The sequence below is a fragment of the Oryx dammah genome, unplaced genomic scaffold (assembly GCF_014754425.2).
Source record: "Oryx dammah isolate SB20612 unplaced genomic scaffold, SCBI_Odam_1.1 HiC_scaffold_21, whole genome shotgun sequence".
In the NCBI taxonomy this organism is placed as follows: domain Eukaryota; kingdom Metazoa; phylum Chordata; class Mammalia; order Artiodactyla; family Bovidae; genus Oryx; species Oryx dammah.
Window position 1 is genome coordinate 38914358 of NW_024070205.1, and position 71092 is coordinate 38985449.

The 71092-nt window shown below is 48.5% G+C and overlaps 1 protein-coding gene across 1 annotated transcript; it reads left to right on the plus strand.

The window, feature by feature from the left end:
• The first annotated feature begins 14884 nt into the window (after window positions 1-14884).
• TNFRSF8 (TNF receptor superfamily member 8) lies at window positions 14885-53246 on the plus strand. Its single transcript, XM_040262836.1, has 12 exons — window positions 14885-15034; window positions 18100-18193; window positions 18548-18705; window positions 20452-20568; window positions 24329-24481; window positions 33448-33541; window positions 33823-33968; window positions 35801-35902; window positions 36033-36086; window positions 43340-43365; window positions 47697-47880; window positions 51930-53246. The coding sequence occupies exons 1-12, from the start codon at window positions 14947-14949 to the stop codon at window positions 52172-52174; spliced, it is 1461 nt and encodes a 486-aa protein (XP_040118770.1). The 5' UTR covers window positions 14885-14946; the 3' UTR covers window positions 52175-53246.
• Window positions 53247-71092: the final 17846 nt, after the last annotated feature.

The following is a 71092-nucleotide window of genomic DNA, read 5'->3' on the forward strand; positions in this document are numbered from 1 at the left end:
TAGAACTCTATTGGACTCTTGCCTTTATTTTATGGTTCAGTGTTGTTTGGGAACATACATAACAAGTGGGGCCCCTTGCTTTTTAGTACTTGGGACTTTACCCACATAGCCACATATGAGGGGCCACATATGGCCCGTCAGCCACACAGCCACCCACCCATGTACATGCTGTCCTTTCACCCACTCACTAACCCGTCCACCCTTTCCTCTTCTTGTCTCCTTCCTCTTCTTGTCTCCTTCCTCCTACCCTCCCCCTTCCTATTTTTGCTGCCACCTATCCTACATACATCTACCCATCTGTCTCAGTCTGCTCAGGCTGCCGTAACAAAATACTTCAGACTGAGGGACTTAACAACAGACTTATTTTCTCATAGTTCTAGAGGTTCTTAAGTCCAAGATCAAGGTTCCAGCGGGGTTTGGTTTTGCTTCTGGTGAGAAATCTCTTCTTGGCTTGCAGACAGATACTATCTCATGGCAGAGAGGGAGGGAGGGAGATCTCTTCCCCTTCTTACAAGGCCACCAATCCTATCTGATCAGGGCCTCACCCTGTTGACCTCATTTAACCTTCATTACCTCCTAAAAACCCGATCTCTAAATATTGGGTTGGCCAAAAAGTTCATTTGGGTTTTTCCATAACATCATCAGAAAAACCCAAATGACCTTTTTGGCCAACCCACTACATTGGGGGGTTAGAGAGTCAAGATATGGATTGGGGGAGTACATAGTTCAGTCCATGGCACTGGACCCCTCCCCATCCATCCCTGATCTATCTCCCCACCTTCTCCCATCCCCCTTTCATCCACTCTTCCACCTACATCCACCCAACAGTTGTTTATTGTTCGTTCTTACACTGATGTCACTTATCACCTTTCCAGCTTTTTCTTTCCCTGTAGAAAGACAGCAACTCCTCTGCTTGGTGTCCTCTGAACCTACCGTATGCTTTCAAGTTCTGGGCCATTGTACATGCCTGATGCACCCAGGACGCCCTCCCCCACCACCTCTAATCTGCCCTCCTGGCACCCTTCCCTCCACAAAGCCTTCCCCACCAGCCCAGGTTTATGTGGCTGGTTGTATACCACATCTCCCCAGGGGGGCAGGGGTCAACGTTCCTGGCCCACAGGGCTCTGATTTTCCATAAGACCCACAATCCCAGCTGCAGGGAGAAAGACAGACACTTCCTTTCCATGCCTTCCAGCCCCTTTGGCACCAGCCTGGCCGGGCTTTGATGGGGAGTGAGTGGGAAGAGCGGGTGATATCCAGTCCCTGGCTCCCTCTACTTAGATGTCGTGGAGGGAAGAAGGGTGCTCCCTCTCCCCCCATATCCCCACTCTGAGGCCCAGTGACTGGGGTGACTGAGCACCTGATACTGTTGTGGTGGGCGGGGCATTTTGCTGGAGTTTTATTGACCTTGTGCTTCCGGGCATGCAAGAGAGGAAAAATGAAAAACCCACAAAAACCCCTTCCTCTGTCTCTCGGGGAAATTTTTGACATTTTGCCCGCCGTCTGCAGTCCGCACTCAGCTGTGTATGGGGGCAGCTTGGTGGAGGAAGGAAACAGGGAGACCTTTGAGACTGAGAAACGATGTCGTCAGGTCCCTCCTCCCACCCAGGCCTGTTATGCCCTTTTTAGCATCCTCGACAGTTGATCCCCAGCCCTCTGCTTACACACTCCCCAGTGGCAGGGAGGTCATTCACTTGATTCATAACAACAGCCACAGTTATCACTGGTGAAGCATGTTCTGTGCTGGTGCTGAGCCCTGTAACCATCTGGGCTCACTGAGCCCCAATAGGAAACCCAAAGAGGAAACTTGCCCATGGTGGGGGAGGCGGGGTTCAGGGATCTGCCCATGGTCACATGCTGGCAAGTGGCTCAGGCGGGGTCATATAGCTGTCTAACTGGAACCCTGAGCTCTTCCCTCCTATTCGGCACTGACCCTGAGGCATTCACTACGGGGAGGAGGCAGCACAGGAGTTGGCCAGGGCCAAGGTGGGGAGAGGGTGTGCTCTGGTTAGAGGACAGAGAATATGCCAAGTCCTGCAGTGAGCAAGGATGGGCATTCAGGAACTGGGAGGGGGGCTTCCCTGGTGGCTCAGTTGTAAAGAATCCACCTGCCAGTGCAGGAGACACGGGTTCCATCCCTGATCCAGGAAGATCCCACAGGCCATGGAGCAACTAAACCCGTGCACCACAAATACTGAGCTTGTGCTCTAGAGCCCGGGAGCTGCAACGGCTGAAGCCAGAATGCTCTAAAGCCCATGCTCCACAACAAGAGAAGCCACTGCGATGAGAGGCCCATGCACCGCAACTCGAGCACAGTTCCCGCTTGCTGCAACTAGAGAAAAGCCTGAGCAGCAACAAGAACCAACCCAGCACAAAAATAAATAAATAAAATTATTAAAAAAAATAACTTGGAGGGGCTGAAAAACTGAAGAGCCCACGTGGGGGCTACCCCCTTCCTATTCTGCATCTTGCTTTTGTGCCCAGGCTAACCTCCTCATAGGAGGCCTCTCCCCAGGCATGGGGGAGCAGGGACGACGTGAAGCCAGGCCTGGTGTTAGGCAGAGAGCAAGGTCTGTTTGGGCAGGGTGGGTGAAGCCCATCTTGTCCTGAGGGAGCTGAGGGTTTCTTCAAGGAGGAGGCAGCCTGCCCTCCCTGCTCTGACTGAGCTTGGCTGGCCCTCAGTCCCCTCCCCATCTGGGCTTCTCCTTCAGGGCAATGGGGGGACGCCCGACAAACATCTTCCAGCTCCAGTTCCAAAGCACAAGAAGAAAGCATCTGATGGCTCAGATAAGGCCAGAGTCCACCTCTGCTCTGGTTCCCCAATGACAGAACTGCCTTGGACCACTGCTAGCAGGGCAGAGAGAGGGGGAATGGGGGCAGTTCTCCAAGAAACGCAATCTGTGGGCTGAAAAGTCCATCCGAAATGTGTCTCTGCTGCACCAGGCAGTTAGCATCTGGGAGCCCTGAGAACACATTCCAGGGGACCTGACTTGGTTGGAACATGCAGGGGGGACTTCCTGGAGGAGGAGTCCTGAGGATGAGCAGGAGTCAACCAAGGTGGGGAGTGGGTATGCTCTGATTAAAGGACAGAGAATATGCCACGGCCTGGAGTGGGCAAGGATGGGCATTCAAGAACTGGAAGGGGCTCCATTTAGCTTGTCGAGGGTGTAGTAGCTCAGCGGTAAAGAATCCACCTGCAATGTGGGAGACGTGCGTTCGATCCCTGGGTTGAGAAGATTACCCTGGAGTAGGAAATGGCACCCCACTCCAGTATTCTTGCCTGGAAAATCCTATGGACAGAGGAGCCTGGTGGGCTACAGTCCATGGGGTCACAGAGCCTGACATGACTTAGTGACTAAACAACAACAACAAGGGTGTGGAGGGGGTTGGGGGAGGGGAGGGCGGAGGGACTGGCAGCCCAGGCTCAGCGAAAAGCAGTTCTCTGTGTGGGAGTTTCTGGGGCCAAAGCAGCTGCGGCCGGGGTTGCCTGACGCTGAGCCAGAAGTGAGAGGCGGTGACGGGAAAGGGAGGACAAACGCTGAGAACATCTGGAGTCAGAAAGGCGCTGTTCAGAGACTGCGAGCATCAGCACAGAGGGCACTTGGGAACCAGTTCTAAGGGCCAGAACAACGCCAGGCACTTTCCTAACCATTCAGTTTCCTTTTTTCAACTTATTTTTTAGTCGGAGGAAAATTGCTTTGCAATGCTATGTTGAGCGCCTGCATGCTAAGTCGCTTCGGTCATGCCTGACTCTTTGCGACCCCATTGAAAACCAAATGGTTGAGAAGGCAGCACTGGCATACACTCACCGTGCGTGTGCCTGCTCAGTCGCTCAGTCGTGTCCGACTGTTTGCAACCTCCTGTACTGTAGCCGGCCAGGCTCCTCTGTCCATGGGGTTCTCCAGGTGAGAATACTGGAGTGGGTTGGCATGCCCTCCTCCGGGGCCTCTTCCTGACCCAGGGATCAAACCCACGTCTCTTACTTGTCTCCTGCATCAGCAGGCGGGTTCTTTACCACTAGCACGACCTTGGAAGCCTTGTGTTGGTTTCTGCCATACAGCAGTGTAAGTCACCCATAAGCATATACATATGTCCTCTGCCTCTTGAACCTCCCTCCTTCCCACCCCGAATCCCACCCCTCTAGATCATCAGAGCACAGGTTGATCTTCCTGTTATACCGCAGCTTCCCACTAGCTATTTTACACATGGTAGCTTCCCTGGTGGCTCAGTGGTAAAAAATGCACCTCCCAGTGCAGGAGACGCAAGAGACACAGGTTCGATCCCTGAGTCAGGAAGATCCCCTCGAGTAGTAGTAAATGGCAAACTGCTCCAGTATTCGTGTCTGGTAAATTCCATGGACAGAGGAGCCTGGCGGGCTACAGTGCAGAAGGTCGCAAAGAATCGGACACGGCTGAGCCGCTGAGTGTGCACACACATGCAGGGTATGTGTCTCAGTGCTGCTTTCTTAACCATTGGATTTTGTATTCTAAAAGTGGTGCTCAGGGGAGAAGATCTAAGTGGAGTATGGGAAAAGAAGAAACAAAGTGAATAAACACACATCATTCTGCTGCCTGAGCTCCAGAAGCTCCAGCCTCATTTCTTCAGCCCCCGTGGCCTTTCTGATCTCTGTAGGGCCGCGTCTGTTCCTCCCATAGGGCCTCTGCGCTGGCGGCTCCCTCTGCCTGGAATGCTGCGCACTGCCCCCACCCCACCCCCGCCTCCTTCAGTCCTTTGAGACTCAGCGGGGGCCCCCCTCCTGCTGTCTCACGCTATCACTCCTTCCCCACTGCCTTCCTCTCTTGGAGCTCCTGTTCTATGTTCTTCCAAGCCTGTCTCCACATTGGAAACCCACTTTCTTTCATTAAAAAAAGAATTTATCATTTTTTGGTTGCCCTTGGTCTTCGTTGCTGCACTCGGCCTTTCTCTAGTTGCAGGGAGGAAGGGCTACTCTCTGGTTGTGGTGCGGGGGCTTCTCACTGCGGCGGCTTCTCTTGTTGTGATGCAAGGGCTCTAGGTGCTTGGGCTTCAGCAGCTGTGGCACACGGCCTCAGTTGCCCCATGGCATGTGGGATCTTCCCAGACCAGGGATCAAACCCATATCCCCTGGCAGATTCTTAGCCACTGGACCACTAGGGAAGTCCCTAGTCTAGATTGTTTTGGTTGTAACAAACAGCAGCCTAACTCACTTAAGCCCAAACAAGAGAAAAGAGAAATAATTGAATCAATAAAAGAGGGGTCTGTGGTGCCATAATTCAGGTCTGAATGATGACCTCAGGAGTCCTTTTCTCTCTGTCGATGTCACCTCCTACTCACCTCCTTCTGAGGCAGGCCCTGCCCGTACTCCAGCAGCAACAACCGTCCAAGGTGACCTGACCAGGGGCATCTCTGCTTCTCTTCCCCAGGGTATTCCCCGAAGCAGCTGTGCCCAGAGGGGTTCCACCACTGCGAGAGGCAGTGTCTGCATGATTATTACTTGGACAGCAATGACCGCTGCACGGCTTGTGTGAGCTGTTCTGGAGGTAAGGGCTGCGTCTCTCCTCCCTGGCTCCTTCCAGGGAGGATGGGGGACCTTGGGGGTGGGAGGGAGGCAGGGGAGGCAGAGGACCTGGAAGGTGGGAGGTGGCAAAAAACAAGGTTTGGTGCTTGTCCCCTGAATCAGCCCCCTGGTGCTTCAGTTTACCTCTCTGCATGTATGAATTGATATCAGCTGTGATATTTTGCATCCATACTTTTTTTTAAAATTGGAGGATAATTGCTTTACAGTGTTGTGTTGGTTTCTGCCGTTGCTGTTTTTCAGTTGTTGACCCCGTGGACTGCAGCATGCCAGGCAGATCTGGCCTTCACCATCTCCTGGAGTTTGCTCAAACTCATGTCCATCGAGTCAGTGATGCCATCCCACCATCTCATCCTCTGTCGTCCCCTTCTCCTCCTGCCTTCAATCTTCCCAAGCATCAGGGTCTTTTCCAATGAGTCAGTTCTTTGCATGAGTGGCCAAAGTACTGGCGCTTAAGCTTCAGCATTGGTCCTTCCAATGGATGTTCAGGGTTGATTTCCTTTAGGATTGACTGGTTTGATCTCTTTGCAGTCCAAGGGACTCTCAAGAGTTCTCTAGGGCCACAATTCAAAAGCATCAATTATTCAGTGTTCTTTATGTCTTCTTTATGTCTAACTCTCACACCCATACATGACTACTGGAAAGATCATATCTTTGACTCTATAGACCTTTGTTGGCAAAGTGATCTCTTTGCTTTTTAATACGCCGTCTAGGTTTATCATAGCTTTCCTTCCAAGGAGCAAAGGTCTTTGAATTTCATGGCCACAGTCACCATCTATAATGAATTTGGAGCATAAGAAGGGAAAATCTTCACTGCTTCCACTTTTTCCCCTTCTATTTGCCATGAAGTGATGGGACCGGATGCCGTGATCTTAGTTTTTTGAATGTTGAGTTTCAAGCCAGCTTTTTTACTCCCTCATCAAGAGGCTCTTTAGCTCCTCTTCATTTTCTGCCATTAGGGTGGTTTCTGCCAGACAGCAGTGCAAATCAGCCATAAGTCTTCTATACGTATCCCCTCCCTCCTGCCCTCCTGAATCCATGCTTTTTAGAGACTTAATTATCAATACCATGTTTCCTCAATGGAAGGATGTACACTTACGTATTGTGTTGACTCTGCTAAACCCCAGGGGAAGATTCTTTTCTTATCTCAGCTTTACAGTGAGGAAACCGAAGTTTAGGGAGGTTAAGGGCCTTTCTGAAATTACAATGCTCTGGTTAATGGGAGTGCTAGAGTTTCAGCTACTGGGTTGACACCAAGGGCTGTGTTCTTTCCCAAGACCACAGTGCTTCCAGGAGAACATTTTCAATAAGTGCTTCTATTGTTAATTTCTTATCAAGGGTAGCGAGTGTGGTTTGTGTGCTATCTCATATTTGTTTGTTGGGTTTTTTCTGGGGGGAAGGATGGGGGAATTTGTTGAGATTTCTTCTGGCCTAATACATTTTCGTGGGCTTCCCTGGTGGCTCAGCAGTAAGGAATCCATCTGCCAATGCAAGAGATGCGGGTTCAGTCTCTGCGTCAGAAAGATCCCCTGGAGAAGGAAATGGCAACCCATTCCAGTATTCTTGCCTGGGAAATTCCATGGACAGAGGAGCCTGGTGGGCTACAGTCCAGGGGGTTGTAAAGAGTAGGACATGACTTAGCAACTAAACAACAACAAATGAGTTTTCATACTGTTTAGTATGCTTAGTGTGTTTGGGGAGAAATGCATGTTCTGTTTGTTGTATACAGAATTCCATGTGTACCCGCCTGATCAAGCTTGTTAATACTTATGTTCTTTTCATAACATTCATCCTTATTAATTTTGTCACTTTCACAAAGGTTGGTTTCTGAGACAGATGTGTTAAAATCTGTCTCCCAAAATACTTGTTTTTCATCAGATTTTCATAGTGTTCTATCTATTGTTGCTTTATAAGTGTCAAAGCTATGTTATTAGGTACAGTGTTCATGAGTATCATATTATCCTCATGGGTTGGACCTTTTATAACATGAAATACACCTCTCTGTTTCTTATAATGTGTTTGCCTTAATTTTTGTTTGATATTAAGATTGCCATTCTTCTTTATGTTAGCATTTCTCTGATATAGCTTTACAATTTTTAAAATTATTGACCTCATTTTATCAAACGACAGTTATATGCATCCATCATAAAAATTCAAGCAGGAACTTCCCTGGCAGTCCAGTGGTTATGACTGCACTTCCAGTACAAGGGTCATGGTTTCCATCCTTGGTTAGGAAACTAATATCCTACATGCCATGGGTGTGGCCAAAAAACAAACAAAAACTTCCCCCAGAACAGCAACAACATAAAAATTCAAGCGGCACACAGCGTAAGGAAGAAAGCCAGTCAGCGGGTGACTGACACCTCTCTCCCTCTCTGTAGAGAGAATGGGTTGGTTCACAGCCAGACAAATTATACACACACACAGAGAAGGAATCTTCAGGAGGATGAGATCTTATTGCTTATGGCCTGAGAATGATTATCTTTAACTTTATTCAAATATTTCAGAGGAGGAAGGAAAGTGAAGAAACTAGACTATCACAACCCTCTGAAATTAACGGAAGAGGTTATGAAAATCAATAAGGGGTTAGGAATCATTGAAGGAATGACTGTCTCTTGCGGTAAAGTCATATTCTACTTGTTTCAATTTGGGGGTAGCAGAGAGTTGCTTGACTCCCTGTAGTGAGAATGAATGACTTGTTGGCCTCCGCATCCTCTTCCTGACTTTTAGAGCTTCCAGTATTTTTGCTCTGCATAGTCTATGATGCTGACCTTCTTTTCTGTAGCCCTAAGCCCATGCTAGCTTTACTTTGTTATTGAAATTTGTCCATTGTGCATTGTGAGTCCATTTATCACAGCTTCTCATTCCTGAATTTTTCATTTTGATTTATCACTTGATTGGTTAGGTATCACTACCATGTGGACTTTTCAGGGATTCTTTCCCACCTTCCTTGACTTCTTTCATGTTTGAAAATATCTGTCTCTAAACTGGAATGACTACTTGGACAGGTATAATATTAGCCTGGGATATATTTTCTCTAGAACTCGGTAGGATAGGTGTACTGTCTTCTTGGGGTAAATAGTGCTGTGGAGGCATTGCCCTTGAAAATATGTGAGCTATTTTCAATTATCTTTTGATATTGATTTCTGATATAATTCCATAGTGATAAGAGAACAGACTGTATGACTTCAACACCTTTAGACCATGAAATTTTTGCACCTTGTTTTATGTCTCTGGATATATTTCGGTGCCTCCTAGTTTATAGTCTATGCGAGCTCGAATAGAATTTGTATCCTACTGTTGTGTGAAAATCGTATAAATCTTAATTATGTTAAAGTGGTTCATGGTGCTTTTCAGGTCTGCTATATCCTTCTACTTCTCTGTATAGTCATTCTATTAATTTTTGAGAGTTTGATATTGAAACTCCATCAAAAAAATCTTAATTTATCTACTTAAAAGTATTTGTAATATATCGTGGAACTATATAAAAGATAAAGATGCTTTGAGACACAATGTAAAAAAAATATTCCTGTGGAAGATTCTGCAGTCAGCTTTTTCCTCCCACCTTTGTAGGTGACTCCGAGAATCATTCTTTCTCTATTCTTAAGAATCAAAAACTTAGCCATAATATGCCATGATATTAATTGTTTGCAAGCAATTCTTCCTGGTATCTGGTATGTCTTTTCTATCTGCAGATTTAGTTCTTCATTTCAGGGGAATTTACATGGATTTTTTTTTATTTCTGCTCAACAGATACATCTCAGTGTTAACTTGATGGATGCCAGTTGTTCTTATGTTTGATTGTCTTGCTTTTCCTCCTTGTCCATCATCTTCATTCATTGCATTAATATCTGCCTTTTTACCTTGCATTCACTGGTGTTTTTTCAATCTTTTCTCTATGCCATTAACTCAATTTTCCATCTAATCTTTTTTATTTCTTGCTGCCCAGGTATCATAGGGCCCCCAGGATACTGGTAGTTCACTTACTGAATTTCTAATGATGGTGCTGTGCACCTCAGTTTATTTTCTTTCGCTCTGCAGTCTTCCTTCTTATCTCATCCTTTAAAAAAATCATCTTTTTTTTAAAAAAAAAACCTCTTCCTCTCTTGAATTTATATTCTTATTGTGTGTTAGTTGCTCAGTCGTGTCCTACTGTTTGCGACCCCAAGGACTATAGCCTACCAGGCTCCTCTGTCCGTGGAATTTGCCAGAAAAGAATACTGGGGTGGATTGCCATTTCCTTCTTCAGGGGATCTTCCTGACCCAGGGGTCAAACCCGGGTCTCCTGCATTGCAGGAAGATTCTTTTCTGTCTGAGCCACCAGAGAAGCTATATTGAGTTCCTTTATAGTGTGAAGCACGCCTAGGATTGCTTATTTGTTGTAGACTGGGTTCTTTGTCCTTGCAAACTATATTCCTATCTTTTTTAGAGCTTTCTCTCTTTCTTGTCTTCTTTCTTCCCTCCCTTCTGTCGTCTTTCCTGCTATAGCACACTCACATAGTTGCCATGCTATATTTTTCCTTCTTGCTCCTGCTTAGCCATGGCAGCCACTCTGTCCCTGACACAGTGTGAGGGATTTCTCCTTCACACCTGCCCCACCGCACTGGGCTCGAGTGTCTTCCCAGCTCAGAGCTTCACCCGAGCCAGAGCTTCAACTGAGCTGTGTGTGCTTAGTTGCTCAGTCTTCTCCGACTCTTTACGACCCCATGAACTGTAGTTCGCCAGGCTCCTCTGTCCATGGAGTTTTCTAGGCAAGAATACTGAATACTGGAGTAGGTTACCATTTCCTTCTCCAGGGGATCTTCCTGACCCTGGGATCGAACCTGCGTCTCCTGCATCACAGGTGGATTCTTTACCCTCTGAGCTATCGGGGAAGACTGGGAGTTGATTCTGTTTTTTTTTTTGGCTGTACTCTGTGACTTGCAGAATCATAGCTCCCCAGCCAGGGACTGAACCTAGGCCATTGCAGTGAAAACACTGAGTCCTTACCACTGACCACCAGGGAATTCCTGAGGGTTACCTAAAAATAATCATGGTAAAATATACATAAAACTTCTTAGTTTAACTATTTAAAAGTATACTGTTGAACACCGCTGTATTTAAAATGGATAACTAGCAAGGACCTATTGTATAGCACATGGAACTCTGCTCAATGTTATATGGCAGTCTGGATGGGAGGGGCGTTTCAGGGAGAATGGATACATGTATATGTATGACTAAATCCCTTCGCTGTTCACCTGAAGCTATCATAACATTGTTAATTGGCTATACCCCAATACAGAAGAAAAAGTTCAAAAGGAAAAAAAAGGGTACTCTTCGGCAGCATGAAGTACATTCATATTTTTGGGTGACCATCATCATCACCTAGCTCCAGAATTTTTTCATCTTCTGCAACTGAAACTCTGTCCCCATTAAATACTAGCTCCACATCACCCCCCAACCACAAGCCTTTGGCAACTACTATTCTACTCCCTGTCTCTATGAATTTGACTACTCTAGGATGCTCATAGATGTGGACTCATACAATATTTATCCTTTGTGACTTATTTCACTTAGCATAATGTCTTCAAGGTGCATCCATGTTATGACATGTCAGAATTTCCTTCCTTCCTAAGGCTGAGTGATATTCCATTGGACATATCTACCACATTTTGTTTAACTGTTGATGTCCATGGACATTTGAGCTGTTTCTGCCTTTTAGCTATTGTGAATATTGTTGCTATGAACATATTTGTACAAATATCTGTTCAAGTCCCTGCTCTCAGTTCTTTGGGGTCTATATTCAGTAGTGGAATTGCTGGATCATGTGGGAATTGTAAGTTTAATTTCTTGAGGAATCTTGACTGTTACTTTTGAAACTCATTTTAGGAGCTCCAAGGACCTTGGTGAGGGGTCAGAGAGCAGCCAGAGATAGGTATTGTTTGCTAGACAGGCAGGGCGTCTGCCTTCCCTTCTGTTAGAGTCTTTATCAGGCTCCTGCTGCATAGAAAGGGGTGTATCCACTCCTAGGGTTTCTGCTCATTCCTCCCACTTGGCCTGGCTTCCTGGAATTGGCAAGTCCAGGCAGTCTTTTCCGCCTCTGCCCAGGCCAGTGACATTAACGGGCAGGCAGCTACTCAAAGAGTTTTGTTTCTTCTTTAGTTTTCCATGGATGTCTACTCACTGCCTTTAGTTGCTGCTCCAGATGTTTGAAAATTGTCAGGATTTTATTCTCTCCTCAGTAAAGCTTCTGGGGTTCAAGTGAGAATTAGGGGCTGCACCAGCATCATTGCAACAAGGAAGAGAGAGGAAAGTGTCCTGAAATGGTTTTAAGGGCCAGATGTAGGGGAGGGGATTTTTGTCATTGTTGCCCACATCCCATTGGCCAGAATGAAGTCACATGACTGCCCATCAAGCCTCAAAGGAGGCTGGGAAATGTAGTCTTTCTCCAAGCCCATTTGAAACAGAAATTGGGAACACAGTCATTGTGCCCTAGAGGATTCTTTGTCATAGCTATAGTCTCCTTTTGTCTCTCAGAGGATATTAAGTGTATCTATTCCAAAGATGTGTTCTGTTATCTCTTTTATCTGTTTTCTTTTTTTTTTCCTTTGAAGAAAACTTTTACTTAAGTAATTCACATTCATTGTAGAAAGACATTACAAAATACATAAAACGCAAAAGGAAAAATCATTCTCACTCATAATTTTACCCCTCAGATAAATGTTTTGGTCTGTAGATTCCAAAATTAATAGTGTATATACTATATTGTGGACTTCCCTGGTGGCTCAGACGGTAAAGTGTCTGTCTACAATGCAGGTAGGGATTTTTCCTACTTAGACTGTCATATTTTCTGTGAAAGTGAAGTCTGCTCAGTCGTGTCCGACTCTTCACGACCCCATAGACTGTAGCCTACCAGGCTCCTCTGTCCATGGGATTTTCCAGGCAAGAGTACTGGAGTGGGTTGCCATTTCCTTCTCCATATCTGTTTTCTTGAGTGTTAGTTCTGTTTGAGTTTGGGGCTCTTTTTTCTTGGTGCTGGTTTTCTTTGATTTTCGGTGACTTCAAGGTCTGCGCCTGTTATCTGATGACCTGGATAGGGGTGGGAGGTGGGGAAGGTGGGGTGGTGATGGAGGGTGAAACCTGCCTCCAGAGGCAGTGAAGGTGAGCGAGTTGCTGGGCAGGGTCTGCCAGAGGCTGCTCCTCTGGGTCTGCAGGGTCCCTTCCTCCCTGCAGGGCTGATCCGCTCACTTCACCTGAGTCTCCTTGGGGAGATGCCTGGCTTCTTAGCTCTGTGGCATGAATGAATGAGGAGTGTGGGGTGAGGGACCTAGCTGGGTAATGCTGTTGCATTGCTTGTAGATTCCCTCCCCATCGCCCTGGCCATGCACCCACTTGGAGACAAGCACCAGAGCCTCTTCCAGCATAATCCTCTTGGGTATATTTTGGGCTGTGGTCTCCTTTTTCCATCCAACCCCATCTGCCTTCCTTGTTCCAGGAAGTCCTCATCATTTCTGGTTGACCGGGGATGCCCCTTCTTGTTTTCTCAGGGATATTTGCATTTAATATTATTTTTACCAGTGATTTTTTTTAAAGGTAAAACTCATCATTTAAAGTGTACAGTGCTGTGGTTTTATATGTGCAGCCACTACCACTATCTATTTCCAGAACATTCCCTCCCCCCAGAGAATTCCTTTGTGATAACCATAAATGGATTATATCTTTTCAAAATTGTGCATCTGGCAGGCTACAGTCCATGGACTCGCAGAGTCGGATGTAACTAGGCATGCATCCCTGAAACATACACTATTGTACATCGGCTTTATTTCAATAAAAAAAAAGAAATCCCTTGGCTCCTAATTCTCCCCTCCTCCCATTTCCTGGCAATTACTAATCAACTTTCTGTCTTGATGGATTTGCATACTCTAGACATTCCATGTAACTGGAATCATGCAGTTCGTGGCTTTTAGTGTCTAGCTTCTTTCACTTTATGTAGTGTTTTCAAGGTTTATCCATTTGTAGTGTGTATCAGTACGTCATTCCTTTTTTATGACTGAATAATATTTTATTATATGTAGTGTTTTCAAGGTTTATCCATTTGTAGTGTGTATCAGAATGTCATTCCTTTTATATGACTGAATAATATTATATGGCTATAGCACATTTTGTTTATCTGTGTATCAGTTGATGAATATCGGGTTGTTTCTACTTCTTGGCTAGTATGAATAATGTTAGTATGAACATTCACAGACAAGTTTTTGTATGGACATATGTGTTCAGTTGTCTTTGATATGTATCTAGGAGTAGAATTGCTGGATCCTATGGTAAATCTATATTTAACTTTTTGAGGAATTGCCAGACTCCTTTCCACAGCTCTGTCTTAATTTATATTCCCACTAGCATTCTAAAAGGATTCCAATTTCTCCATATCCTTACCCACTATTGTCACTGACATTTATATTCTGTCGTCCTAGTGGATACAGTGTGGTCTGTCATTGTGGTTTTGTTTTGATGACTAATGGATGGATCTGATGACTCGTGACGTTGAGCATCTTCTCATGTGCTTTCTGGCCACTTGGGTATCTTCTAGGGGAAGGGTATTCTCCATTCCTTTGCCCATTGAAAACAATTTAATAGACTTTTTTTTTTTTTTTTAGTTTATAGAAAAACTGAACAGGAAGTACCGAGATTTCCCACGACTCCCCAGTGTTATTAGCACCTTGCGTTAGTGTGGGGCATTGTCGCAACTGATGCACCAGTGTAGGTGCGTTATTAACTGAAGTTCATAGTTTACATTAAGGTTCACTCTTTGCATTGTAGATAAACTTATAATGTCATCTATCCATGGTTGCGGTAGCATACAGAATAGCTTCACTGCCCTAAAAATCCTTGGGGCTCTGCCCATTCATCTTCCCCTCCCCCACCCCTACCAAACACTGGCAACCACTGATCTTTTTACTGTCTCTCTAGTTTCGTCTTTTCCCAAATGTCATGTAGTTAGAATCACAGTAGGTAGCCTTTCCAACTGGCTGCTTTCACTTCGAAATATGCAAGTAATATCCCGCCGTCTTTTTTGCCCATTTTAATATTGGGATATTCATTTATTTTTAATATCATTTTTGTGATCTCCAGGGATGTGGGCTAGGAGGTGGAGGCTACCTCATGGACCCCGTCTGCCTTCTTGCCCTCATCTCAGGAACAGTCTGGAAGGAAGAGCAGGGCATGCCAGCTGCCCTGCCCAGCGGAAGACCACCGCAGTGTCTTCCCTCATGTGCTGGACTGTCCATGGGGGCTTTCTGGGTCCCTTCCCTCACCCTCTTTGAGTCCCCAGTGACCTTTCTCTGTGTCCCTCAGACCTCGTGGAGAAGAAGCCATGCTCAAGAAACTCCTCCCGCGTCTGTGAGTGCCGGGCCGGCATGTTCTGTGGCACGTCAGTCGTCAACTCCTGTGCCCGCTGCATCCCCCACTCTGTCTGCCCGGCAGGAATGGCTGTCAAGTTGCAGGGTGAGTATCCCCACCGCCCAGGACCACGATCTGTGCTGATGCCACCCCACCCTCACCTCGACCTCCCACCTCCTCCTTCCTGCTGGACAGATGACATCTCCTATCATGATGATGCCGAGGATGCGCCCAGAGGCCCCTGCGGTCCCTTCCCTGCACCTCAGGTCCCAGGTTCAGAAAGAGTTCCAGGCACTGCCCTGGCTGGAGGAGGTCTTGGGTTGGCTTGAGGCTCGGGGCAGAAGTTCCCTGATGCTTGATAAGCAAGAAAGAAACCTGAAGTTTCTGTCCTGGCGTTTCCCAGAAGATCAGAGCTGGTTTCCCTGTTTTGGTCCATGGATGTGCCATGCTTTCTCTACCAGGTCTTTGCACATGCTGTTCCCTGTTTCTGGAACACCCTTCCTTCCCTGTTCACCCAGTGAACTCAACTCTGCCTTCAGCTGTCCGTCCAGACATCACCTCCTGACCTCTCACAGATCACGTCTCCTTCCCAACACGGATGCGAACACTGGTCTCTGTCTCAGTGTGGTCAGTGCTTGTCTCCGTCTCTCCCCATAGCTTCATGAGGGCCAGGACCATGCCCAGCACATTCACAGACATCTCCCCGCGAAGCGCGGTATCTGCTCCTCAGAGATGTCTGTCGACTGATGTGACCGGGAGATCAGAGCTGGGGGCGGGTGGAGTTCAAATCTGGTTGGATTCGCCCTGCTCATGCAGAACCTTCAGTAGACGGATCCTCAGAAGCCTGCCAGCTGCAGGCAGGTGAGGTGCATGTATGCATACTAAATCACTTCAGGCCTGTCCGACTCTTGTGTGGCCCTATGGACCGTAGCCTCCCAGGCTCCTCTGTCCATGGGATTTCCATGGGATTCTTCAGGCAAGAATACTGGAGTGGGGAGCTGTTCCCTTCTCCAGGGGATCTTCCCAGCCCGGGGATCGAACCTGCATCTCCTGTGTCTTCTGCAATGACAACTAGTGCCACCTGGGAAAGGGTTCTGAACTGGGCATCAGATGCCTGGGATTTTGTACAGCTTTGCATCTGTGGGGTGTGTTCCCAGCCCTTTCTGGGCCTCGGTATCACCTTCTGTAAATGAGGAAGTGTAACTGGAAGGCCTTACATGGGGGCTTTTCTTGCTTAGAAGCTCTTCTGTAAGAAAAGCTGCTGTGAGTTCTGTTGCTGCTACCTGTGGACCAGCTCGGGCTCTCTCGACGGCATTCCTGCATCTGCCACACGGTGGCGCCAGAGGCCTCTCTTTCCTGGCCCCCAGACCGCTGCCTAAAGCTGTACCACTGGCCATCTGTGGTCACTGAGCACTTAAAATGTGGCCAGTCACTTGAGATGGGCTGTCAGTATAGAGTATGCGCTGGATTTCAAATACTTAGTACACAGAAAGTGTACATTTTGTTATTTCTTATGTTGAATTTGTTGTTCCGTCTTTCAGTCATGTCGGACTCTTTGCGACCCCATATTCTGCAGCATGCCAGGCCTCCCTGTCCTTCACTATCTCCTGGAGTCTGCTCAGACACATGTCCATTGTGTCGATGGTGCCATCCAACCATATCATCTGCCCTCTTCTCCTGCCCTCAGTCTTTCCCAGCATCAAGGTCTTTTCCAATGAGTCAGCTCTTCGCATCAGGTGGCCAAAGTATTGGAGCTTCAGCTTCAGCATCAGTCCTTCCAATGAATATTCAGGGTTGATTTCCTTTAGGATGGACTGGTTTATGTTGATTATCTACTGACATAATTTGTGTCCTCTGTCTGTGGGATTTTTCAAGCAAGAATACTGGCACAGGTTCCCATTTCCTCCTCCGAGGGGTCTTCCTGAGCCAGGGATCAAACCCGCACCTCCTGCATTGGCAGGCAGATGTTTTATCTGCCGAGCCATTGGGAAAGTTCATACTTTAGGTATATTGGGTTAAATGTATTGCTTAATTTCACTTGTTTGTTCTTTACTATCCAAAATGTGGCTACCGGAAAATTGAAAATGGTGACTTGTGATCCACATATTTTATTGGATAGCACTGCTTGTAAAGCACTCCATCCTTTGGCTGCCAAACCCTGGCTCGATTCCTCTGTGAGAGTTCCCGCCGAGCAAGTCTCAGGGCCTCAGTCTCTCCAGCTATAGAATGGAAAGTAATTTCTGCCTCAGGTAGAGCTTATAGCTAAGTCTTACCCTAAGACCTTGCACCGACTTTCTCCTCTGAAATTTTCCAGACTCCATAAGGCTGTATTAGCCCCATTTTACAAGTGAGGAAATTGAGGTTCAGAGATGGCAGGTAATTGCTTAAGATCACAGAGCAGGGAATATCTAATCCAGTGCTTGAACCTTATGCTCAAGTCTTGTCACCCCACCACAGTGCAGGTAGATGAGATGAGTCAGCCTCGCTCATAGCCACTTCCACCAAAAGGTTCAAACTCGGGTCCACTTGATTGAAAGCACTATGTTTCCTTCTCCGCTTTGCTTCCACCCAGTATTCTTCAGAACTCTGCGGTTTGCAGGTCACAAATTATTTGGTTCATGTAATTGAAAGTTTTCTTTGTGGAACTTCAGGTATGGCTGGATCCAGGAGCTCTGTCTTTTCTCCGTCTCTCATCTCTACCCCACTGTGTGTTGTTTTTCCTGTAAAATATCTACCAGCAGCTCCAGACTTGCTTCCTACTCAACTCCAGTGGAAAATCTGTTTCTCCTTCCTATATTCTCAACAACAAAAACAAAACCTTGAAGTTGCTTCTCATAGACGTGGCTTGGGTCATGTGCCCACCCCTGAGCCAGCCCATCATGGCCACAGGAATGGGATGGATTGATTGGTGCAGCCCGTCCCATGGCTATTCCTGGAAGTGGGAGTGGGGTGGTCAGTCTGTCCCAGCTCCTTACCACAGACACTGAATGTGGAAGGTGTAATTCTCCCGGGAAAACTGGGCTACTTTACCCCAAAGGTGAATGGATGCTGGGCAGGCACAAAGATCAGATGGCCGCTGTGTTCCCCTGGGTTGTGGTGGTAAGAGGTCTGCTCCTGGAGTCTCTGGCTCCTCAGCACCAAAGCTGAAGGCATCGCTGTCCTCCCCGCAGGCACAGCACAGAGGGACACCATCTGTGAGCCAGCTTCCCCAAGGGCCAGCTCCAACTGCAGCGCCAGCCCGCAGGACTGCAAGGGCCCCACCAGGTGACTCTCAGCCCCACACTATCCAGCTGACCCTGTGAGGGGCTGTCCCACCTGATAGGAGACCCAGGGCACTGTGGGCTGGGGATGTGGATGGGGGTCAGTCCAGGGTGTCAGGGCTCCAGGGGGGCTCTCTGCTGAGCAGAAAGGTCATTGAGGCCCTACTGTGTGCCCAGCCTTCCCTGAGCACACAGGAGACCCAGAAGGACAAGAAAACGCAGCTCTTGCTCCCAGGATCTGACAGAGGGCCTGCCAGAGGCTGTGGGCCCCTTCTCTATAGAAACGACTACCCCTGAGCACAGATTCCCCCTGCACCATCAGAAGAATTGCCAGTCCCATCTCTGGCTTCCTTCCCAGTGGCGCCATCCCCCAGGCCAAGCCCACCCTGACCTCCCCAGCAAGCCCTGGTGCCAGGACCATGCTTCTTGGAGGGGACATCCCCCTCACCCCAGAAGATGCTTCTAAAATGACTCCCAACTCCAGCTCCTTCATGGTGAAGCTCAATCCAGATCCAGGTAAGCTCTCTAGAGGAGCCAGGGGCAGTCTCCAGGACAGTGGTGTCCAGTGGGTGGGGTACTGTGTGTGGGGTGGCCAGGGCAAACAAACAGTCACTGAACCAGTATGGGGAGAAGAGGCTCTCAAGGCCTTCTGGAACTGAGACCTTGGAGGGCTAGAGTAGAGAATGGAAGGACTCACTTGTTTCCTGGTTTGGGTACCAGACACTGAGGCATGCTGGGGCAGCGGAGCAGGCCCATCTCTGCAGGTATCAATATGATGCCCGCCTCTAGTTCCCATGGCAACAGATTAGGGTCCCCATTTACTCCTGTTTATTACCTGATAGTCTTCCATTGTACATGAATGTATAAGAATATTACACTTTGTTTAACAAACAGTTTTTGGATATTTGGGTTGTTTCTCCTTTTGGCTGTAGTGAATAATGAAAAACAAGTCTTTGATGAATATGTTTTCATTTCTCTTTGTTTTTTTGAATTGATCTCTAGGACTTCTTATAATTCTGAGTTTGAGCCCTTTGTCTTATAGTTGTGTTTAAAACATCGTCTCCCACCCTGTGGCTTGCCTTCTCATCCTCTTTATGGTGTCTTTTGATGAAGAGGTGTTTTTAATTTCAGTGTAGTCAAATTGACCCATCTTTTCCTACATGACTAGTGCTTCTCATGTTCTGCTCTGCAAGGCTTTTCCTCCACTGAGGTCTCAACAACATCCTACATTTATTTCCTAAGGTCATTACTGTTTTGCCTTTGTTTAAAGTGTCCCTATGAATATACAGTTGAATCCACACCATTTATCAAATAAATTGTCCTCTCCTCACTGTTTTACATGCCATCTTTGTTGTAAATCAAGGGTCCATATTTGTATGGGTAGGATTATCTGTTTTATATATAGTCATGTGTGTATGTTAATCCCAACAGCCTAATTTATCCCTCTCCCCATTTGGGCTTTCTTTAAATTCTCCCAATAATGTTTTATTATGATCTGTGTAGAGATATTTACATCTTTTTGTTAGATTTCTATGTCCTTGGTATTTCTGTTGATAATATAAATGATATCTTTTTCAATACTTCATGTGCTAACTTTTTTATTGTTAGGACTAGTTTGAACTGCATGACATGCCAATATTTGATTATTTCTGTCCTATCTAAACAGCAATTTCATGTGGTTCAGTGCAAATATATAGACATTCAATTGATTTTGATATAGTGACATTATATCCAACTATCTTGCTAAAATCACTTATTCCTTCTAGTAATGTTTCTACAAACTCTTCGGATGGTCTGTGCAGTCTGTGGTATCATCTGTCCATAAGTGCTTGATGTCTTACTTTCTAACCTTGCTCCTTTTGTTTCTTTTTCTTGCCTTATTGCATTGCCTATGATCTATGGGACCAAACTGAATAGAAGTTGTGATGGTAGGCATCCTTGTATCCTTGTTGAACTCAAAGAGAGAGTGGCTACCAAAGTTTTGAGCTGGGCAGTGACAGAGCAATGAGACTGGGGAGAGGACTCTGGCAAAGGGAGGGACCAGAAGCAGGAGGGCCATTTTGGAGGCAGTTAGCTCTCTTTACCTGTGTGACGTTAGACACATCCCTTCCCTCTCTGAGCCTGAGGCCTCCCCCTGAAGGACTACTTGACACGTGCAGAGTTTGGGAGCTGGGGGGCTTCAGTGATGAGGGGTGGGATAGGGTGAGCGTGAGGCCTCTGCCCACGAGACCTGGCCTGGAGCTTCTTTGCTTCTTTTCCCAGGGCTGACCCTGCAGCCCCCGTGCCCTCGGGGGTCTGCTGACTGCAGGAAGCAGTGTAACCACGACTACTACCTGGACAGGGACGGTCGCTGCAAGGCCTGTGTGACATGTTCAGGAGGTAAGGGCCATGCCTCTCCTCCTGGGGCCTCTTCCAGAGAGCAGGGATGGTCTTGGAAGGAGAGGCCAAGAATCTGGGGGTGGGAGTCCTGAGTTGAGTCCTGGATGCTCACTCCTTGGGAGCCTGGTTCACCTCACTGGTATTTTTTGAGCAATCGGCTTCTAGTGACTCCCACTGACGATTGTGGGCTTTGATAGCCATGACTCCCTTTCAGAGAGTTTCCATGCACTCACTCTGTCTTGCAAGGAAGCATTTGTTAATCAGCTACCCGTTTCAAGCTTGTCTCATTATTTTTTGTACCTATCCCATGATGCCTGGATTGAGATTGCCCCCATTTTACAGAAGAGGAAACTGAGGCTTGGGGAAGTCAGGGGATTTCCAGGGCCACAGGCCTCACAAATGGCAGGGCCAGGATTTGAACCTGGCATCTGCTACCAGGTTCTGGGCTCATCACTCACTCCACTGCCTCTTAGAGCACCACTGTACAAGCACTTAGAGGCTGACTGCTGGTGTTCTCCCTGCGGCCAGCTGCCTGCCGCACCACCAGCCGCCCTGTGAAGTCCATGCAGCCACCCAGGTCCCAGACTGCTATGGCTGTAGCCCCAGCCCAAGACAGCCTGCACCACCAGGGGGAGGTGTGATTCTGTCTCTGCAGCAACATGGACTGGAGTCAGGGGAGGCCACGTGGGGGAAAGGACATTCTGTTTGTGGTCACTGGAGGTCACTGTTCTGGTTACTAAGGCCACAGAGAAAATTTTCTCAAATCTGAGTGGCAAAAAGCAAACCATTCATTGTAGTCGTGGAGTCTGTGGGTCAGAATTCAGATGTGACGCCACAGGGCCAGCTGGTGTCTGCTCCATGAGGTCTGAGGTTTCAGTTGGAAAACCTGAAGCTTGAGAGCTGGAATCATATGCACCTTCTTCATTCATGGGTCTGGGTTTGATGCCCTCAGATCCTTTTCATGTTGGCTGCTATTTGGGCTTCCTTTGGGTGCTGGTGCTTTTGATGCTTTTGAACTGTGGTGTTGGAGAAGACTCTTGCGAGTCCCTTGGACTGCAAGGAGATCCAGCCAGTCCATTCTGAAGGAGATCAGCCCTGGGATTTCTTTGGAAGGAATGATGCTAAAGCTGAAACTCCAATACTTTGGCCACATCATGCGAAGAGTTGACTCATTGGAAAAAACTCTGATGCTGGGAAGGATTGGGGGCAGGAGAAGGGGATGACAGAGGATGAAATGGCTGGATGGCATCACTGACTCGATGAACGTGAGTCTGAGTGAACTCCAGGAGATGGTGATGGGCAGGGAGGCCTGGCATGCTGCAATTCATGGGGTCGCAAAGAGTCGGACACGACTGAGTGACTGAACTGAACCGAACTGAACTTGGGTGCTGAACCCAAAGATGAGTTGGTAGTAGAATAGAAACCATACTCATTTTTATGACCCAGCTTCAAAAGCTACTCAGAAGGTAGAGAATCTGCCTGCAATGCAGGAGACCTGGGTTCGATCTCTGGGTCGGGAAGATCCCCCAGAGAAGGAATGGCAACCCACTCCAGTATTCTTGCCTGGAGTATCCCATGGACAAAGAAGCCTGGCGAGCTAGAGTCCATGGGGTTGCAAAGAGTCAGACACAACTGAGCAACTAACACACTTTCAGAAATTACATAGCGTAACTTCCACTGCATTCTGCCTCTGAAGGCAGGGGGACAGGTTCCCCCTGGAGTCATGGAAGGGGAAAAAAGTCAAGTTTTTGGATGAGTAAGTGGCCAAGCTCTGGAAGAGCAGACAGACCGAAAGCTATTGCTGTGGCCATTACTAGAAAAAAATATAATCTATCACAGCTGCTGTGTCAAATGAGGAAATAAAGAGATGACTCTGGGCCCCAGAATTCCTTCAAGTTGCGTAAATGAAGCCCTTAGAGGCTGTGGAGTAGAGCCCAAGTGCCTGGGGTCAAATCTTGGCTCTACTGCTTGAGAGCTTATAAACTCAAGCAAGTTTCTTAACCTGTCTGGGCCTGTTTCCTCATCAGTAAAATGGACATTATAAGAGACCTCTTTCAGAGAGGTGTTCTGAGAGTTAAATAGGTTAAACTGAGTTAATCTGGATACAGTGCTAGAAACACTGCTTCAAACAGGCTTGGTTATGTTAATACAATATTATAATTAATAGTGTAGTCCTTTGTCTTTATCATGCAGGGCTTCTAAGCCTCTAAGTATCCCACCAATGTCTTTATTTAACAAATTGCATTTATCTAATCCACTGATACAGTAATTCTGTTTTCACCCATTAATAAAGCATGCAGAATATCCCTCAGTTCAGTTCAGTTCAGTTGCTCAGTCGTGTCCGACTCTTTGCGACCCCATGAATCACAGCACGCCAGGCCTCCCTGTCCATCACCATCTCCCAGAGTTCACTCAGACTCACGTTCATTGAGTCAGTGATGCCATCCAGCCATCTCATCCTCTGTCATCCCCTTCTCCTCCTGCCCCCAATCCCTCCCAGCATCAGAGTCTTTTCCAATGAGTCGACTCTTTGCATGAGGTGGCCAAATTACTGGAGTTTCAGCTTTAGCATCATTCCTTCCAAAGAAATCCCAGGGTTGATCTCCTTCAGAATGGACTGGCTGGATCTCCTTGCAGTCCGAGGGACTCTCAAGAGTGTTCTCTAACACCACAGTTCAAAAGCATCAATTCTTCGGCGCTCAGCCTTCTTCACAATCCAACTCTCACATCCATACATGACCACAGGAAAAACCATAGCCTTGACTAGACGGACCTTAGTCGGCAAAGTAATATCTCTGCTTTTGAATATGCTATCTAGGTTGGTCATAATATCCCTAAAGATGTATAAATGCATTGTCACACTTTGTATTTTATAAAACCACTAACAATTTCTATTTATTTTGGAGAAAACCCCACTTTTCATCATTAGAATTTTCAAACATCCTCAGAAGTAGAGAGAATCAGAAGTGGTTATGAACTATCACCCAATTTTAAAAAATTATCAAGTCATGGCCAGTCTTGGTTCATCTTTACCCATGCTCACTCACCCCTAATCGTTGAATTATTTTCTTAAAAAAATTTTTTTGGGGGGGGGATTTTTCTTTTAATAGCTTTACTATTACAGATAGTAATAGTAAATTACTAGATACAGATACATACAATAAATACAGTTGACATACTAGATACAGATAGATACAGTTGATATACAATAAAAGTTACATGTTTAAAGTGTGCAGTTTGATAAATTTTGAGACGTGTGTGGCTGTGAAACCATCACCACAATCAAGATAATGAACTGTCTGTCCACCTCCCAAAAGGTTCCTCAAGCTCCTTACCATCCCTCCCACCATTCCCTGCCCCTACTTCCATTCTCAGGCGTTTGGTATGCTGTCACTATGAAAGAGTTTGCATTTTCTGGCTTTTCCTATAAATAGAATTATAGAACATAGACTCTTTTTTTTTTGGCTGTGCTGAACGGCATGCAGGATCTTAGATCCCTGAGCAGGGATCGAACCTGTGCCCCCTGCAGTGGAAGCACGGAGTCCTAACCATTGGACTGCCAGGGAAATCCCTATATACACCTTTTTTTAGCCAACTTCTTTCATTAGGCATAGTTACTTTCTGCACCAAAAGATCTGCTCAACAGAATAATCAAATAAGCACGTGTTCCTGGGCAAATCTGTCTCTGCCCTCCGGGGGTTCTCTGGATTCCTGCCCTCTTCATTCCAGTCCTTCCTCGGGACCCTTCTCTGTCCCCCAGATGGCCTCGTGGAGAAGACGCCTTGCACATGGAACTCTTCCCGAGTCTGTGAGTGTCAACCTGGCATGTTCTGTGCCACGCCAGTCACCCATTCCTGTGCCCGCTGCGTCACCCGCCCCAACTGCCCACCAGGGATGGTCACCAAGCTCCAGGGTAAGCAGTTCACACCCCCCAACCAAGGGGCTGAGCTCTGTGTCCCTACAGCTGTGCCTCTCCCCTCCTCCAACAAACAAATGACCTTCATTCCTAGCTATTAACTAGGTCAGATCTGGGCTATGGTTTCTCTTTGAATAGTTAGATCCAGGAAATGGTAAAAAAAAAAATCCAAACTTGGCATTTAGGCAAGAGTTTCTAATGATTGTTTTAAATTATTTAAAAATTTTGTTATTCTTCTCCTTGAAATTATTGGGCTGGTAAAATCTTGACTTGCTTGCAAGGTTGTTTTATTGACTCAAGATAGATCAATATTAAGCTTATGAGGAAGCTTCCAATTCAAATGGTGGACATTCGCCAGAGTGAAAAAAACTATAAACCCTCGACAGCAGACAAAATAACAAACAAAAAAGAGTCCATCAGCAGATGAGAGAGTTCAACAATTTTTTAGAAGATGGAAAACAGATGACAGGGTGGCAACAAATGAAACCTAAGGAGAGGAAAACCCACCCCAGAATTCACTCCAGAATAGTGAGGGTAACCTGCTCATGAGACCCCCAGGGAGGCTCTGGGCTCAGACCAGGTAAGTAAAATGAAGGATGGGGATGGAGCAAAGAATTAGAAAGTGCAGTAAGCTGCAACTTCATCTCCAACATAAAAATTAAAAATGTGTAACAATCTGCCTGCAATGCAGGAGACCCAGCTATGATTCTTGGGTCGGGAAGATCCCCTGGAGAAGAAAATGGCAACCAACTCCAGTGTTCTTGCCTGGAGAATTCCATGGACAGAGGACCCTGGCAGGCTACAGTCCATGGGGTCACAAGAGTTGGATACGACTAGAAAGTAAACTACCAACAATGCAAAACCAACCAACCAAGGTGAAGGTGAAGTCGCTCAGTCGTGTCCAACTCTTTTCGACCCCATGGACTGTAACCTACTAGGCTTCTCCGTCCATGGGATTCTCCAGGCAAGAATACTGGAGTGGATTGCCATTTCCTTCTCCAGGGGATCTTCCCGACCCAGGGATCGAAGCTGGGTCTCCCGCATTGGAAGCAGACGCTTTAACCTCTGAGCCATTCCCCTGGCTTAGTGCAATCTAAAAAATACATGAACATAACAACAACGACAAAATGTGCAGCAATGATATACCATGGGCTCTGACCAGTCTGAGAGATGGTGCCTGAGTTTTTATATCCTGCTGAAAATGATCAAATTTTTGTCTAACGACACTCACTGAAGGACTATCTAGGGATAACTAGGTATTGGCCACTCTGGTGCAAAGCCCTCTTTGCTTGTGTCTTTGGAAGTACACCCTGTCAGTAGGCTATTCCTGCCCAGTCACCCTGAGTGAAAGCCTTCCAGCTCACACTCCCCACCCACGATCCCAGAGTTCCCAGGCAGACCTCCTGCCGAGAGAGGAGACCCGTGGTGAAAAGGACACACTAAAAGCACAGTAAAAGAAACCCCACCTGCTGCTGGAATATTCAGCACTATTCTTTTTAAATAAATATGAATGAGAAGTATAGATCTTCAGACTTATAAGGAAAAATAGCAGTATGAAGGAAAATAACAAGATACACAAACAGAAAATAATTAGTGTTCACAGAAAAATTCGAGAAGTTACAACCACAGAGTGACAACAGAAGGCAACGAAGAAGGAACAGTAAGAAAGTAGAAGACAAGAAATGACTTTTAGAAAGTGTGGTTGTTACCAATCTGTTGCCTCTCAGGCCCCAATTCAACTATGAACCCTTGCTGTGCAATAAGAGATTAGCCTCTTCAAGCATTCCTCTCTTTATGCATGTGATTCTAGTATATGACATTAGAGGGCGCAAGAGGACCACTGCAGAAGAAAGGAGGTGTTTCTTGACTGCCTTTGCTTTTTCTTGTACTTGCTGGAGAGTCTGTTTCCAGGGCCTATGGATGGGGGACATGTGGTGGTGCCCTGACCCGGTCATCCCTCCAGAGTAGGCAGTCTCTTGGCAACCTCACAATGAGACTTAGATTGAAATGACCTACCAAGAGCAAAGCAGGATGAATGAAGAGTACCCACGTCTAGACATAATGGATCACGTCAAGACATAATGGATGTGCACACGTGCATGCCTAGTTACATCCGACTCTGCGAGTCCATGGGCTGTAACCTGCCAGACTCCTTTATCCCTGAGATTTTATAGGCAAGAATACTGGAGTGGGTTGTCATTGCCTTTTCCGGAGGATCTTCCCAACTCAGAGATTAAAACCTGCGTCTCTTGTGTCTTCCTGCATTGGCAGGCAGACGCTTTACCACTAGCGCCACCTGGGAAGCCTGGCATAACAGATGTACCACCATTTATTTATCCACCCACCAGTTGATGGACATTTGGCTTGTTTCCAGTTTAGGGCTATCATGAATAAAGCAGCTACAAATGTTCATGTATGGGTTTTTGTGTGGACATGCATTTTCATTTCATGGGTAAATACTTAGGAGAGGGATGCCTGGGCATTGTGCTGGCCTACACAGAATGTCTTTGCGGGTCAGATCAAAGCTGGCCACCTGTGATCTGACCCAGCCACCTCTTTTTACGGGTGGAGGGAACCATGCGTAGAGCCAGAGGTAGAGCTGGGACACAGAGATCCTGAGTCACCCCAAGCACTCTCCACTGGACCACACCAGCTCCTTCCTAGTTGACCGGAGAATTTTTTTTTTAGCTTAAATGCAATTATGTTTGAAAGCAGATTGAAAATATTTTCAGGGAATTCCCTGGTGGTTCAGTGGTTTGGACTCAGAGCTTTCCCTGAAGGAGCCCAAGTTCAATCCCTGGTCAGGGAATTAAGATTCTGCAAGTCACACAACATGGCAAAAACAAGAGAGGCATTTTCAGACATAAAAGGGCAGTCTGCTTCCCCACATCCCCATTTATCCTTTCTTAGAAAGTTACTTCAAGATGTAATCCAGTTAAATGAGGGGCAAAAAAGAAAAGCCTTGAAATCTAGAAAACAGTGGCTCCATCCCAGGAGAGCAAAGAAGGGGAGTCCCAGAATGACACCGGTGCTAAAGAAATGAGAACATCTGGTTGAGCCTCATCAGAGCAGGAAAGTGAGGGGTGCCAGGGAATTGTCTACAGGAAAAGAAGTTAGAATGGCGGTCAATTTCATCAGTAGTAGAGGTGAACAACTTGAGAATATGGTGAAGGCACATTATTCTTTCATCAACAGAAAAGAAAAAAGGCAATTGAAAACTCTAGGGAAAATAAAAGGCTGACAAAAAATGTACAGCTCAAGTATGAAGATGAAAATTTCATCTAATTTTAAGCAGTTTCTGGGTGTATGGGAAAAGATTCCTTTTGACCTTGATGCTAAGACCGTTCTCCTTTAACTGGCCCAAGGATCAGGTGTTTGGATTTACAGAGAAGTATTTAAGTCTGATTCACCTTCACCTTCAAACAATATATATATATTTTTAAGTTTCTAAATGGGTCTAAGGGCAGGCAGGTTCCTTCCTGCTCCCTCTCCTTCCCCCCGGCCCCACTTTCCAGTGAGCCTTTTCCAGAGAACACAGGCAGATTAAGTAGGGACTAAATGATGTCTTCTGTTGACCTTCAGATCCACAGGAGGAAAAAAGGGGAGAATCAGTAACTCATGGAGGAAGGAGGAAGATTATGGAGAGGTTATGGTAAATACATACAGAGAAGGGATGAGAGGCACCCAGGAGTACTGGGCCCAATTTCTCTGCTTAGAGGAAGGACAGCATTTTTATTGCTGGATTCTGTCGCAGGTTGCCTTTAGGGAAGTCAGAGGGTGCTAACGGGGTGGTGGTGTTCAGTCAATCACTCAGTCGTGTCCAAATCTTTCAACCCCATGGACTGCAGCACACCAGGCTTTCCATCACCATCTCCCAGAGTTTACTCAAACTCATGTCCTTTGAGTTGGTGATGCCATCCAACCATCTCATCCTCTGTCTCCCTTCTCCTCCTGCCCCCAATCCCTCCCAGCATCAGGGTCTTTTCCAATGAGTCAACTCTTCGTATCAGGTGGCCAGAGTATTGGAGCTTCAGCTTTAGCATCAGTCCTTCCAACGAATATTCAGGATTGATTTCCTTAAGGATTGACTGGTTGGATCTCCTTGCAGTCCAAGGGACTCTCAAGAGTCTTCTCCAACACCACAGTTTGAAAGCATCAATTCTTCAGCACTCAGCCTTCTTTATGGTCCAACTCTCCCATCCATACATGACTACTACTGGAGAAACCATAGCTTTGACTAGATGGAGCTTTGTTGGCAAAGTGATGTCTCTGCTTTTTAATATGCTGTCTAGGTTTGTCATAGCTTTTCTTCCAAGTAGCAAGCGTCTTTCAATTTTATGGCTGCAGTCGCCAGCTGCAGTGATTTTTAAACCCAAGAAAATAAAGTCTGTCACTGTTTCCATTGTTTCCTGGGTGTAGCTACAGTTAGTGTTCTTGAGCAAAAGAGCTCCCCCAGTCCTCTCCAAGTCAACTCTGACTGAATCCCCAGGACATCTCAAACACAAGTAGAAATTATCATAACAATTGCATTATCTTCCTTGTAGCCCAAGGTCTCCAGGCTTCAACTAATTCAGGTAATGGTCTGGTGACCACATGGAAAGACACAGCGTCTTTTCTTTTTAATGTTTTTTAATTTACTTTTTAAAAAAGAAATAATTCTGTTTATTTAGTTTTGGCTGTGCTGGGTCTTTGTTGCTGCAGGGCTTTTGCTCTAGTTGCGGGGAGTGGGGGCTGCTCTCTGGTTGCGGGAGTGGGGGCTGCTCTCTGGTTGCGGGAGTGGGGGCTGCTCTCTAGTTGCCATATGTGGGGGCTGCTCTCTGGTTGCGGGGAGTGGGGGCTGCTCTCTGGGTGCCGTCTGTGGGGGCTGCTCTCTGGTTGCGGGGAGTGGGGGCTGTTCTCTGGTTGCGGGAGTGGGGGCTGCTCTCTGGGTGCCGTCTGTGGGGCTGTTCTCTGGTTGCGGGAGTGGCGGCTGCTCCCTGGTTGCGGGAGTGGGGGCTGCTCCCTGGTTGCGGGAGTGGCGGCTGCTCCCTGGTTGCGGGGAGTGGGGGCTGCTCTCTGGGTGCGGGAGTGGGGGCTGCTCCCTGGTTGCGGGAGTGGCGGCTGCTCTCTGGTTGCGGGAGTGGGGGCTGCTCTCTGGTTGCGGGAGTGGGGGCTGCTCCCTGGTTGCGGGGAGTGGGGGCTGCTCCCTGGTTGCGGGAGTGGGGGCTGCTCTCTGGTTGCGGGAGTGGGGGCTGCTCCCTGGTTGCGGGGAGTGGGGGCTGCTCCCTGGTTGCGGGAGTGGGGGCTGCTCCCTGGGTGCCGTCTGTGGACACACTGCAGTGGCTCCTCTGGTTGCAGAGCGCGGGCTCTAGGGCCCGTAGGTTTCAGTAGTTGTGACTCGTGGGCTGTATAGGCTCAGTAGTTATGGTGCATGGGCTTATTTGCTTCGCGGCATGTGGGATCCTCCCAGGTCCAACCCATGTCTCCGCACTGGCAGGCAGATTCTTTACCACTGAGCTACTAGGGAAGTCCTAATTTGCTGATTTTTAATTGCTCTACAGTATTGTTTTGGTTTCTGCTGTGTGTGTGTGTGTGTGTGTGTGTGTGTGAGAGAGAGAGAGAGAGAGAGAGAGAGTCACTCAGTCGTGTCCGACTCTTTGCAACCCCACAGACTATAGCCCGCCAGGCTCCTCTGTCCATGGGATTTTCCAGGCAAGGATACTGGAGTGGGTTGCCATTTCTTTCTCCAGTGGATCTTCCTGACCCAGGGATCAAACCTGGGTCTCCTACATTGCAGGCGAATGCTTTACTGTCTGAGCTCCCAGGGAAGTTTCTGCCATGTATCAACATGAATTGGTCATATAGGTATGCCCCCTCCCTCTTGAACCTCCCTGCCACCTCCTACTGTCTATGTGAAAACCTCCGAAAAGCAGAGGGTTCCTCAGTTCAGTTCAGTCACTCAGTTATGTCCGATTCTTTGCGACCCCATGAATCGCAGCACGCCAGGCCTCCCTGTCCATCACCAACTCCCGGGGTTTACCCAAACTCATGTCTATCGAATCGGTGATGCCATCCAGCCATCTCATCCTCTGTCGTCCCTTTCTCCTCCTGCCCCCAAACCCTCCCAGCATCAGAGTCTTTTCCAATGAGTCAGCTCTTCACATGAGGTGGCCAAAGTACTGGAGTTTCAGCTTCTGCATCAGTCCTTCCAATGAACACCCAGGACTGATCTCCTTCAGAATGGACTGGTTGGATCTCCTTGCAGTCCAAGGGACTCTCAAGAGTCTTATCCAACACCACAGTTCAAAAGCATCAATTCTTCGGTGCTCAGCTTTCTTCACAGTCCAACTCTCACATCCATACCTAACCACTGGAAAAACCATAGCCTTGACTAGACGGGTCTGTTGGCAAAGTAATGTCTCTGCTTTTGAATATGCTATCTAGGTTGGTCATAACTTTCCTTCCAAGGAGTAAGCATCTTTTAATTTAATGGCTGCAGTCATCATCTGCAGTGATTTTGGAGCCCCCCCAAAACAAAGTCTGACCCTGTTTCCACTGTTTCCCCATCTATTTCCCATGAAGTGATGGGACCAGATGCCATGATCTTAGTTTTCTGAATGTTGAGCTTCAAGCCAACTTTTTCACTCTCCTCTTTCACTTTCATCAAGAGGCTCTTTAGTTCTTTACTTTCTGCCATAAGGGTGGTGTCATCTGCATATCTGAGGCTATTGATATTTCTCCCGGCAATCTTTATTCCAGCTTGTGCTTCATCTACCCCAGTGTTTCTCATGATGTACTCTGCATAGAAGTTAAATAAGCAGGGTGACGATATACAGCCTTGATGTACTCCTTTTCCTATTTGGAACCAGTCTGTTGTTCCATGTCCAGTTCTAACTGTTACTTCCTGACCTGCATATAGGTTTCTCAAGAGGCAGGTCCTCAGGACTCTACTAATCCAAGAAGAAAATTAATCCTGGCCTTACTTTCTCTTCAAAATGTTAATATCAGGAAAAATCTGAGAGGCATAATGAGAGCTTTTTATAAGAGAAGCATGGGCAGGTGGGGGGTTTGCTTTGTATCACTTAAGGGAAGGGGTGCCCCCCGACCAGGAACATGGGATCGGAGAGAGCTAGTAGCCAGGCTGGACCTACTTCAAATGTGGGCCATTTCCTTCTGCCCTAGTAAAACAGTTAATCATAAACTTGTAAGAAAATGCTCAGTCCCCAGTAGGAGGCAGTGCGGTCCCATGAAAAGTGCTCCAGGCTGGGACTCTGGAGCCCTGATTTCTGGTTCGAGCTCTGGCTCTGTGGTTCTCTCCGTCTGTGAGAAGGGGTGGCTGGGTCAGATCAGAAGTGACTGTGCTTGAACTGGTCCTCAAAGGCATTCTGTCAGCACAGTGACACAGCCTTCTCCTTCCTAGGTACTCAAGTGAAGTGAAATTATGTTTTTGCAAAGGCTTGTACACAAATACTCATAGCTACCCAGGTGGTGCTGGTGGTAAAAAACCCGCCTGCCGATGCAGGAAGCTTGAGAGATGTGGGTTCGATCTCTGGGTCAGGAAGATCCCCTGTAGAAGGGAATGGCAACCCACTCCAGTATTCTGGTCTGGAAATTACTTTCTGTTACTCTAGATTAACTTTTCAGGGATATTTCCATAAGATGTATTCTTCTGTGTCTGGCTTCTTTCACTGAGCTTTTGAAGTTCATCCATGCTGTAGCTGTTTTAATACGCTTAGTCACTCCGTGGTGTCCGACTCTTTGCCACCCCATGGACTGTAGCTTGCCAGACTCCTCTGTCCATGGGATTCTCTAGGGAAGAATACTGGAGTGGGTAGTCACTCTCTTCTCCAGTGGATCTTCCCGACCTAGAGATCGAACTTGGCTCTCCTGCACTGCAGGCAGATTCTTCACCGTCTGAGCTACCAGGGAAGCTCCCAGCTGCGTTAGTACTTGATTTCTTTTATTGCCATACAGTATTCCAGCATTCAGAGATACTACATTTTACCATCAGATGGGCACTGGGCTCATCTCTGCTTCTTTGATGACTCCATCTCCTCCCTCCCATCTCCGGGGTTTCCCCACCTTTTGTTTCCTCTGCTTAGAAACTCCTGCTCCCACTCACATGCTAACACCTCCCTCCTCAGGGAAGCCTCCCTAGTGAGATGAGATCGAGCCTGCCATTACAGGGACCCCATCTGCCTTCATGTGACACCGAGTCTATGAACCCCACCAGCCGGTTGGCCCCCAGGGGTGCAAATCTTTTCTGTTTTGCTCACAGCTCTGTCCCAATTCCCAGCACGCAGCAGGTGCTCAGTAAAGAGTTGTTGCTTGGAGGGAAGGGAGCAGAGAGGGAGGAAGCAAGGAGACAGCCAGGACACAGACGGGTCTGCCCGGCTGCTGTGTCCTTCCGGCCCCATGGTGCTGCCTCCCCGGAAGTCACCGGTCCTGATGCGTCAGGCTCTTTGGCACTGATTTTTTTTTTTAATTTAATTTAAAAATTTGAAGCACGGTTGATTTACAAGATATTGAATATAGCTCCTTGCTATACAGTAGGTCCCTGTTATTTATCTCTTTTATATATGATAGTATGTATATCTGTTAATCCCATTTCCCAGTTTATCCCTCCCTCCCTGCTTTTCCCTTTGGTAACCATCCTTGCCACTGTTTCTTTTCTTTTTTTAAATTTATTTATAAATTGAAGGATACTTGTTTTACATAATTTTGTTGATTCTGTCAAGCCTCAACATGAATCAGCCATAGGCATACATATGTCCCCTCCCTCTTTTTTTTTTAATTTTATTTTTTCACTTTACAATACTGTATTGGTTTTGCCATACATTGACATGAATCCACCACAGGTGTACATGAGTTCCCAACCCTGAACCCCTCTCCCACCACCCTCCCCATATCCTCTCTCTGGGTCATCCCAGGGCACCAGCCCCAAGCATCCTGTCTTGCCACTGTTTCTAACCCACTCCCTGCAGGTGTGGCTGAGACAGGCACCACCTATGAGCCACCTGGACCGCGGAGCCCTCCTGACTGCAACACCAGCCCAGAGGACCGTGGAGCGCCTACCAGGTGACTCCTTGAGCCTCTCTCTCCACCGGCCCTGCCTGGGGGTGGGGGCAGCCAGCTAGGGATGGCAGTGGAGCATGGGCTGGATCTCTAGGCCAAGCCCGCAGGTCATTTTGGAGAATGTGAGTCTATGTCTATGCTGGCACCGTGGAAGGCCAGAAGGCCTAGAAACCCAGGCCCTGCCCTCGAAGTGCCTGGCGGAGACTGTTGGCAGAGGAGCTGGGGTCTCAGACCTCTGTTTCCATCTCAGTCGTCCATCTTACCTCTGGCCTCTCTCTCTGCAGCCCCACCCACTCCTTGGTCTCCCTGGCTGACTCCCTGACCGGTAAGGAGCATGGACCGGGTATCACCCATGCCTGGGAGGACACCCCGGTCTCAACCAGCGCTCCCATCTCCTTCTCCTCCACGGGAAAGCCGGCTCTGGTTTCAGGTAATGGTCACCCCCATGAAGCAGGGCCTTCCTCCCTGGGACCACAAGGAGGGAGGCTTCTCACTGGGCAACAGCATCACTTGGTGGGGGAAAGAGTGGGGCTTGGGAAGTCCTGGGAACAAAGTTGACTCCAGGTCGTCGGCTTCTTGATCTGGAGCTGTGGCTCTGTCACTTGCTAGAGATTATTCTTTGATTCTTCTGAGCAGGGATTTTATTCTCAGCTTCTTCTCCATGGCCCATAATTGCTACTCACGAAATATTTGGCGACTAATCTCATGACCTTGACTGGGCTTCCCTGGTGGCTCAGTGGTAAAGAATCCGCCTGCAGCGCAGGAGACGCGGGTTCAATCCTTGGGTCAGGAAGATGCCCTGGAAAAGGAAATGGCAACCCACTCCAGTATTCTTGCCTGGAAAATTCCATGGACAGAAGAACCTGGCGGGCTACATACAGTCCATGGGGTCACAAGAGTCGGACACGACTGTGACTAAACCACCACTACCTCATGATCTTAACTAGTTTCTTACTTCCTTTGGGCTTCAGCTCTCTCACCTTTTAATGTTGTAACAGCGTATACCGCAAAGGGCAGTAAGCAAAGAGTGATATACCCGGGCATTACCGGCTCCCGGCGTGCGATTTTAAGGATTTGCAGTTCTAGTGCTGGACACTAGGCGGCGGTAGTGCTCAGCCAGCCCTCTGCGAGGTCCTGGATTTGGCAGTTTAACAACTTGTTGGAAAAGCAAATTACCAGCCTCCCCCAGCCAACTGAATCAGACTCTGCGTTTTAACATGGTCCCCAGGAGATTCATAGGCACAGGAATGTCTGAGAAGCACTTATCTGGTACGTGTTGTTATTGTTCGTTTGCTAAGTCATTCTTAGCAGGCAAGAATCCTGGAGTGGGTAGCCATTTCCTTCTCCAGAGGATCTTCCCCGACCCAGGGACAGAATCAGTGTCTCCCGCATTGGCAGGTCGATTCTTTACCACTGAGCCACCAGGGAAGCTATTGGGTACATGCACCTAACATGGATTTTAAAACATAATAACTATGTGTTGATTTTCATAAGTGACAAAGGGGCAAAAAAAAAAAAAAAAAAAAGAGGCAAGTTAAGTACTAAGAGATAATGAAATATATCCAGATAATGGTTTACAGCGTGGGCTCTGGAGTCGTGCTGACCTGGCCTGAGCTATGATTCCTACCCACTGGGTGACCTTGGGCCTGTTAATCTTTGCAAACACCAGCTTCCCTCCATTGTAAAATGGAGATGGTCATGGTGCCCATGGCATAGGGCTGTTGACTCCTCATTCAAGGAGCACTTGCTGAGTGTGCTTATGTGCGGAATAGATGTTGTGCCTGCCCTCGAGGGGTTTCCAGTCTAGAGGAGGGGCCGGGAGTTGTGCCAGACTCCTAACTTCACCCTCTTGATTGCTCTGTCTGCCAGCCGCCCGGGACTGGGCATCACACTTGCCTTCCTCCCCAGCCCCCGATCGCATCCTATTGGACCTCAGTTCCCTCTTCATTCTGCCTCCTTGCCCTCTCCGTTTCTCCCCCTTTAGCAATGGTTTGTGCATCCTTCAACTTTTTAGCTCCCCATGGGCTTCCCAGAGCCAGGCGAGAAAGGACAGGTGGGTGAGGGCTGGACCAGATAGCTATAGATAGGATCTGGGTTTCTCTTCTGGCTTGGGAAAGGACCGGGTCCTGTCAGCAACAGTGGAGTCTGTGTCCAGAAGGAGGAAGCAGTCTGGGGTGAGGGCTGTGCTGTGTGGTTGCCATAGGGCCCCTGGCTCCCTGCCAGGATGTCAGGGTGAGAAGGCAGGGCACCACTGTGTTCCAGGACCTGTGCTCTTCTGGGTGATTCTGATACTGGTGGTGGTCGTCAGCTTCAGCTCCTTTGTCCTATGCCACCGGAGGGCCTGCAGGAAGTGGATTGGACAGAGTAAGTGCATGTATCCTTGGGGCCCTGGGAGGGCAGGGTGCCCTGTGGCCCGGCCTGGGTCCTTTTCCCGTCCTGCCTGCTGAGACTCTTTGAGGCTGGCACCCCAGTCCTCCTGCTGCTGTCATTTCAGAGCTGCATCTGTGCTACCCAGTTCAGACCTTCCGGCCCACGCTGGAGCCTGTGGGTGAGTGTCCAGGGGTCCAAAAAGGCTGTGCGCGGGTACACCGCAGCTCTGCACGGTGGGCCAGAACTCCCTTGGGGCTCCCTCTGTGTGGGGGGGTTCCCACAAGCTGCTCCTCCTTTCTGTGCAACCTCGTATGTGATGGGAATATAATGTGGGTGGAAACTGTGACATGTTCCCTTCTGCGTCGGATGCGGTCTGGGCCCGAAGCTTCCATTCACCTTGTCCTTAATTCTCTCCTCGGCCGTGCCCTCAGGAGAGGCCTCCCCTTCCTCTCCTCTCTGTCCCTCCTTCCCAGTCTCCTTGTCATTTCCCCTGCCCCTTCCCTCCTGCTGGTGCCCAGGGTGTAGGGGTTGGGGTGGGGGGAGCAGGCTAACAGGGCTAGAGTCCTGATTCTGCACTATGAGCTACATGACTTTGGGTGAATCACTTAATTCCTTTGTGTCTCAGTTTCCTCATCTGTACCAAGTCACTTAGTCGTGTCCGACTCTTTGTGATCCTATGGACTGCCAGGCTCCCTGTCCATAGGATTCTCCAGGAAAGAATGCTGGAGTGGGTTGCCATACCCTCCCTCCAGGAGATCTTCCTGACCCAGGGATCGAACCCATGTCTCTTCTGTCTCCTGCATTGGCAGCTGGGTTCTTTAGCACTAGCGCTGCCTTGGAGATGGGGTCTAATTCAGAGAGTGGGTGTGTGGGTCTGTTGTGTTGGGGCCTGTTAAGCGCTGTGTGCAGAGCCTGCACGCAGTCAGCATTCGCAGATCGTGGCTGCTGTTTGCTGACAGCTCCCCTGTGTCTGGGGCCTTTTTTCTCACCAGGAGTCCAGGCCTTCCTGAGTTCTCAGTTGATCTGAACTCTTCTCTCTGATCCCTGGCCAGCCTCCAGACCACCTCTTCCAGGCAGCCTTCCATGCCCCACCCATCCAGGCAGCAGACTCAGCTCTCACCTGGCAGGGGGCAGGAGGGGGGACCCCAGCCATCGTGTGCCAAGTATTTCTTCTCCCCTGGACAATATCTTTCAAGGCAGGACAAGGTCCTCCTCAAAGTGCCACAAGCATTGATTGAGCACCTACTGTGTATGGGCCCTGACCACAGGGGAAGGAGCAAACACAAATGGTTTGAGCTTCCTTTCTGGTTTCAAGGCAGGGTCCTATGATGGTCTCACAGACCCAGAAGCTCCATGGGAAATGGGTGATGCTCTTCATTTCATAATGAAGAGACAAGACCCAGGGCCACGCTGTCTGTAGTTGCCATGGCCAGACTCAGGAACTGGTCCTGGAGCCGGCAGGTCTCATTGGCAGAGGTCTCAGTCCTTTACCCTCTTCCTCACCCTCCCACCCCCACATGGGTTGTCCACCACCGAGTGCCCAGCCTGACACCCAGCGGTCAGCTCAGACCTCCTCGCCCCCCCACCACGTCCCCAGGCCCCACGGAAAGCTTTGCCCTAGCCTGGCTCCTGGCTTGGGCCCCCGAACACAGCGTGTGAGGCGTGTTTTGGGTTTGATGAGTTTCACAAGCAGGTGCTTGTGTTCTCTTCGCAAGGGGGCTTTTTGTGTTTTGACAGTTTCAAGCCTTTTTCCATGAGCTGTCAGGCTCAATGTCTCATTGAAACCCGCGTTTGCTTTCTTGACATTTTTCTAGTATTAGAATTTCCATTGCTGTCAGTTTATTTTTTTCTTCAAACCTCCATGATAGCAGTTTTGTCACACACATACGAAAAAAAAAGAGAGAGAGAGAGAGAAGACAAAAAGCACCTTCTCTTAAAAAGTCAGACCTACCAGGAACTGAGCCTGGGGCTCAGTGGTGTCCACCTTGTTTGGTGCCATTTCTGGCACGCTGGCTTCCGGTGGGTCCTTGGGGGTCTGGTTCCCAGGGAAGGAGTTGACATAGGGTGCAAGATGTGGGTGGACTGAGCAGGGTGGGTGCAGTGGGAGCTGGAGGGGTGCAGGAGTCTTTATGCACTTGTCCGCCCCTTTGTGTATCCGCTGTGCACTTCTTAGTGGCCCTGTGCGGGCTCCGGCAAGTGCCCTCCCAAGCTTTCTCACCAGCTCAAGCAGAGTGGGAATAATCTGGCCTCAGTCCTCCTGGTCTCAGAACTCCAGGGCTCAGGGAGCCCCAGGTGTGGTTAGCAGTGATCTGGACAGGTGCCTATTTGATGCTCACCCCCATCCCTGAATGGGGATGAGCATCTCCATAAGTACACATGTGTTCTCATCTTATTCCTCCCAGAGGTCTGTTATACCCATTTCTCAGATGAGAAAGCTGAGGCATGGGAAGATGAAGAAGCTTGTCTAAGGCCACTTGGTTAATGAGCAGTACGACCGACCAGGATTTTGTTGGTGGTGCTGGCTAGATTTTTGCATAAAGGGTACCCTGGCACTGTTGACACCTGCCCAGGACCTTTCTTTGCTGTGGGGATTGTCTTGTGTGTTACAGGATGCCAGGCAGTCCTGGTCTGTAGATCCACCAGATACTAGCAGCACCTCCCATCTGTGACAGCCAGCAATGTCTCCAGGTACTGCCACCTGTGCCCTGGAGGGGAAACGTCTCTCCTGGTTGAAAAACACTCGCTGAAAGTCTTTTAACCCTTCATTTAAAAAGACACTGTCATCATTACTTTATCTGTTTCTTCAGGCAGTTTTAAGTTGGAAACATTGCTTTGTTTGTTTTGAAACAACTTCAAACATACAGAAAAGTACGGTGAACGTATTTTTCCTGAACTATTTGAGAGTAAGTTACTGACTTCATGCTTTTTCACCCCTGAATACCTGAGTGTGTATTTCACACAACCGCAGTGAAATCATCAACATCAGAGAGTTCGCTTTGCTGTATCACCACCAGCTAGGTCTCAGACCCCAGTTGAGTTTCTTCGTGCATTGATAACAATGCCTTGAATGCAGTCCAGCCTCTCCTGTTGCATTTGGCCACTGTGTCTTTGTCCCCTCTAGTCTGAGTTTCTCCTCCTGGTCATGACCTTGCCATCTTGGAAGACTCCACCAGTGATTCTGTGGCTGCCCCTCACCCCAGGTTTGCCTGACTCTGGAGTGAGGTATCCACCCCATCCCCACCCCCCGCCAGCTTTCCCTTTGTCCCTTCCCCGGCATGTTCACCCCAAGCCCTGGATGAGTGTGGTGTCTACCAGCCTTCTCCACCATGCAGTCCTCTTTCCTCTGTGGTCATCGCTAAGGTGAGGGGAGGTACTTTGAGGCTCTGTGAATAACCGGTGCATCATCAGCCTTTCCTCCGTTTCTGTATGTTTGTCTGTCTGGGTGTGTGATTCCTTTCTTACTCTACTGTCGTCGTTACTTAATTTGATGTGCAAATTGTCCCGGGTGAGGCCAGTGAGGGCCCCTTCAAGCTGGCTCCTGTGTGATTTTGGTTCCATCTTTCTGTGTTTGGGGCTCATCTCTTTTTTATATGTCTTTTTTTTTTTTAATTGAAGGAAAAAAATTTTTTTTCCTTTTTTTTTGGCTGGGCTGTGCGGTCTGTGGGATCCTTAGTTCTCTGACCAAGGATCAAACCCCAGCCTTTGGCAGTCAGAGTGCTGAGTCCCAACCACTGGACCGCCAGGGGGTTCCCTGGAGCACTCCATTACCAAGTTCCCAGCTTAGCTTGTAATAATTCCCTGCCCCTTCCTGGACTGGAATCTAAGGCTGCCTGTTGCCAAACTTCTTCCTTGGGTCTGTTCCACTTCCCACAGCAGCCAGAACCCCAGGCCAGAGAAGGGATGGAACTGACAGCAGACAGCAACAGGGGTGGAAAGGATGGATAACTTGGGTGTCAGAACCCACGTGCTTGGCTTGAGCAGCCCTCAGAGCCACTCTGGGAAGCCAAGCACTTCTCTATGGGGACGGAGGGGGCCGCCAATGCCCAGTTTGTCCCTGGATTTGTGTCCTGGGATGCTGGACACATTTGTGAGAAGATTGCGATTATTCCAAAAAAGCAAGGTTACCAATGAATGAAGACGGAACTGAAGCAAAATTTTTGAGGGAAAAAGCCCTTATGAAATCTGACCTCTGCAGTTGGCACCGTTCATTCTAGGTCTTTATTAAGGAACACAGGCAGGCTGTAACACGGCTGTAGGCCGAGGTTGATGCCATCTGGATTCTGCCTTTTCACCTTGACATTATTTTATGCTGGTTTCTGAGAGACGGTATTGAAAGCTGATTTTCTTTTCGGTGTGATGGAGTGTCAAGCCATGGGAGTATCCTGGGGCCCCCTTGGTGCTAGATAGCATTCTAGCCATCTTTCTTTTTGTTTTTCTCCTTCCCTTTTTAATGTTTCAATTAAAAAAATCTAAACAGACTTCATTAAAGAAAAGTTTTAGACTTACAGAAAATTTGAGAAGTTAGTGGAAATATAGCCCACACCCAATTTCCTCTATTATAAACATCTTATTCTACTGCAGTACGCTTGTCACAATAAAAGCAATACCGACTCACTACTATTATGTGAAGCCTGTACTCTGTTCAGGTCTACTTGGCTTTGCCTAGCATGCTTCTGCTCCAGGACCCCATCCAGGACACCACTTTGCATTTGTGCCTTAGGCTCCCCTGGCCTCTGAGAGTTTCTGGCCTTCCTAGCTTTTGATGACCATGGCAGTTTTGAGGAGTGCTTGTCAGTTAAGTTATAGGATGATCCTCTGTTGGAATTGGCTTAGTGTTTTTGTCCTGATTAGATTGAAGTCATGGGTTTGGAGGAGGAAGACCATATGAGTTCAGTGTCATTTTCATCCCAACCTATCAAGAGTATGTGCTCTCAAATTAAAACTTGAAAACAATTATTTTTTTGTTTAGTAGACAGGATAGAACTCCAGTGTCCCTAGCCACAAGGGACTAGTTCCACTGAGAAGTAAACAATGGGGACTCAATTTTGAAGACATTTGGGGAAAGGGAAAATTGGCTTTCTGTTAACTGGCAAAACGTTCCAGTGGGACTCTGTTTATGTTGAAACGTGTTATGTTTTATATGTACACATATATGGACCAGGGGGCTAAGATGGTAAAGAACCTGCCTGCAATGCGGGACACCTGGGTTCCACCCCTGGGTCGGGAAGATCCCCTGGAAAAGGGAATGTCTACCCACTCCATATTCTTGCCTGCAGAGTTCCATGGACAGAGGAGCCTGGTGGACTGGGCTGTATAGTCCGTGTGGTCACAAAGAGTCGGACATGCCTGAGCACCTGATATTTTCACACTTTCATATATGGACCAGAGTCTCTGCTGAGTTTATAAATTAAGAAACGATAGTTGATGGAATCTTGATTTTTGTTAACTTATCCCAATAAAGCCTACAGAAACTCAAAAACATATGAAAGAGAGAATATGCTCTCAATATGATTGATTCCTGGGCACCTTCTCTTCTGAGATCTCATTTAATCTTCATAAAAACCCTCTGAAGGGGCATGATCGTGCCCCTTTTCCAAAGGAGAGAACTAAGACCGGGAGAGGTGACGGTCTGTGCTGGGGCTGCATGGCTAAGCAGGCCTCCGACGCAGGACTGCTAAGCTGCTTCCTTGTTCGGCATCTGGCTCGTTTTCAGATTTTTGCTTATCATAGGCTCCACTGCTGTGCACAGCCTGGTTACTTTCCTTCGAGTTATTTCCTGAGGGTGTGTCCCCAAAGAGGGATTACTAAGTCAAAGTGTGTGAAGTTTTCACTGCCAGATGGTTCTTGAGAAAGAGGGAACCAGTTCACAGGCATGAGCAGCTGTGTTCCTGTTTACCCACATCCTCTCCAGGACTGTGTTTTATCATTTTTGTTTATTCTGTCTTGTTACTTTATCACATACTTTCTCCCCTCAATGACTCGCTGCCAAATGACAGTTGGCTGTTTGCAGAACTCAAAAATCACTCTCACAGGATGAAGATTCGGCTTCTCTGACTTCACTTAAAAGAATGTGCCTCAGGCCGGACAACATTTCTCAAAATGCTGGCTGGGACACTAGACAGTGGCTACCTCTTGGGAGAGAGCCACAAGCCTCCTGAGGTGACTGCTCTGCTGGGAATAGCAGTTCCCAGATTTGTTAACTCAGTCCTCAAGCATTGTGCCATTTTACACAAGTGTTTCTTTTGACCATGATTCTGATCCATTTCCCCTTTAGACACTTTATCTGCGGATGGTCATTTAAAATGGACATGGAAGATTGTCCCCCAAAGTGACCTGGTGTCTACACAGCAGGTTCAAATTGCCCATCGTGTCGTTTTATCATGGCTGGTTGGCCCCCAGCGTGCATTTCCGCTAGGATCTGAGGAGGCTGGTTCCCCAGAGCAGCTGAGGTCAGACAGAGTTCCCGAGGTGACTCAGCCGGCTGGCCTCTTCATATGCGAGTTCTCTGGTCAGCTGTCCACACCTAAAGGCAACAAAAGCTAAGACCCAGTAGGTGGTCCCCTTGGGAATATAAGAGGCCGTGCGCTCTCAGAGAACTCAGTGGCTGGGAGCCGACTCACCCTGGTGTAGACATGTCTCTGGGTACCATCTCTAGCTTTTCCAGTTGGCCATCTGATTGTGGTTAAGGGTCAACATATATTTGGCTGTGGCCTGATGCCCTGTTTAAATCGAGAGAAAAGTTGGAGAGGAAGGTGGAGTTTAGGGTGAGAAGTTGAAGGTTGTCCCCTGAGGATCACTGTGGCCTGAGCCCACCAGGTGTGTCCCGAGCCCACACTATCGGAAGTGTGATGACAGGTGAGACTGGTCACGTGGGCTGTTTCGGGCACACGTGATAGAAGGCTGAATTCATGCTGGCCGGAGCCTAAAGGGCTCTGCGGCCATCTGGCTTTAGGCATGCCTGACTCGGGGGCTCAGAAAGGATCCTCAGGACCCACCACCCTCTCTCTATCACCATGAGGTCCTCCTGTGTGGTTGAGTTTCACATGTTGCTCCGGGGGGCTCTGGCCTCTTCTGCCCCTGGCGGCCACCAGGCGATGGCAGCAGCTTCTGACCCTGCCAGAGCCTCTTCGGCTGGTCCTGAACCACTTCTGTTCATGTGTGGGAGTGGGTGGGAGGGGAGGGGTCTGGTGTGCTGAGGGGCTTGGTGGCTGGGAGAGAGATGACTGCCCTGTTCTCTGGCTGCCCCTGGGAAGTGAGACCCTGTGCCCCGGGCCTGAAACCCATCCACTGTTCTCCAGAGTGAGGTCTGAGGAAGGACCAACTTCCACCCTGGGGGCAGTGGAGGGGGCACTTGCCTGCAGTGGGGTGGGGCAGGGCCAGGCAGCTGCCAGGTGCCCCTTGGTGAAGTGACTGCTCTTTTTCTCCTTGCAGATTCCAAGCCGGGGAGGAACCCGATAGTAAGTAGCCTCCTCCTTGCCCCCACCCCAGCTTTGTGCCCATATGTGTGGTTCCTGCTCCATCAGAGCTGCTGGTTCTGACAGTGACTGGGTGGGTCCCCCACGGCCCCGGTGCAGACTCCCCTGCAAGTTCAGGCTGGGTCTGCCCCACGCAGGGAGCTCTGAGCGCGGTGGGGCCTCAGCCAGGCCCTGGCGGGGATGCGCAGCTCCACCCCCACGGCAGCCTCGGCTCCTGGCTCATCCCGCCGGGGACTTCCAGAAGGGCCTGCCAGACGGCAGGTCTGGTTTTGACCATTTGGGTGCCAGGTGTGGTCTGAGGGAAGCTTAGGTTCATTTTCCCCTTTGTCCTTCAATCCTCCGTGAGTCGCATCCTCAAAGCTGGGATGTCAAGTCAGTAGCACAGACTTTTGCAGCTTTAGCTAGTGTGTATGGAGCACTTGGTGCTCCCAGGTGGCGGAGGGGTAAAGAACCTGCCTGCAATGCAGGAGATGCAGGCTTGATCCCTGGGTCGGGAAGATCCCCTGGAGGAGGAAATGGCAACCCACTCTAGTACTCGTGCCTGGAGAATCCCATGGACAGAGGGGCCTGGCAGGCTACACTTTATGGGGTCGTAAAAGAGTCAGACGTGACTGAGCACATGTGCGTGCATGGAGCACTTCCCGTGAGCTAGGCATCTGGCTTCCCCCAAGTTGTTCCGGTTTGTCCTGGCAACACACTGCTGAAAAGGAGAGGAAACAGAGGCCCAGACAGGAAAGGTGATTCCACAGTTGGAAAATAGATCAGCTGGGATTTGAGGGCTGGTGTGTGTGACTCCAAAGCCGGTGCTCTGAGCTGTTACCCTGAGCTGCCTCCTAGCAAGGCCATCTCCACCCGCCTTTTATGAAGCTCTCGCTGTGCCAGGCGCTGGGCCAGGGGCTTTGCACATGTTACCACCGAGCCTGCAGGCATCCTGCATGGGCCGTGCGCACCAGGTCCTTCGCCAGGCCCTGCTCTGTGCTGGCCTCTCAGGGGCAGCGCAGGGACCAGTGAGGGGGTGTGGGGAGAGGAGCGGCCCTGCTTTCCACAGCTGAGAGGGGGCAGGACGAAATATACCATATGACCAGGTCTCAGGTATGGATGGTTTGCCCACTTCCCACCCCCACTTATCAGCTCTTCCATTTGTTTCTTTTTTTTTTAATAGTATTTTTAAAGTTTTATTTATTTATTTGGCTGCGCTGGGTCTTTCTCGCTATGTACGGGCTTTCTCAAGTTGCAGTGAGCAAGGGCTGCTCTCTACTTGTGGTGCATGGGCTTCTCACTGCAGTGGCTTCTCTTGTTTCTGAGCACAGGCTCTAGAGCACACAGGCTGGAGTAGCTGTGGTGCCTGGACTTAGTTGCTCTGTGGCATGTGGAATCTTCCCAGACCAGGGATTGAATCTGTGTCCCCCACGTTTGCAGGTGGATTCTTTACCATGGAGTCACCAGGGAAGCCTCCATTCTCTATTTTTAAACATAATAGATGGAACCACAATATAGGTTCAGTTTCAAATCATGGGAGATCACATTCAAACATGCTTGGGTCAGATGAGTTGCTGTTATGATATCAAGAAGTTTCACGAAAAAGGTATTTAATGATTTGTAAGATATGAACAAAGCTAGTGGAGGTGATGGGATTCCAGTTGAGCTATTTCAAATCCTAAAAGATGAGGCTGTTAAAGTGCTCCACTTAATATGCCAGCAAATTTGGAAAACTCAGCAGTGGCCACAGGATTGGAAAAGGTCAATTTTCATTCCAATCCCAAAGAAAGGCAATGCCAAAGAATGTTCAAACTACCGCACAATTGCACTCATCTCACATGGTAATAAAGCAATGCTCAAAATTCTCCAAGCTAGATTTCAACAGTACACGAACCAAGAACTTCCAGATGTTCAAGCTGGATTTAGAAAAGACAGAGAAACCAGAGATCAAATTCTGGTTTCTATGATCCAATCATAGAAAAAGCAAGATTCCCGAAAACCATCTACTTCTGCTTTATTGACTATGCCAAAGCCTTTGACTGTGAGGATCACAACAAACTGGAAAATTCTTAAAGATGGGAATACCAGACCACCTTACTTGTGTTTTGAGAAAACTTATGCAGGTCAAGAAGCAACTGTTAGAGCTGGACATGTAACAACGGACTGGTTCCAAATTGGTAAAAGAGTACATCAAGGCTGTATATTGTCACCTGCTTATTTAACTTCTATGCAGAGTACATCATGAGAAACGCTGGGCTGGAAGAAGCATAAGCTGGAATCAAGATTGCTGGGAGAAATATCAATAACCCCAGATATGCAGATGACATCACCTTAATGACAGAAAGTGAAGAGGAACCGAAGAGCCTCTTGATGAAGTTGAAAGAGGAGAATGAAAAAGCTGGCTTAAAACTCAACATTCAGAAAACTAAGATCATGGCATTTGGTCCCATCACTTTATGGCAAATAGATGGAGAAACAATGGAAACAGTGACAGACTTTATTTTCTTAGGCTCCAGAATCACTGTAGATGGTGACTGCAGCCATGAAATTAAAAGATGCTTGCTTCTTGGAAGAAAGGCTATGACAAACCTAGATAGCATATTAAAAAGCAGAGATGTTACTTTGCTGACAAAGGTCCTTCTACTCAAAGCTATGGTTTTTCCAGTAGTCATGTATGAATGGGAGAGTTGGACCATAAAGAAGGCTAATCACCAAAGAATTGATGCTTTTGAGCTGTGGTGTTGGAGAAGACTCTTGAGAGTCCCTTGGACTGCAAGGAGATCAAACCAGTCCATCCTAAAGAAAATCAATCTTGAATATTCATTGGAAGGACTGATGCTGAAGCTCCAATACTTTGGCCACCTGATGCAAAGAGCCGACTCATTAGAAAAGATCCTGATGCTGGGGAAGATTGAAGGCAGGAGGAGGACAAAGAGGGTGAGATGGTTGGATGACATTACTGACTCAATGGACACGAGTTTGAGCAAGCTCCGGGAGATGATGAAGGATAGGAAAGCCTGGTGTGCTGCAGTCCATGGGGTCACAAAGAGTCATATACAACTGAGCAACTGAACAACAACAACAACAACAGCAAAGATAATCAAATACATTTTGGCCACACGGATCAGTGCATAAATAGTAACTTCTTTAAGACTACCATCTTTTAGACTTCAAATTATTTTTAAAAGAATATGAAGGATTATGTCACTATATTTTCAGAATTATTCAAACTCATTCCCTTTCGAAGCTTGAAGGTAAATGGTATTTATGTTAGAACATTTCATGAGACCACTTCTCCTTGGCATTTATGGAAAGGTCAAAACCTAAACCAACGTTTTCCTGAAACATATCTGTTATTTAGTACATTAGGATGATCATAAAAGATGGCTGTCCCAGGAGCAGGGGAGTTGGGGTGGGCCTAGAACTGACGCTTGTAGACTGAGCAAACTTGTATGGATTCCAAAGGGAGACACTGGGGCTCCAGCATTGGCCGGACTCTTACTAACTAACCCTGAGCAGGTTACGTGACGTGCTCAGTTTCCTGATCTGTAAAATGGGGAGATATTAACCACCTTGTAGACTTGTTGGGCTTCCCAGGGGGCACTAGTGGTAAAGAAAGAAAAGAAAGTGAAAGTGAAGTAGCTCAGTCGTGTCCAACTCTTTGCGACCCCATGGACTGTAGCCTACCAGGCTCCTCCGTCCATGGGATTTTCCAGGCAAGAGTACTGGAGTGGGGTGCCATTTCCTTCTCCAGAGGATCTTCCTGACCCAAGGATCGAACCTGGGTCTCCCGCATTGTAGGCAGACGCTTTACCGTCTGAGCTACCAGGGAAATCCATAGTGGTAAAGAACCACCTGTCAATGCAGGAGACATAAGAGACTCGGGTTCCATCCCTAGATCAGGAAGATCCCCTGGAGGAGGGCTTGGCAACTCATTCCAGTATTCTTGCCTGGAGAATCCTTTGGATAGAAGAGCCTGGCGGGCTACAGTCCTTAGGGTCACAGAGTCAGACATGACTGAAGCGACTTAGCATGCATTCACGCAGAGTGGTTGTTAAAGATTAGCACGTGTTGAGGGCCACACATGGTAAGCATTGTATGCGATGCTCCACTATCCTTATTTAGTGCCAGTTAAAAATGACGTGCCTTCACAGGGTCCCATATGTAGGAACGTCAGGTCATCCATGCTGAGAAGCCCAGAGTGAGCACATGGTGGCTTTAAAACAGAGACGGAGACTTGCTGGGGTCTATGGAGATGAAATGTGTTCCCCAGTGCACAGACTGGGGCAGGTTGGGGTATTCTGCCTCAGCACCATTTCCTCTGCCCACTGCAGCTGACCAAGAGTGTATCAGTGGCAGACCCAGGCAATGAGGAGCAGGGCTTACTGAGCCGCCCGGCCGTGGAGACCTGCCTGGAGAGCCTGCGGCTGCTGGAGGCCAACCCAGTCAGCAGCCCCCCGTCCCCCACAGACCTACCTGAGCCCCGAGGGACCATGGAGCATACCAACAACAGGATTGGTGAGTCAGCCTGTTTGGGGGATCCTGGAGTTTTCAGGGGGCAGTGGGAGATGGACCCTGAGCCCTTAACAAGGGACCAGAGACCCTGGGGATGGAAAGCTCAGCAAGGAAGAGGCAGGGGCTCCCCCACCAGCTTTTATAAGTAGGAGATGCTTTTCATGAAGGAGTTAAACCATTCTCAGGGATATCTACCTGGAGAATCCCAGGGACGGGGGAGCCTGGTGGGCTGCCGTCTATGGGGTCGCACAGAGTCGGACACGACTGAAATGACTTAGCAGCAGCAGCAGCTGGGGTATCTACAGCTTGCTCCGCCTCTTCATCCCAATTTAAATTTCTGTAAACTAGAGGAGCCTGGCAGGCTACAGCCCATGGGGTTGCAAGATTCAGGTGTGAATTAGCGACTAAACCACCACCACCAAACTAAGAGTAGTCAATAGTTCTGACTTCCCAGGGTCATTGTGAGAATTTGTGAAACGATGCTCGCAAAGTTGGCCTGGTCGGTGCGGGGCTCCCTCTGCCTGGTGCCTGCTCTTATTAGAGGGGAAGTAAGCACCATCCAGCTCCCAACACAGGGCCCCTAAGACGGGTGGAGGGAGATGTCAGGAGAGACATCAGCCAAGAGCTGCCTCTTGGCTGATGCGTTCACATTTGGGCACTGCACGCTGGTCACCTCTCCTTCTGATGATCGAGTCAGTCCCTCCATTTTACAATTGGAGAAACATCAGTTCAGGAGGAAGAAGTAATTTCCCCTGGTGCCCCGAACTGCAGCCTCCTTCCAGACAAGGCGAACCTTCCACTCTCAAGTCTCCTTCCTCCTCCTCCCCTCATCCTGGTACATCAAGAGCGCTTCGACCAAAATGGATACTTGCCCATATTATACCCCTGCTTGAAGCCTTCCAGGGAGTCCCTGCTCCCTGCAGTGTGAATTCCAGGCTGCTGCTTCTCCTCCCCACCAGGCTCGCCTGCCTCCCAACCCCGCAGGTCTGCTCCCCCTTCTCAGAGGCAGTTTTCTAATTTTTGGAGCCCTCTCTCACATCTGAGCTTCTCCATGGGAGCTTCTTCCTCACCTGAAATAGTCAACTCTACCTCCTTGAATCTAGTCAAGTCTTTTCTTTTTTGGCTGCACCACTTAGCCTGTGGGATCTTAGTTCCCCAATCAGGGATCGAACCCATGCCCTTTGCAGGGTAAGTGAGGAGTCTTAATTGCTGGACCACCAGGGGAAGTCTTGAATAAATTCCTGATGTCCCAGGACCTAGCGTATTTGTCTCCTCCTCCAGGAAGCCTTCCCCACCCTCTCCACTCTCCTGTCTAGGAGACACCCTCTGGGTACCCCCAGAACCCAGGCCTCTCCACCTTGTGTTCTCATCTCCCAGCAGTGTGACTGTGTTTGCAGCTTCCTCCCCACCCCACCTGGCTTTAAGCTCCCCAAGAGGCAGGGTCTTAATGGGCTCCATCTCTGTCTTCTCTGGAGGGTTAACCATCACTGAGATCATTCCGAAGAGGCATTTGTGATCATCCTACATATTTCTGTAGCAGGGGTTGGTGGAGGGAACTCTTGAGGGCAGAACCATTAGGGCCAAACTGAAACTTTTGGAATTGCAGCTTTCAGCAAGTTTTATTCGGAGAAGGCGATGGCACCCCACTCCAGTACTCTTGCCTGGAAAATCCCATGGGTGGAGGAGCCTGGAAGGCTGCAGTCCATGGGGTCGCTGAGGGTCGGACACGACTGAGCGACTTCACTTTCACTTTTCACTTTCATGCATTGGAGAAGGAAATGGCAACCCACTCCAGTGTTCTTGCCTGGAGAATTCCAGGGACGGGGGAGCCTGGTGGGCTGCCGTCTATGGGGTCGCACAGAGTTGGACACGACTGAAGCGACTTAGCAGCAGCAGCAAGTTTTATTGGAAAAGGATGTACTTTGGGAAATACTGCTGAAGACATTCTCCTGCAAATTTCCTAAAAAGTCCTAGTTTGAATGTTTGAGTCTTTGCTGAGCACAGTGCCTGGAACCACAGGGCTGGGGCTCTGGGAGTGTTTGGCAGGGGTGGGTAAAGGGAGGTCCCAGGCTCCCAGCAGGGCTGGGGCATGGGCAGCGTGGTCTATAAGCCTGGTCTGTAAGCTTGGAGGAGGTCTTCCTGGAACATTCAAGAGATGGTGAGCCCTCTGTTCTGACATCTCCCTAGAGGAGTACCCCCTGGTCTAGTTCCCAAGGGGAGCACACTCTGGTTACCCCTCTACCCCTGGGCACCAGGCACAGGGAACACTGTCCCTTCACCTTTACCACCACCACCCCACCACCCCCAACCAAGACAACTTCCTTGGATGCTGGAGCCCTGAATGGGGCAGGAAATCCAAGCAGCTTCTGGAAGACCCTCTCCCTCCCAGCTGGGGAGCAGGCAGCCCTGTGGCAGTGGACAGAGCCCAGGGAATCAGGACCCGAGGAATGTGAGGGTGTGAGAGCCTGCCCCCCCAGCTTTGGCTGCTTCTACATGGATAAACACAGCCTGCTTCATTCACACCCCTCCTCCTCTCTGTCTGTCTGTCTCGCTCATCTCTGGTCCTGCCTGGTCTCTTCTGTGTTCTCCCTCACCTCACCATTACTGGCTTCTATCTTTTGCCAGCCCTTCTGGTCAGCTTCTGCAGGCTTTAGTGGAGGGTGTGTGACTTGAGGCCATGCTCTGTCTTTTGGGGGGTAGGGTGCTCCCAGCCTACAGCTTGTTTCATTCTTGTAACCTTCTCTTTCTCCTAGAGGTATCAAAGACCAAAACAGAAAAACTGGATTATGCAATGGGGTTGAGGGTGCAGGGGCCCCAAGAATCTCTGGGGGCTCCTGAAGCAGAGGGGTGTAACTGGGTTCCCCAACAAGGCAGGCATCCTGAACCCCACCCTAGCTCTCAAGTTCCCTCTTGATAGCTTCCCCATTCAGACTCCAGAGAGAGTTCTAGGGCTGAGGGGCTGGGAGCTGGCACCCTGCCCTGAGCTCAAGGCCATCAGAAGCTGAGGCTACTGGAGTTTGCAGTTAGCTGATCTGGGTGAAAGCCAGGCTCTCTACTTCCCAGCTTCTTTGGCAGCTTACTTAACTCCCCTGAGACACCAAAGCCCTGGAAGCAGGAGGTCATTTGGGGGGTGGGGGGCGGCGCGGGTAATGCTGCTAACAGGCTGGGCTGGTTATTCATCCATGCAGTTCACACAGGCAGCCCTCCTGTTTGCAAGGCAGGCACACAGCAATAAGCAATAAACACCAAGATATACCAGCCCCTGCAAAGCTGTCCAGATCTCAGGCTCTTGGCAATTATTAACAGAGTTGAGGTTTCTGTAGGATGTGGTCTGGGTTAGGCTGGACTGAAGAAATTCCTGGGACGAAGAACTTTGAAAACTAGTAGCATCTCAGGAAAACCAGGACATGCTGCCGCCGCCCGCTTCCCCTCCTCCTGCCCCTGCAACCCCAGATTTCTGCTTTAGGCACGTGAATAGGTGCTGAAAGGGAAGCTGGGCAGGGTGGAGTTTCTTTGGGGATTTCTACTGACTACCTGGTGACCTTGGGCAGGTCATTTAACATCCCTGAGCTCCATCTGTAAATGGGGATCGTATAATAATAGGCCATCTACCTTGTGGAAATGATGTAAAGATTCGGAAGCTAATGTGTGGAAAACATCCAAGGCGGCATCCGGCAAGGCTAAGCTCTGCCAGTGTTCAGTGGTGCTCTTGATATCAACATCGTTGTTCCCTGATTTCTTCCCACTTCTTGCTTTCTCTCCTAACCCTGTCCTCTCCTCTCCTGCCCCATCCCTGCAGAAATGTCAAGAAAATCAGGAGCACCTCCAGTCTTTAACCCCTCAGCAGGCAACTGCTAGCTATTTTATCTCCTTTGAAGCCCAGGACACCTGTGAAGTCAGTGGGGTTTATTGCGGATCAGAGAGGCTGTGCGTTCTCCCTGAGGCCACACAGCAAGAGTGGCAGAGCTGGGATGGGGACCCTCCTCTGCCTCCTGGCTTCTGTACAGCTGGGCCCCTGGTCTCCTCACCTCTCCCACCCTTTTGCCTTGCAGAGAACATCTACATCATGAAAGCCGACACCGTGATTGTCGGGACCGTGAAGGCTGAGGTGCCTGAGGGCCAAGGCCCAGTGGGGCCAGCCGGGCCCGAGCTCGAGGAGGAGCTGGAGACGGACTATGCCTCCCACTACCCGGAGCAGGAGACAGAGCCACCGCTGGGCAGCTGTGGGGACGTTATGTTCTCGGTGGAGGAGGAAGGGAAGGAGGACCCCTTGCCCACGACTGTCTCTGAGAAATGAGGGCTGGACTGGGACTGAGAGGGCAGCTGGGTGCCTCTGGAAGGCCACGGTGGCCCTGGTGGCACCACACCGGTGGCAGAGGCCCGTCTGGCCTGAACTGAGGTTCCAGCATCCAGTGGTGAACCCAGCCTGTCAATATGGGAGGTCTTGCTGTTCTTTGTTTGTATCCCCACCCAGCTGCCTCCCAACCCAGACCTTGGGGAGCCCGAGCCTGTGAGGCAGAGACAGATGAGGGGCTGGATCTGAGTGACCAGGAGGGCCTGGACCCCGAGCCTTCTGCTGCTGCCAAGAAGATGCCCCAGAGTCCTGGGTGTCAAACACACATACCAAGCAGAGGCTGAGGCCACAAGGCACATCCCCCCAGACCCTGCTTTCTCCATCACCCTGGCCTCAGGAGTGATGCCCTCCAAGCCTCACTGCTGTGCGAGCTACCCCTACTTACTGTGAGTGGCCCTGTGGGCATGGGGCCAACGCCTCTGTTTGCTTCTCCTGAATCAGAAGGGAAGTCAAGAAATGGGGTGTTGTCCGCCTGCCCTGTCTTGGCCGCAGCCACAGCGCTGCACTCTGTGCGGACGTGAGTCCCTAGTCTGGCCTCCAGCCCTGCCTGGGCCACTGAGACCTTCCTAGTCTTGCCAGTCTGTCTGTGTTCTGTAGCCTGTTCCACAGTGGGCCCAGGGCCCAGGGCATGTCACTGTTCCCAAAGCAAGAGGCATCCGGGACCCAACTACCTGAAGATTCTCAGCAGCCATGGTGCCCTTGCCCAGACGGAGGCCCTACCCACCCAGCTGCTGGCCTGGAGAAGAGCCTGCTCTGCTTCACCCAGGCGGCTTCCTTGCTAAATGGAGAAGGGGAACTGTGGGCCCTTCTTGGCTTCTTGCCTGCTCTGTGGGCACCATGTACTCTGTCCTGGGTCACGAAGATGCATCCTTCCCAGATCTGCCAGGTACACAGATCCTGATGGTCCCAGGCCCAGCCTCTGGCTCCAGCCGCTCAGTGCCCGTGATAGAGGCTGGGTGATTGTGCTCAGTCGTGTCTGAGTCTTTGCAATCCCATGGACTCCACAAGGTGCGACCCCACCAGGCTCCTCTGTCTATGGGATTCTCCGGGCAAGACTACTGGAGTGGGTTGCCATTTCCTCCTCCAGGGGATCTTCCCCACCCAGGGATTGAACCCTCATCTCCTGCAGCTCCTGCCTTAGCAGGTGGATTCTTTACCACTGAGCCACCTGGGAAGCCCAAAAGGCGATTTGGGTGTGTGTGCCCCTGTGGATGTCAAAAAGCTCCCTGGTCTCTCCCATTCTGCCGGAAAACAAAGAACATTTTGTGATTCAATCTGGACTTCAGGAGTTTTGCGTTTCACAGTAAAGATGGAGTGGCCTGACTTGGGGCTGTGGTGTCCTGCTCTCCTTGGGGCCCTCAGACTCAAGTCAGTAAGCAAGCAGCCTTGGAAAAAGAGTATGGGCAGATGCTAAGTCTGCTGTGGCCCCGGGACGCACAGTCCAGGCAGCTTGGAGGCTGTTGGAATTACCCGCTGGAAGGCAGGCCGGGGAAAGCTGCTGTTTACTCACCAGCCCACTCAGTCTCTGGAGGAAGTTGAGGCTGGGTCAGGCATCACAAGGGTAGTTTCTGAAACCACTCAGATGTTTTGGGGAAAGTTGGAGAGACGCTGGACGCTGTGAGAGACAGTTTACATCAGAGCCTGATGTTTACATGGGCTGGACAACTGCCAAAATGCCCTTTGCAAGGACAGTATGGGTGCTCTGCAACCTCCTGCCACTTTCCCCACCCCCCCACCCCCAAGGGCTCTGAAGCCATGACTTGAGGATATTAACATATGGTTCATGGAATGGTAGGCTCCCTCATGGGAGGGCCTGTCACAAAACTGATCCTTTAAAAATTCATAAATTCCCTTAGAAAGCAATCGCAAGGCTCAGGAAATTCTCCCTGAGATTTGAGTATGTCTGAGCAGAAGGGTCTGAGCGATCTCTCTCCAGTCAGGACAGGGGTTCCCCCTTTATCTCTGCCCCCAGACACCTAGGCCATCAGCCTCTGGGGACAAGGAGCCTCCTGTCTGCTGGGACAGCCGTTCCCACTGCTGGAGGCTTTTCCCTGTGGATGGAGGCAGACTATTCCTTGTGTAACGCCCACTCCCTGGTCGGCCCAAGGCCCAGCCTTTGAGGATACTCAGAATAAAGCCTTCAGGTCCCAAGTTTCCCTTTGAGTGGGAGAGATGTATGGTTTCCCCACGATCCTTCTTCCCTCTGGGCTGAACCCAGCAGGACCCCAGCTTGGGAAAGGGAGTCACTAAGTAGCAGCATGAATGCCCCAGCCTTGGGGAACCCAGAGAGGACCAGGAGTAAATGTAAGCCTTGGGCTTAGAGTCAGAGCTAGGAAGGTCAGTCTGCCTCCCTGGTATCAACAAAAAATTCATCTAAGAAAGAATTGGAAGACTTTATTTGAGCCAAATGTTAGGATTATAACCTGGAAAGAGCATCTCAGAAAGCTCTGAGGACTATTCCACCCATTAGAAGTCAAGACACAGTTTAAGTTTTTTTTGAGACAGAGGGCTGTACATTAAATGACATATTATGGACCGGTTTACATCATCCAGATCTAAGTGCCATCGTGGGTCATGTGACCCCTTATAAGACCAGAAGGAATGCCGTGTTTTAAGGAATTGTCTTGTTGATGCTATGAGTACGTGACGGGTTGAGTCAGTGTTCCTGCTGATAGAAGTCTGGTTTGATGCATAATACAGATACACAGAGCAGTGGGAGGAGTTCTGTTCAGTTCAGTTCAGTAGCTCAGTCATGTCTGACTCTTTGCGACCCCATGAATTGCAGCACGCCAGGCCTCCCTGTCCATCACCTACTCCCAGAGTTCACTCAAACTCATGTCCATCAAGTAGGTGATGCCATCCGGCCATCTCATCCTCGGTCGTCCCTTCTCCTCCTGCCCCCAATCCCTCCCAGCATCAGAGTCTTTTCCAGTGAGTCAGCTCTTCGCATGATGTGGCCAAAGTACTGGAGTTTCAGCTTTAGCATCATTCCTTCCAAAGAACACCCAGGACTGATCTCCTTTAGAATGGACTGGTTGGATCTCCTTGCAAGAACACCCAGGACTGATCTCCTTTAGAATGGACTGGTTGGATCTCCTTGCAGTCCATGGGACTCTCAAGAGTCTTCTCCAACACCACAGTTCAAAAGCATCAATTCTTTGGTGCTCAGCTTTCTTCACAGTCCAACTCTCACATCCATACATGACCACAGGAAAAACCATAGCCTTGACTAAATGGACCTTTGTTGGCAAATTAATGTCTCTGCTTTTTAATATGCTATCCAAGGAGTAAGTGTCTTTTAATTTCATGGCTGCAGTCACCATCTGCAGTGATTTTGGAGCCCCAAAAAATAAAGTCTGACCCTGTTTCCACTGTTTCCCCATCTATTTCCCATGAAGTGATGGGACCAGATGCCATGATCTTAGTTTTCTGAATGTTGAGTTTTAAGCCAACTTTTTCACTCTCCTCTTTCACTTTCATCAAGAGGCTTTTTAGTTCCTCTTCACTTTCTGCCATAAGGGTGGTGTCATCTGCATATCTGAGCTTATTGATATTTCTCCCGGCAATCTTGATTTCAGCTTGTGCTTCTTCCAGTCCAGTGTTTCTCATGATGTACTCTGCATATAGGTAAAATAAGCAGGGTGACAATATACAGCCTTGACGTACTCCTTTTCCTATTTGGAACCAGTCTGTTGTTCCATGTCCAGTTCTAACTGTTGCTTCCTGACCTGCATATAGGTTTCTCAAGAGGCAGGTCAGGTGGTTTGGTATTCCCATCTCTTGAATTTCCCACAGTTTATTGTGATCCACACAGTCAAAGGCTTTGGCATAATCAATAAAGCAGAAATAGATGTTTTTCTGGAACTCTCTTGCTTTTTCCATGATCCAGCGGATATTGGCAATTTGATCTCTGGTTCCTCTGCCTTTTCTAAATCCAGCTTGAACATCTGGAAGTTCACGGTTCACGTATTACTAAAGCCTGGCCTGAAGAATTTTGAGCATTACTTTACTAGCATGTGAGACAAGTACAATAGTGCAATAGTTTGAGCATTCTTTGGCATTGCCTTTCTTTGGGATTGGAATGAAAACTGACCTTTTCCAGTCCTGTGGCCACTGCTGAGTTTTCCAAATTTGCTGGCATACTGAGTGCAGCACTTTCACAGCATCATCTTTCAGGATTTGAAACAGCTCAACTGGAATTCCATCACCTCCACTAGCTTTGTTTGTAGTGATACTTTCTAAGGCCCACTTGACTTCACATTCCAGGATGTCTGGCTCTAGGTGAGTGATCACACCATTGTGATTATCTGGGTTTTGAAGATCTTTTTTGTACAGTTCTTCTATGTATTCTTGCCACCTCTTCTTAATATCTTCTGCTTCTGTTAGGTCCATACCATTTTTGTCCTTTATCGAGCCCATCTTTGCATGAAATTTTCCCTTGGTATCTCTAATTTTCTTGAAGAGATCTCTAGTCTTTCCCATTCTGTTGTTTTCCTCTATTTCTTTGCATTGATCGCTGAAGAACACTTTCTTATCTCTTCTTGCTATTCTTTGGAACTCTGCATTCAGATGCTTATATCTTTCCTTTTCTCCTTTGCCTTTCACTTCTCTTTTCACAGCTATTTGTAAGGCCTCCCCAGACAGGCATTTTGCTTTTTTGTACTTCTTTTCCATGGGGATGGTCTTGATCCCTGTCTCCTGTACAATGTCACGAACCTCAGTCCATAGTTCATCAGGCACTCTATCTGTCAGATCTAGTCCCTCAAATCTATTTCTCACTTCCACTGTATAATCATAAGGAATTTGATTTAGGTCATACCTGAATGGTAAAGTGGTTTTCCCTACTTTCTTCAATTTTAAGTCTGAATTTGGCAATAAGGAGTTCATGATCTGAGCCACAGTCAGCTCCCAGTCTTGTTTTTGCTGACTGTATAGAGCTTCTCCATCTTTGCCTGCAAAGAATATAATCAATCTGATTTTGGTGTTGACCATCTGGTGATGTCCATGTGTAGAGTCTTCTCTTGTGTTGTTGGAAGAGGGTGTTTGCTATGACCAGTGCGTTCTCTTGGCAAAACTCTATTAGCCTTTGCCCTGCTTCATTCCGTATTCCAAGGCCAAATTTGCCTGTTACTCCAGGTGTTTCTTGACTTCCTACTTTTGCATTCCAGTCCCCTATAATGAAAAGGACATCTTTTTTTGGGTGTTAGTTCTAAAAGGTCTTGTAGGTCTTCATAGAACTGTTCAACTTCAGCTTCTTCAGCATTACTGGTTGGGGCATAGACTTGGATTACTGTGATATTGAATGGTTTGCCTTGGAAACGAACAGAGATCATTCTGTCGTTTTTGAGATTGCATCCAAGTACTGCATTTCAGACTCTTGTTGACCATGATGGCTACTCCATTTCTTCTAAGGGATTCCTGCCCACAGTAGTAGATATAATGGTCATCTGAGTTAAATTCACCCATTCCAGTCCATTTAGTTTGCTGATTCCTAGAATGTCGACATTCACTCTTGCCATCTCCTGTTTGACCACTTCCAATTTGCTTTGATTCATGCACCTAACATTCCAGGTTCCTATGCAATATTGCACTTTACAGCATCGGACCTTGCTTCTATTACCAGTCACATCTACAACTGAATATTGTTTTTGCTTTGGCTCCATCCCTTCATTCTTTCTGGAGTTATTTCTTCACTGATCTCCAGTAGCATATTTGGCACCTACCGACCTGGGGAGTTCCTCTTTCAGTATCCTATCATTTTGCCTTTTCATACTATTCATGGGGTTCTCAAGGCAAAAATACCGAAGCGGTTTGCCATTCCCTTCTCCAGTGGACCACATTCTGTCAGACCTCTCCACCATAACCTGCCCATCTTGGGTGGCCTGCAGGGCATGGCTTAGTTTCATTGAGTTAGACAAGGCTGTGGTCCTAGTGTGATTAGATTGACTAGTTTTCTGTGATTATGGCTTCAGTGTGTCTGCCTTCTGATGCCCTCTTGCAACACCTACCATCTTACTTGGGTTTCTCTTACCTTGGATGAGGGGTATCTCCTCACCGCCGCCCCTCCTGACCTTGAACGTGGAGTAGCTTCTCTCGGCCCTCCTGCGCCTGCACAGCCACTGCTTCTTGGGCGTGGGATATTAGGTAGTTAGAATAGGGAAAAGGAGTCCAAAATGGCAGTGGCTGACTATGGTGCAGTGATTTGGATTTAACCTGGCTGAAACAGAGGGAGGAGAGGGGAAGCCAAATGGCAGAGAAGAATTCTTATGTTTAAATTTCTTTTGCCTTGCCATAAAAGATGAATTTTATTTCACAGCTTGTCACACTCAGGGGCAGTCTGGGGCCTCTTCTCCACCACAAGCAGCCAGCCAGAAGCCCCGCTCTGACTGTGTTTCCCCTGGGGGCTGGAGGAAGGCGACCTCGCCCACCCCACCTCTGGGACTCCAGCCCACACCCGGATCTCACAATCAGCCTGGCCACTGAACAAGCCGCTGCCTGTCACGTGGTCCATCCGAGAGCCAGAGAGTGTTTCCCTGCCCTGCCTGCCCAGCGATGAGGGACCCCGCCTTCACTTCTGGTCATTCCGCTGTCCAGGTGGGCAGATGGACAAGGCCCTTGCTGCCTAGAATTGCAATTCCCAGGCTCTGAGGAGTCGGCCCACACATGCTCACCCCTCTTCTTGAACAGTTGTAGCAGGGAGTGACAGTAAGTGATGTGTATTGTGGAAACTATTGCATCAAAGAAAATCCGTTGTTTCCCAAGGCGGTCCTATAGGTTGCAAGCTACTATAAGGTTCTTAGAATCTCTAAGGCCAGGGTCAGTCCCTAAGAGAGAATAAGGGACTGAATCTCCAGAGGATCGCTCCAGCCACAAGAGCCTAAAGAAGGTGTCTTAGGTGTCCTCTCTGTCCGTGGTCACTGGTACCTGATTTTAAATAATAATCTATGCAGAGATGAGAGGTGGCTCTGGCCAACGTTCCTTGGGTGCCTTCTCTCCTCCACCCCTTCCTTGACCCTCCCTGTCCTCTAATATGTAGCAGTGGGGGAAGTGCAAAGTAGGAGGTGCTGGGGCCAGAATGAGTGGGGGAAGGGATTCACGGTCAGGGCCTGAGAGAAAAGCTATAATATGTCAGTACCCGTGACTGGGCTTCCCAGGTGACTCAGTGGTAAGGAACCTGCCTGCCAATGCAGGAGATGAAAGAGAGGCAGGTTTGATCCCTGGGTCAGGAAGACCCCCTGGAGTAGGAAATGACAACCCACTCCAGTATTCTTGCCTGGAGAATCCCATGGACAGAGGAGCCGGTCGGGCTGCAGTCCATGGGGTCACAAAGAGTAGGACACCCTTGACTGGAAGCCGAAGTGAGCATATCAAAAGCTTCAAGGGAAGCTCCTTTGACCTTAGGGAGAAGCTGGCTGAGCCCACCTTGGGCTCCTGCACCCCACCCCTCTGGGATCCCATAACCAGGTCAGTGAACAAAGTCATTCTTGAGTCAGATCATGCTCTGTGGTACCTAACCCTAACCCCTAATCTGGGGACTGGCAGAAAGTCCGGAGGGCATGGCCACCTCTAGCCAGGTGGTCTGGGAGGGCTTCTTGGAGGAGGTGCCTTTTAAGTTCTACCTGAATGTGACCTGCAAATGTCCCAAAGAGGCAGACAGGGGATGGCAAATGCCAAGGTCCTGAGGTGGGAATCCTGGCCCCAGGGTTCAGGAAGCACACTCCCTGGTAGAAGCTTAGTGATCAGGGCAGAGAGGAAAGGGAGGTAACAGGGCAGCCAACCAGGCCAGATCCTGGAGGGCCTGGTGGGCCATTGTAAAGCCCTTAGATTTTATCACAAATAAGATTAAGAACACAGTGTGCATTTCTTTCTGCTTTCCTCCTATTAGAACAATAAACATCCTGGTATTATCTCAGCCATAGGCATGAAAGGCAAACGAGGGGCCTCACAGGTTGCTTTGACCTACTTCAGAGGGAAGCCGGGGAAGGAGGCAGCAGTAGCTGGTAGCCAGGAAGCAATTGGATGTGTTTTCTCAGAAGGAGCAGAGAGCTGAGACCACATTCCCGGTTAACATCGCAGCAGCCGTGCACCCTCGGCTGATGTCACTGCGGGGGGAGGGTGGTGGGGGAGGTAAGGAGTCTGTCCAGGTTCCCCTTTCTCTGGGTGTCTTCCAGGAGAGGAAAAACCAAACCAAAAGACCCAGGGGAGGCTAGAGGTATTTGTGTTTTGTTGTGGGGCATGGGTCATCTTAGCATGAGGCCCACCCTTTCCTCCCTAGCCCTCCAGCACTTGCCTCTGTCTCATTTCATTACCCTGGCTGCTGATACAGCAGAGGGGATGGGCCCATCAGCCTTCAGCCTCCAGCCCAAAGCAGTTCCCAGCTCCTTGGCCTCTGGGAAAGCTCTCAAAGGCTTTCAGCTTCAGTTTCCTAATCTGAAAAATGGGCATAATCATTATTTTCCAAGTGGCTTAGATGGTAAAGAATCTGCTTGCAATGTGAGAGACCCAGCTTCAGTCCCTGGATTGGGAAGATTGCCCTAGAGAAGGAATGGCTACCCACTCCAGTATTCTTGCCTGGAGAAGTCCATGGACAGAGGAGCTTGGTGGGCTATAGTCCATGAGGTCGCAGAGTCGGACGCGACTGAGTGACTAACACACACATTCTAGATGGTTGTGAGCTTCACCAGTAAGACAGGTAAAGAGCTTGGTGTGGTGCTGGGCATATTTCCTGTTCAGCAAATGATATTCATCATATGCAGCACTGTATGAGCTTTAGAGATTACCCAAGACTCTACATTCTTTACATAAGGGCTTCGTAGTGATAACTGAAAGATAAAAATTGGCTGAGTATCAGCACTCAGTTTTATGAATTGAGGCTCAGAGAGGTTAAGCTACCAACCCACTGTCACAGCTGGAAAGTGCCAGAGCTGGAATTCAACACTTCAACTCTGGCTGCCTCTAGGTTGGGGCTATGTTCACATTACAGTTACCATCTGGCAATATGCCCTCTGGACCAGTTTCCTTTAGAAAGGTCAATTTTATCCCTCTTTTATGGGGAGGCAGAGACAGTTGCACTTCCCTGGTGGCTCAGACAGTAAAGAATCTGCCTGCAATGCCAGAGACCCGGGTTCAATCCCTGGGTTGGAAAGAGCCCTTGGAGGACGAAATGGCAACTCACGCCAGTATTCTTGCTTGGGAAATCCCATGGACAGAGGAGCCTGGAGGGCTATAGTCCATGAGGCTGCAAAGAGTCGGACACGACTGAGCGACTGACACACACAGGGACAGTTGCAAAAGACTGGGTAAATCTTCCTGAGATTAAGTGGCTTTCTGATGCTTCTGACCGGGCAGAAAGGAAACAGAGCTGACCTAGTTGGAGTCTTGTTTCTTGAAGATGCTGTCCTTAAGGGTGGTCTGATTCTGAGGTCAGGATTGACCCAAGGTTGGGACAGAAGGCTGGGAGCACAGGCAGAACAGAGAACCTGTGCTGGAGAGCTGTGTACTTGAACAGTAACCCCTTGTACCCACACTCTGCCCCATCTCAGCATCCCTGGAAGGGAGGCAGATCAAGAGCAAGCCTTCCCATTTTACACATGGGAAAACTGAGCCCCATAGAGGTAAACAACCTGCCTACGGCCCAGCTTGGTACTATTTGGTGGAGACAACTTTAGCTGTTCATTGGGACTTGGTGCAGGATCTTAATCCAAATGAACAGTAAAGATCACTTGATGATTTTCATTCTTTTTCTTTCTTTTCCTTTCAGTCTCTCCTTCCCTCCCTCCCTTTCTTTCTTTCTTTTTTTAAAAAATTGGTGTTAAAATGAAAGTAACTGTGGTAAATGACTTGGGTTATTTATGACAGGTTTGCAAGAGCCAAAATGGTCATCATAATCAGACAATAATATTATAGGCAAAGGGCTTTGCAGCTTTGAGGGTATCTGGACTGTGCACAACCCTGCACTTGGTTTAATACTCTGCTATCCCTGTCTGAAAAATTAATAATTTTTGAACAAGGGGCCCAGTATTTTCACTTTTCTCTGGGTCCCCCAAATTCCATAGCTGATCCTACACAAGGCGCAGGGAAACTGTCTGTTAGGAATTGACTCTATACCAAAACACTTTATATACATTACCACTTAACTTCACAGTGATGGTTCTTACAGATGAGCTGGCTGATCCCTATTTCTCAAAAGTGTTGACAAGCTAGTAACTGACCTTAATTGTCCTGGTTATCTCTTACTATATCATGAACCACTTTGAAACTTAGTGGCTTAAAATACCACCTGTTGCTTATCTTGCTCAGGGGCAGCTCAGCCCTACTCACGACAGCACTAGCTGGCACGGGGAACACACTTCTGAGGTGGCTGGAGGCTGGTGCTGCCTGTGGGTTTTTCTCCATGGGCCTCACCTGGAGCTGCTTGAACCTCCTCACAGCATGGTGGCTGGGTTCCTACAGCAAACAACTGCCAGTAGCAAGTGGAAAACTGACATGTTCATAAAATCTGGGTCCAGAAATGGGCATAGCATCACTTTTGCCACATAATATTTTTTTAAAAGACTTTATCAAACTTGTTACAATGTTGCTTCTGTTGTTTCTATATTTTTTCTGTTTTTTTTTTTTTTTTGCAAGGAGGCATGTGCTATCTTAGTTCCCCGAGCAGGGATCAAACCCACACCCCCCCCACTGGAACATGAAGTCTGAACCACTGGACCACCAGGGAATTCACATCACATACTATTGGTCAAGCAGTCACAGAGACCAGATTCAAAGTGAGGGAATGCCGACTCCCACACCCTGACAGGAGTTCAGAGAATTTTGAGATCTTACTATGTGTCAAGCTGTTGCTGCTGCTGATTAGTCACTCAGTCATGTCTGACTCTTTGTGACCCATGGACTATAGCCCGCCAGGCTCTTCTGTCTGTGTGATTCTGCAGGAAAGAACACTGGAATGGGTTGTCATTTCCTCCTCCAGGGCATCTTCCAGAACCAGGGATCGAACGTGCATCTTCAGCATGGGCAGGCGAATTCTTTACCACTGAGCAACCAGGGAAGCCCCATGTGCCAGGTACTGGGCTTAATTTGATCGTTACTGTTCCCAGCATTGCCTCAAGGAAGCTAAATAACAAATCCAAGTTTGTCTGCACTGTGGAGCTGACCTGTGCATTCAGGGATCCATGCAATCAGAATGTAGCAGGGCCAGAAACTGTCTGACTCCAGAACATTTAAGGCTTTTGAAATAATGGTTCCCCAGATGGGAAAGCCAAGGCTGCAAGAGGTCTTGCTGGGCCTCGCCCTCAGGGTGGGTGTGGGGTATGGCACCTTCTAGGGCAGGAAGGGGCCCCCTGGGGCTGCACAGAGCCTGGTCAGGAAGTCACAGAGGGCTGTGGGCAGATTATGCAATAACAGGCTGTTGCAGGGACATTGTTTTTCACTGAGATGACACTTCACTCAGGAAATACCCACAGCCTTGGCAGGTGATGAGGGAGGGTTCCTCACTCGTGGTGGAAGACCCCCGGTGAACGAACACGGTGGGTGGGGGGACTCTCTAGGTGGACCAGGTCCCCTGGGCCAGGTGCATTCGTCAGAAGTTCCCTGAGAGCTGCTCTGAGTCCCGGTGAGCTGGGCTCAGACAAAAGAGATTTAAGATGCCCATCCTTGCCATCCAGGAAGTTGCACATTCGTTAGATAATAACTCAATTATCGAGATTTCTGGGGCTATCTCATTTAAACCTCACAATACTGTAGGAAGTGGTAACTATTATTATCCCTATTTTACAGGTGAGAAAACCAAGGCACAGAGTACTTAAGTCACTTGCCCAAGGTCAAACTCGGGCTATGGTTAGAGTCTGAGTTTTCAACCACTTGGCCATGCTGTTCCGTTGTAGCTCAGACTAGGGTCACCACTGTGCTGGGGCCCCAACCCCAAGTCCCAGGCACTACAGAACTCTGTTTAGACATCTTTGTTATTCAGTCACTAAGTCGTGTGTGACTCTTTGTGACCCCATGGACTGCAGCCTGCCAGGCTTCCCTGTCCTTCACTGTCTCCTGGAGTTTGCTCAAATTCATGTCCATTGAGTCGGTGATGCTATCTAAACAGCTCATCCTCTGCCACCCCCTTCTCCTGTGCCCTCAATCTTTCCCAGCATCAGGGTCTTTTCCAGTGAGTCAGCTCTTCACATCAGCTGGCCAAAGTATTGGAACTTCAGCTTCAGCATCAGTCCTTTCAATGATATTCAGGGTTGATCTCATTTACAGTTGACTGGTTGGATCTCCTCGCAGTCTGAGGGACTCTCAACAATCTTCTCCAGCACCACAGTTCAAAAGCATCAATTCTTCACTGCTCAGTCTTTTTTATGGTCCAACTCCCACATCTGTACATAACTACTGGAAAAACCATAGCTTTGACTAGACGAATCTTTGTCCGCTAAGTTATCTTTTTGCTTTTTAATACGCTGTCTACGTTTGTCATAGTATCTTTAGGGCTCAGTAAACGTACAGAGAATGGAGTTTGCCTCCTGGCTTCTGTCCACCTTTCCTTTTCAAAGCCCAGCTCCAACCAGGTCATTCTCTCGCAGAGCCTTTGATAATTCCCCAGTACCTACAGGCCAACATCTGCCAGTCAGGCCCTCCAAGGCATGTCCTGCTGCCTGTCACAGCTCCTGTATCCAAAACCCCTCTGAAGTTCAACTGTGTTCCTCCCAAGTCACCAAATATGGAGGTCACATCCCCACCAAGAAATCTCTTCTCAGCCTCCCAACTCCCAAACCTCCATCCTCAACTTTCTCTTCTTCCTTCAGAAAGCCTTCCAAGACCACCCAGGACAGGGACATCTGTGTCACTCACGTTCCCCTGGCACTGACTATGAAGAGGGTTGGAGGCCTAGTTCCAGAGGGCACACACGAAATATTTCCAGGACTTCCCTGGAGGTCCAGTGATAAAGAATCCACCTGCCAATGTGGGGAGCAAGGGTTCGATCCCTGATCCGGGAAGATTCCACATGCCTTGGGGCAACTTAGCCTGTGAACCACAGCTACTGACGCCCACCCACCCTAGAGTCTGTACTCTGCAGAAAGAGAAGCCACTACGATAAGAAGCCCGCGCGCTGCAACCAGAGTTGCCTACACTCGGTGCAACTAGAGAAAGCCTGCTTATAGCCAAAAATGAATAAATAGATAAATAAAATTTTTTCAAAGTACTTAAAATTTTAAGAAATATCTGTATGAAAAGATGAGTTTGTTCATGGATTCATTCACTCAGCCCCTCATTTAGTCACTCAAGCAACAGATCTGTGCAGAGCACCTACTGTGTGTAAGGAACCATGCTAAGGAATACAGTGCAGCTGGGAGGGGATGGGGATCCACGGAACTGCTCTCAAGGAGTCAAAGCCTGACTGGGGAGACGAGTCTGAGGTCAGGTGATGGCTGTGGGTGTGGTCCTTGCTGTGACAGAGGTAAGCCCAGGGCTCTAGGACCTACTGTGTGGCCTCTAACTCAGATGGTGGGTCTCCACTTCCTCCTCTGTAAATTGGATTGCATAAGCACCTATCCCAAAGAGAAGTTGCAAGGATTAAATTTATTCATTAGTTTGTTAAATAAATATTTATTGAGCTCAAACTGTATGTGCTGCTGTTTCGTGGGGACCCAAACCTGCCCTCATGGAGAGGGACAATATAAAGCAAATGAGAGGACTTCCCTGGTGGTTCAGTGGTTAAGAATCCACCTGTCAATGCCAGGGTCACGGGTTTGATCCCTGGTCTGAGGACTCCACATGCCACCGGGCAACTAAGCCCATAGTGAAAGTCACTCAGTTGTGTCCAGCTCTCTGTGACCCCATGGACTGTAGCCTGCCAGGCTCCTCTGTCCATGGAATTCTCCAGGCCAGAATACTGGAGTGGGTTGCCATTCCCTTCTCCAAGGGATCTTCTCAACCCAGGGATCAAATCCAATCCCTGAATTGCTAGCAGATTCTTTACAGTCTAGGCCATCGGAGAAGCCCTAATGAAGCCCGTGTGCCACAACTGCTGAAACCTGTGCAGCCTACAACCCATGCTCCCCAACAAGAGAAGCCACTGCGGTGAGAAGCCTCATGCTGCCCACTAGAAAGTAGCCCCACTCCCGCACCTCGAGAAAGCCTGCGCAGAGCGCCGAACACCCAGTGCATCCAAAAACAAATATATTTAAATTTAAAAAGTGTATAAGATATGTTAGTCAGTCGTAACTGCTATAAAGACCAAAAGCTCAGTGATATGTGGGATCCCTGTGGGTCAGGTGTGCAGTCAGAGCTTGGGGGGGCTTGGTAGAAGTCGGACAAAAGTCTAGAAGGTTAGAGAAATTAGGGGCATGCAAGTGAGTAGGTGTGATTGGGGTGTCAGAAACGAGGGTGTTTGTGAGTCTGCGGGGGAGACTGCTCTACCCCTGCATCCGGATCACTAGGTCTCTGAGGAAGAAAGAGGTGAAATGATGAAGATGGTTTCATAGGCAGAAATTATTATGCAAGAGCTGGGTGGGAAAGTGGAAGGGCTGGACTGGGTGGTCAGTGGGAAGTTGCAACAGCCTTGAGAGGGTTTGGAAACTGTGGTGGAATTGGGGCCCCCCAGAGGTTTCCTTTGGGTGTCAAAGGGAAGAGGGAGGGTGAGTACTTTGGGAACTTCACAGGGAAACCTTCCCTTGCACAGTGGGGGAGACCCGGGACTCCAATCTGGGGAGGCATCAAGTTCTGAGTCTACATTTACTGAGCACCAACTATGTGGTGGCCTCCCACACTCGGATCCTTACAAGATCCCTACAGGGGGACTCACTTCCCCTGCCCACCCCCATTGTATGTGTGTCCCTAGTCCACTCGGTCATGTCCAACTCTTTGCAATCCTTTGGACTATAACCCACCAGGCTCCCTTGTCAGCTGTCCGGGATTTCCCAGGCAAGAATATCGGAGTGGGTTACGATTTCCTCCTCCAGGGGATCTTTTCAAGTCAGGGATTGAACCTGCATCTCTTACGTCTCCTGCACTGCAGGTGGATTCTTTACCTGCTGAGCCATAGGGGAAGCCCCCATTCTACAATAGAAGAAATGGAGGCTCAAGGAGATGAAGTGATTTGTCCAAGGACAAAATCACATGCTGTAAGTGGTCTGAGCTAGGACTTGAACCCAGGTCTAGGGAGTGGCAAAGGTGATGCCCTCTTCATGCTTGAAATGCACCATTCATCCCTAGGAAGTAAAGTGTCCTAGGATCCTCATTTGGGTGCACAGCTGGAGCAGGGTCACAATGAACTGTGGGTGCAGGGGCAGGAGGATGCTGCCTGGAACACAGTAGGTGCTCAATGCTTACATGTGGTGTCTGCAGGACAGGCAGAACCGGCCCGGGGCAGGGGAATGCGGGGCTCTGTTTCCCCAGGAGTGAGGTCTTACAGACATATTTCACATCAGAGATGAATTAAAGGGGGCCACGTCACTGCCACTTACTTCAAGAAGCCCCTCGGGCCTCTCCATCTTTCTCCAAGTGCTTGGCCTCCACCCTCCCAAGTTCCTGCAGGGGTTGAGCCCACACTGAGTCACCCATGCCCAGCCCTGCTTGGCTCTGGTCATAGACATATACTCGTAAATATCCAAGTGAATGGAGATTGAGAAATTGTAACAGGGGAAAAATTACTTATTTCTTCCTCTTTTTGAATTGAGCAAGGGAAAACTTGCCGGGGAAATGAGGTCAGTAACTCGGGCATTGCTGACGAGCAGGGTCTCCTGCACTGCATCTCCCAAAGGGAGGGCTGGGTATCAGATCAGAGAAATGGGCCCAGAACCATCCCATGTCCAGCCTGGCAGGCCCCCAGCCCTGTCACTCCCTCCTGGCTCCTTGGCCATTCCTGTTCTCAGCCAAGTTCTCCCTAATGAGAAAAAAATGTTCTTGTTCATGTATCTGACGGCATCTGGGGGGGGGCAGGCCCAGGTGGGATGTGCAGATGGGGGTGGGCTGATGTGCAGGAGGAATTTGTGACACCCAGATCTTATTCCCTCTCTCTCAGAGTTGTTGTTGCTGTTGAGTCACTAAGTTGTGTCTGACTCTTTTGAGACCCCATGGACTGCAACTCACCAGGCTCCTCTGTCCATGGGATTTTCCAGGCAAGAACCCCAGAATGGGTTGCCATTTTCTTCTCCAGGAGATCCTCCTGACCCAGGGATTGAATCCGCATCTCCTGCATTATAGGCAGATTCTTTACCACTGAGCCACTGGGAAAGCTCCTTATAAATAGAGAAGTAACTGCAATTTTTGAAAAATAAAGCTAATAAAAATAGAAAAAAGTATAAGGAAAATAATAAAAATTATGCATGATCCCCACACACCTTATAACCACTTAAAATATTTTTGCTTCTTCCCTTCTCCTAAATAATTTTTAAAAATCATCTTCAGTTATTTATTAATAAAATAAAACCTCTCAACTTATGGTTATAATTGTAATGGATGTTAGTTCATAGCCCAACTCACACTGGTAAAACCATTTTCATCCTACAATTATAAGAAATCCATAGCTTAGACTGTCAGCCTGAACCCCATCTCCATGGAGGCCCCACTGAGGGGATTTGCTTCTGGTGATTCTAAATGGAATGCCTAGAGGCCTCCTGCTTTTAGTTCTTGTCCTCTTATTTGATCTACAAGACCTGCTCCTTCTCAGCATCTGTGCTTGTTGTTGTTTAATCACTAAAAAGTCTTTGTGACCCAATGGACTATAGAGCCCACTAGGTTCCTCTGTCCATGGAATTCTCCAGGCAAGAATATTGGAGTAGGTTGCCATTTCCTTCTCCACGGGATCTTCCTAACCCAGAGATCGAACCTGTGTCTCCTGCATTGGCAGGTGGATTCTTTACCACTGAGCCACTTGGGAAGCCCAACTTAGTCAAGCCAGTGGAGAACAATCTTGCCCCAGCCACTTTCGGCCAAAGAAGCAACTCTGATTTGTTTTATAAACTGGGTTTCCATCCTAATGGTCGTCACTATTGAGTGCTTACTATGATTGTTGTTGTTCAGTTGCTAAGTTGTGTCCGACTCTTTGTGACCCCATGGGCTGCAGCACACCAGGCTCCCCTGCCCTTCACTATCTCCCAGAGTTTGCTCAAGTCCATGTCCATTGAGTCATTGATGCTATCTAACCATGTATCATAGCATTTACTTTTCAATATCAACCTTGGGAGACAGGTATAGTTATTACTGTCATGTTACAGATCATAAACAAAGGGCTCAGAGAGGTGTAGTTATCTGTCCAAGGTCACACAGCCAGTGAGTGGCAGAGTTGGAATGGCCAAGCAATCTGAGAAGGCTAAGTTTTCTTTTCTTCTAAGATTCCATCTGAACAGAGTTTTATGACCAAAAAAATCTTTGAGAACCTCTGGTTTAGCCCATTCCAGTGCTTTTTCTTCAATGTCAGACTCCATGTGGAAAAGGCAAGAGATCTCTGTGAATTGGAAAGATCCTGAAGGGGTTCAAAAAGGAGATAGAGTTGAAGTGAAGCCAGGAAGGACGGCTTACATCAGGAGCAGGAAGGCATCACATTTTTAAACGTGTTCATTTATTTATTTGGCTGTGCTGGGTCTTAGTTGAAGCACACAGGGTCTCTGATCTTTGTTGTGGCATGCAGGGTCTTTAGTTGTGGCCTGTGGTATCTAGGTCCCTGACCAGGGATTGAACCTGGTCCCCCTGCACTGAAAGTGCACAGGCTTAGCCAGTGGACCACCACCTTAGTCCCAAGACATCATATTTTAATGTGAGATTGTTTATGCCCAAGAGGCCTGAGGTCCAAGTGGGAACCCTTTGGGGAGGCACGTTAGAGGAAGCCTTGGAGTAAGGTGCGGTGGGGACAGGCTAAGGAAAGATGTTTTCCCTTGGGAAATTAAAAAACAAGTGACAGATATGGCTTTTGTCTCCTGACAAAGGTTGTTCTGAATAACTGAGGCCACTGATTCCGAGTAGGTATACCTACTGGCGATGGAGTGGGAGGAGTCTGGTAATTCCATCTCTCCCTGGTTTTTAGCCCTGTGTTCAGAGCACACGAAGAACCCCAAGTTCTCCATCTGTGAAGTCAAACCTCTTTATGACACATAGAATAAGTTACGAGGTCATTGCCTTGGGGTCTGGCAAATTCTTCATGAAACAAACTTCACATGTTAATGAGATTTGCTACAGGGAGATGTATACTGTATCAGGTGTCCACACAGCCTGTTAGACTAGGATGAACGGCTTAAAATCATCTACAGAGCTGGGCTATTAGGTCTTGCCATTCAGCCTGCCCGGAGTTATTGCAAACATCAAATGGGAACCCAGGTGCAGAAGGTGGTGAGTTAGGGAGGGGTGCTGACAAATTTCAACCTGCCACACCCAAATGCTCAGAGCTGGGGGGAAAAAACTATTAAAACCATAGAAGAAGTCTCGAATAAAAGAAGGGTATACATATCATGTTGATAAAGGAAAAACTTAACACTGCAAGGATGTCAGTTCTCCCCCAAATTCACCTATCAATTCAGTGCAACCTTAATTAAAATATTAGCTGGAATTTGAGGAACTTAGTTCTGTTCAGTTCAGTCACTCAGTCATGTCCAACCCTTTGTGACCCCATGGACTGCAGCACGCCAGACTTCCCTATCCTTCACTATCTCCCAGAGTTTGCTCAAACTCACATCCATTGAGTCGGTGATGCCATCCAACCATCTCATCCTCTGTCGTCCCCTTCTCCTCCTGCCTTCAATCTTTCCCAGCATCAGGGTCTTTTCCAATAAGTCAGTTCTTCGCGGCAGGTGGTCAAAGTGGCCAAGTGTATTCTAAAATGTGTATGGAAGAATAAAGAACCTGTAGAATAAAGTGAATTTTTAAAAAGAGCAAAGG

Coding starts and splice junctions, on each gene's coding strand:
- TNFRSF8 (XM_040262836.1), top strand. CDS start 14,947: ATGTTCTGTGGCACGTCAGTCGTCAACTCCTGTGCCCGCTGCATCCCC. Junction 20,569..24,328: donor CTGTGTGACATGTTCAGGAG/GTAAGGGCCATG, acceptor TCTGTCCCCCAG/ATGGCCTCGTGGAGAAGACG. Junction 33,542..33,822: donor GACCGTGGAGCGCCTACCAG/GTGACTCCTTGA, acceptor CTCTCTCTGCAG/CCCCACCCACTCCTTGGTCT.